Below are 72089 nucleotides of genomic sequence, written 5' to 3' on the forward strand. Positions count from 1 at the left end.
AGCTTACAACGTTTGTTGTAAATTATCTGGATTTGTGTGATTATTTGTTTTTCCCTCATTTAGTTTTAAATTTATTGTGGTATGACATAAAGAGGCACTGTTGAACTGTTCAGACCAATACTGAATTTGATTGGGCTGGCACATGTAGTGGTGATATCAATATTTGGACGCGGCATTCGCATCGTCCGAGTATGGCTTATCAAATGCTGCTGTGTATTCGTCCAAGTAGAATTCAGTATGATATTCAACATAAAAAATCTCCTGATATTATTTAAATGGTGTAGTCTCGTCATATATTCTTGCAAAGCGTCAATTAGGGATTTTTTTAGGTCAGTAGATGAGTTTAAAATGAACTTTCGATTTCAAGACTAATCCTGTTTGTGTCTGCAGAAACCAGGGTGTTACAACACAAAACACAACACCATGGAAAATTTCAATGATTTGTCGATTGCACCATATATATTGCTACTTTTAATACAATTAATTTCACAAAATATGATCGGTTGTAGGACATTTGCCCAATGAAAAATGGACAGCTGGGCATTTGAATCCACCCGCCCCCACTGCTTAGTTTTGGAATGTACATTTGCCCCCAATATTTTTGTCCAATATGCCATTGATATAACTGTTTTAGCCAGTGGTTTAGCAACTGGCTATAGCTCTAAATCAACAACCAAGTTTCAACCTCGCGTTGAGTTTTCCTTCTATTTCTATTTGACCGCACCACAAATGTTCCGGACGTGTTTATAATCTTGGGACTACTGTTTAAAACAACAAAAACAAGCAGCAACTGATTCTAAAATAATAACTTAATATTCACATCTGAAACATTTTTAACACTCCGCTCTAGGGTTAGGGTTGAAACTGGCCCCTCCCTGGGGCAAACTTAAATTTCATTGAGTTGTATAGGGAAAACCTTTAAAAATCTTCTTGTCTTGAACCACAATGCACAGAGCTTAGATACTGGCATGTAGCATTGTCTAGTGGACCTCTACCAACATTGTTCAAATCATGACCAGTATAAGCACAATGGAATATTGATTCTTCAGGAGCATCGGTTGAAATATCACTCAATAAGCACTGGCTATCAGTCCTTTCAGGGCTTTGATTTGTTGTTGTTTTATTATCAAAATTACTCTTAAAATCTTTTTCAGTCCAAAAGACTGCTTTTTGATGAAAGTTTGATAAATATGTTAATTACATTCAGGTAAGGTAAATAATATTATATACTGGTTGGGAAACATTTTCCGGACAGGACCAGTTTCCGGACACATGCAATATCCGCTTTATTTCGTTGTTATTCATGTAATTGTTTCATCTAGATGTTTATTCTTTATGTCTACAACAAACCATTATATTATAAGGCTGTATAATGTTTGGGTTTTTGATGATAACTCACCTGCGTTTACAAAACAACTTTCTGTCTTAACGGGGCATGAAGATAGCATTGCGCATGCGCAGTAGTTCACACTTACCGAGGTATCAAGTGGGGAAGAAATGATTAAACTACGTATTGATTGCCTGCTGATAATATGTTCTACATTTAATTTCACGGTAAAAGTTACATAAGATACAGGGCTGTCGATTTTTGCACTAATTTTATTCTATATCTGTTGGAATTATTTTTAAGAACTCGTGTTAGACGAAATTCGAGTTTTTTATGCCCCCGAAGGGAGGCATATAGTTTTTGAACCGTCTGTCGGTCTGTCGGTCAGTCTGTCCGCAATTTTCGTGTCCGGTCCATATCTTTGTCATCGATGGATGGATTTTCAAACAACTTGGCATGAATGTGTACCACAGTAAGACGACGTGTCGCGCGCAAGACCCAGGCCCGTAGCTCAAAGGTCAAGATCACACTTAGACATTAAAGGATAGTGCATTGATGGGCGTGTCCGGTCCATATCTTTGTCATCGATGGATGGATTTTCAAATAACTTGGCATGAATGTGTACCACAGTAAGACGACGTGTCGCGCGCAAGACCCAGGCCCGTAGCTCAAAGGTCAAGATCACACTTAGACATTAAAGGATAGTGCATTGATGGGCGTGTCCGGTCCATATCTTTGTCATCGATGGATGGATTTTCAAATAACTTGGCATGAATGTGTACCACAGTAAGACGTCGTGTCGCGCGCAAGACCCAGGTCCGTAGCTCAAAGGTCAAGGTCACATTAAGACGTTAAAGGATAGTGCATTGATGGGCGTGTCCGGTCCATATCTTTGTCATCGATGGATGGATTTTCAAACAACTTGGCATGAATGTGTACCACAGTAAGACGACGTGTCGCGCGCAAGTCCCAAGTCCGTAGCTCAAAGGTCAAGGTCACACTTAGACGTTAAAGGATAGTGCATTGATGGGCGTGTCCGGTCCATATCTTTGTCATCGATGGATGGATTTTCAAATAACTTGGCATGAATGTGTACCACAGTAAGACGACGTGTCGCACGCAAGACCCAGGTCCGTAGCTCAAAGGTCAAGGTCACACTTAGACATTAAAGGTCATTTTTCATGATAGTGCATTGATGGGCGTGTCCGGTCCATATCATTGTCATTCATACATGGATTTTAAAATAACTACGCATGAATGTGTGACACAGTAAGACGACGTGTCGCGCGCAAGACCCAGCTCCGTAGGTCAAAGGTCCTAAACTCTAACATCGGCCATAACTATTCCTTCAAAGTGCCATCGGGGGCATGTGTCGTCCTATGGAGACAGCTCTTGTTTTTATAGTCAATCTCGGTTTGCTTTCGTAGCTGATGTTGAACGTCGGGTTATGTTCCATGTGCATTTTTGAAGAGATGAATGAGAAAGAAATGTGTAGAAATAGTTTAATTACTTGTTTTGATATCAAATTAACAGCAAGGCTCTCGCAAGTGAAAGGTATCACCCACCATGACATTCACATTTGAACGCGTCTTAGAAGCCAACATAGCCTTAGTGAACCAGCCCTTCTCCATGGGAGTCGTACTTTACATTGTTGTTAAATTTCCCTTGACTCTTCTTTTAATATCAGGTGATGTTCACCCGAATCCAGGACCAGAATCAGTTTCATCAGACAACATGTCAACATCAATGTACTTTGCTCTTCTCAATAGTGGTTTAAGCATTATGCACCTTAACATCCAAAGTTTGAAACCCAAACTAGATATTCTTGCAGTTGAGTCTCTCCCTTATGACATCATGGTTCTTACAGACGTAAGCCATGACGTGATTAATGAAGATGTTTTCATTCCCGGCTTTAGTCAACCTGTTCGATGCGATCGTGATGACAAATTAGGTGGCGGTGTGGCGATATACGTACGCCAGAACTTTAACGTTACTCATCGCCAAGACTTATCGGTCAATGGTCTCGAAGCTGTATGGATAGAGTTACATGTAAATAATCGTAAACTTCTTTTAGGCGGTATATACAGACCTCCTAGTGCTAATAACAACTATTGGCAACTTCTAGAACATAGTATTGATCAGGCCTTTAATGAACCTTGTGATGATATTTTGACCACCGGCGATTTCAATACTGACGTTCTTTCAAATCCATCCAACCGATTGGACAGATTTATGTCATCATATAATGCACATCAACTTATAGATACTCCTACTCACTTCACAGAACGATCTTCTTCTCTCATATACTTGATTTTTATAAAACATCCCGATAATGTTATTTCTAGTTTTGTTGCCGATCCTTTTGTTCCAGACCTCGTTCGTTTCCACTGCCCAGTCGTCTGTGTCCTCAAATTCAACAAACCGAAACAGTCTTGTTTTAAACGCCGAATTTGGCAATACGACCGTTGTAATTTTAATGATTTTAGGCAAGAACTGGAAACATGTGACTGGAATTTTGTAAACAATAATGACCTAGAAGCAACAGCTGACATCATTTTTTAGATATCATTACCTCTGCAGCATCGAAAACAATTCCAAATAAAGTAATAACTGTAAGACTAAATGATATACCTTGGCTGAATGGCTCAATTAGAAAATTAATACGCAAACGCAACAGAATCCATAAAATAGCGAAAACCTCCAATGATCCTACTACCTGGGCTAATTTTAGGAAAATAAGAAATGAGGTTACAAATCTAATAAGAAAATCGAAATCTAAGTACCTATCAAAACTCACCGATAAAATGAACTCTGATAATACAACAGCTAAAGAATGGTACAAATTGGACACAGGTAACCAAAAAGGATTCCTCAAAATCTATCCCGAACTTGGTAAGTGGCAATGCTCAAGCTTCAAGTGATGTAGACAAAGCAAACTTATTAAATCAATATTTCTGTTCCCAGTCATGCATAGATGATACAGGTCACGAGTTATCAAATATCCCTGTCAGCAGATGCTCACTTCAGGACATATCTATATCAGTCCAAGACGTGATTGACAGTATAAATGTATAAATTCAATCGACCCCGGAACGGCATGCGGCCCAGATTTGGTCAGTCCCCATCTTATTCGGGAGGGATCCAGTGTTCTTGCTGAACCCCTGTTCTACTTCAACAAGCTCCTTCAGCAATCTTTCTTTCCTTCTTGGAAACTCGATAATGTCACGCCAATATTCAAGAAGTCCGACCCATCCAAACCGTCTAACTATCGCCCTGTCTCGCTCTTAAGCTGCATAGGCAAACTTATGGAACGCTGTATTCACAAGCACATCTATAATTACATTGTTGCTAATAACCTCCTAACTCCGAATCAGTCTGGTTAAAAGGTGATTCAACGGTTAACCAGCTGACCTTCCTTTACAATGAAATATGTCAAGCACTGGATGAGGGCAAGGAAGTGCGCGCGGTGTTTTGTGACATATCAAAAGCCTTCGATAGAGTCTGGCATCGGTTCTTTTGGAATCCAGGGAAAGCTCCTAGAGTGGTTCTCGTCATACCTTTCGGGCCGTCGGCAACGAGTTGTTATTTCAATCATTCTTCGTCCTGGCGTAACATTTCCGCTGGCGTTCCTCAGGGTTCAATTCTTGGACCTCTTTTGTTTCTAATCTATATAAACGATATTGTAAATGATCTCCAGGCCAATATCCGGCTGTTTGCCGATGATACTACACATTACATAACTGTTGATTCCCCGGATGCATCCGCTGTTGTCCTTAATTCTGATCTTCGTAAAGTAACAAATTGGTCAAGAACATGGCTTGTGGATTTTAACCCCGACAAAAACTGAAACTGTTCTATTCTCTAGGAAGAGAGATCGTGCAAACCACCCCCGTCTAGTCATGGATGACGTCCCTATTTCTTCTGTTAAAACTCACAAACATCTTGTTATTTCATTTTCCGAGGACGCTAAGTGGAAGGAGCATATATCTTCGTCTGTAAATAAAGTCTGGCAGAGGTAAGGCATAATGCGATCACTGAAATTTATCTTGTCACGTTCCAGTCTGGAAAGAATGTACTTTTCATTCGTTAGGCAGGAGATGTTATATGGGACAATTGTTCTGTAGAATTAAAAAATGATATAGATGCCGTTCAAAACGAGGCTGCGAGGATCGTTACTGGTGCGACCAAACTATGCAATATTCAAACTATGCTGTCTGAGCTTCGGTGGGAGACCCTTCCAATAAGGCGTAAGAAAAACAGGCTCGTTCTATTCTACAAAATGACAAACGGTCTTACTCCTCATTATCTCAGTAGTTGGATTCCTGAAAACAACCAAAATCGATATCCTTTAAGGAATTCCGATAACATACCTACGATACCATCTAGAACGCAACTTTATAACTCTTCCTTTTTGCCAGCAACTATTCGTGACTGGAATTCTCTCCCGTCTGATGTTCGAAATTGTAACACTCTTCACACCTTCAAAACCAAAATCACGAAACAACAAAGTCGACCGCCCTTTTTAACGTTGGAACACGTAAAAACCAGATATTACATACTCGTCTACGCCTCGGTTGCAGCTCTTTAAATTTTGACCTTCACAGGAAAAATATTACCGATACCGCTCTCTGCAGATGCGGAGCCCCTGAGACTGTTTCCCATTTCTTGCTTCAATGTCCCCTTTTCACCATGCATAGACAAGAAAACCTTGGCAATCTCCCATGTGCAAAAACAGTTAGCAATCTCTTTTATGGAGATGAGCACCTCACGTTCGAACAAAACAGTCAGGTGTTTCTAAAAGTGCAAAGCTTTATATCTTCTTCTAAACGATTCGGTTAATGTATTCGTATTTTGGACTGATGTCAAGAGCTGTGTGAGCCCCTCCTTTCTCTTATTTTCTTTTCTATCGATTTTATCGTTCTAACTCATTTCTCACATTAAATTTTTATTTGATTGTAGTAACGTGACATACACATGTTTTAAAGAGTCCGTATACTTAGGTCATTTCTCAAAACGCTCTACCCCAAACAACTTTCCAACTCTTGAAACATTATTCAAGTATAAATTGAATTACCTCGTTACAATGTTCATAAATGTCATACTGATCGTAACCTTGTACATTTATTGTTGTAAATCTGTTTATTGGAAAGGAATTTACATAAGCTATCAGCTTGTTTTCCAATCCATGTATTTGACATGTACAAATTTGTTGTACATGTTATGTGTATGTTGCTTAAAAAAAATAATAAAATATTGTTTAAACTAAATTAACAGCAAAACACCGTCAAAAATATTTGTCCGGCTACTGGTTTATCTGACGGGGAAAATAACTTCTTTTAGTGACCCCATTTGAGGCCCCATGGAACCCATATTTTACGTCACAACGCGATGCTGATTACAACATCGGATGCGGAAGGAGCTAAAGCTTGTGCAGTGTGGGCTTCATTTATGTCAACTATTTTATTAGGGAATAATGGAGCCGAAATATGAAAATGTGTCCGGAAAATGGTACCCAACCAGTACGCATATTAGACCTTTACAATGGACACGGACAATGTAGGCGTACTATGTACTATGGTCAAAATCTGGGGGGATTCTCAAAACATAAACATTGAAACACAACAGTAGAGATGCGTTTTAGTTTTGAAGACACCAAATTCAAATGTTTTTTTTTTTTTTTTTTTTTTTGCCTAATTATCAAGACACAGCATTTTTTTTTTACAGTTCTTGGCAGTGTTATCCTCTGCTGGGAATAAATCTTGTCTGTGTAAGGAGAACACAGCCGAACATATATATCTACATCTTACGAACAATTACCAGGTTCAGTTTAATGAAACGTCACATACCTTTAATTTTACTTGTTTTCTGCCATTTGATAAAATATTTTTTTTAAATTTTGTAAATACGACATTTAATTTTTCAGTCTGACAACAATCAATCCAATCAGTAAAACAAATTTTGAACAGTTGATCTTTTTCATCTTAGAAAATACATTTTTAAGGTGGGTCCTGATAAACATTATCAATACACCAAGTTTGGTGACAATGTTTCTCAATTAGAACTAAATTCATTTGCCGGTAGCTGTTTCTTTGTTTAGGTACAATAAAGGCCTAAATTCAAACAGCCCAAAGCTATGTCTCTACATAATAACCAAGTTTGTTCAAACTAGGCCACTCGAATAAGTATATTAATTCGGAGAACAAGAATTATCGTTCTAGATACAGCAACCTTGACCCAAGCAACCGGAAATGAAACTTAAGCTTGAGTTTTTCTAAGCATGTTATATTCCAAGTTCAACCGCAAACTTCTGTCTCTATTCTAAGTAACAAATAAGTTTTAATAGCTGCAGCTGCCAATATATCCAAGCCTTTCTATCTTAATCAATTTAAGCGAATAAGGAGGGTTATATTGTTATCACACCGACGTCGGTGCCGATGTGGGTAAAAGTTGGTCACCTTCTAAACTCCAATATCATCTGCCCCTATGATAATCAAAACTCATATTTTGCAATAATGTTGGTTAGATATCAATATCACGCTTCGCAATGCCTTCTTAATCAAAAAGCATTACTCAAGGACTGATTTTGTTTAAGGGGTAAATATTTCATATGTTCCAACTCTTAACGCATACACAAGTGGCACTGGCTTCATCTCGCATCTCAAAAATGTATATAGACAAGTCAAAACTATACAATCAGTAAACTACATAATTTATTTTGTAATGAGGTATCATTCCTGTATTTCTGTGCAACTTGTTCATTTCCACCAAGCCTGACATAAATTGGATAAATTGTATATACCACACTGAAAAATGATACAGTGGGTGAAAATAAAAGTTAGATAATTGTCAAAAATGAATGTAAATTTTCTGCATTATTTCAAAAGCGCTGCAACGGTTTACTACCTTCTGCAAAATATTTTTGGTTATTTATAACTTGCAAAAAACTTGTGTCAATAAATTTGTACAACTAATCACTGTCAGATGACTCACTTTTTGCCGTTTTTTTTATTTTTCGTCTACAATGTGTGGGTTAGTTCCTATATATTTGTGAAGAGGTAGTAGATATTCATATTGGGTTAGGCTGAAAATAAGTGGTCCTTAAAACAATCTATTGTTGGGTTTTTTAGCAACCCTCCACACATATACGTGGGGTTAGTATGATAAATGGGGGAAGAGGCGTTAGCCGTGGTGGGCCACTTACAAACCTAATAATTAATAAATGTGGTGTAGACAATGCATAGGGTGTGACATCAGAAAGTACACAGTACAGGGATAAACTATAGCTTTCGCGTAGAACCTAGCACTTTTTGATACATGTTATAACCCTTATATGGGACATAACGAAGATTTTACTTGACATTCCACACACTGATAGAAAGACCTCTGTTCAGGAACGATCCACTCTGTTCAAAACTTCTTCCATTTTAATCGTTTTTGCTACGTTTTAGATGAACCAAGTTATTCGGCAGGGAGAGAGTTACGTCCTGCGTAGATCCAGACTACCTGTTGACATATAGTATTAAATCCAAACGCGACTCCACAAGAGCAGTGCTATAAGTATGGAACAATTTCGGAACACTGGAGAAAATGGCAACGTCAGATTTTTCAAATTATTATGCACAAAGGTCATACAAAAATCTTTTAAAACTTCACCAGTAAACTTTATTTACAAATATTGTAATAGCAACACGTAAATACACGTACTAGTAAAACAGCTTAAATATACAATGTAATCTAAGATCATAAATATAATATTTGATTATATACATTTGTTCCTTTGCGAAATAAATAGCATTTATCTTTTTACAACATAGGTTAGAAAGCTGCCGATCCATTAAAAATGTAAATGAATTATTTACGGTTTTTTAAAAAAGCCATTGCACTTTCAGCAAATTATCGACGACCGACATCATACAAGGTACCCTACTTGTCAAAGATAAACTGACCAGATATTGGTGCAACAACGTCAACTGGATTGAGTCGAAGGTCAGCGCGACTGGTCGGAGGTCAGTTGATTGTAAGCATTGAACGAAATGGAGTGGTTGGGGTTTTAAGTATGTCTGAACTTCTACTGCCATGAAATAATGTGTTTTCAGGAATATCTAATCTCATGTCTGTGTGCATGGCATCCGATTCGGATTCATGTCTTGCATCTTTTGGGTCGTTTCCATGAGTTTGCAATTCATCTGTGCTCATTTTTCTTTTCCTTCTTCTATAAATGTCGTATTCACCTTTTATACAAGCCGTACTGGAAGGAGGCCCAGCTATCACAGGAGACATATCGAATGGGTTTCCCTGAGCAAGATTCATCGGCATGGCATGATCAGGGTGATCAATTCCCCCTTTTATGGGTACTTCTTCAAACATATATTCAGTGTCATGCGTTTCTATACGGTGAGTCTCTGTGTTGCAAGCCAAAAACAGACCTAAAAATATTAATACGTATTTGTAATTTTCTCAAGCTGACAGTGAAGACTATTAGAATAAACTTCATTTTGGCACTATGGGTATAGCATATTCTGTTCTTTATTTCAGTTTTATTAAAGGTGAGACCTATTACTGGGCATAAACATTTTCTACATACATACGTAGGCGAACATCTAGCTCGCCCGCTTAGCTCAGCAGGGAGAGCGTCGGTCTACGGATCGCGGGGTTGCGAGTTGCGAGTTAGATCCCCGGGCGGGGCGTATGTTCTCCGTGACGATTTGAAAAAAGACTGTGTCTTAAATCATTCATCCTCCACCTCTGACAGTTCATGTGGGGAAGTTGGCAGTCACTTGCGGAGAACAGGTTTGTACTGGTACAGAATACAGGAACACTGGCTAGGTTAACTGCCCGCCGTTATATGACTGAAATACTGTTGAAAAAGGCATTGAACCAAAAAAAAAAAAAAAAAAAAAAAAAAAAAAAAAAAAAAAAAAAAAAAAAAATACAGTGACGATTTGAAAAAAGACTGTGTCTTAAATCATTTATCCTCCACAATACAGATGTCAAAATATGTCTGTGAAATCTGCATTCGAAATTTTTATGTTTCAAGAATAAGTATATCTTTAAAGGAAAGTTTTATTTAACATACATTATTTTCTAACTGATTCAGATTAACATCAATGTGTCAGGTTTATGCCATTACCAGACCGTTCTAAGTTAATATGACATGAAGGAATATCTCAATTTTCTGTGTTTTCTTGTGACACAATTTCCATAATGTAAGTATATAACCAAAATTTGATATTTCTTCGTGCCTTAAACGGCTGCTTTATATTCTTTAATATGCAGTAGATCGTCTTACCATTTATTTTAAACATAATGTTTGGTAAGATTGTTGTCATTTCAAACCACATTGGATTATCCTGAAAGAATAAATGATAATAAAAACACCGTTAGGAACAAATGCATCTTTAAACACATGAGCCGCGCCAAGAGAAAACCAACATAGTGGCTTTGCGACCAGCATGGATCCAGACCAGCCTGCACATCCGCGCAGTTTGGTCAGGATCCATGCTGTTCGCTAACGGTTTCTCTACTTGCAATAGACTTTGAAATCGAACAAGAAGCACAGGCTGGTCTGGATCCATGCCGGTCGCAAAGCCGCTATGTTGGTTTTCTCATATCGTTTTTTTTTCTCAGTTTCTTACTTTTTTAATAGAATAACAGAAATTATTAACGAAGCACTTATTTTATGTTATTTACATTTAATTTACGTAAAATTATCGAAATATCTAAAAGTCAGAAAGTTTCTTTGTAAGAAACCCGCCTATTTATAAGTTTTAACTAATTCGGAAATTCGAAAGTATATGAGTTTGGGCATACGTACGTCTACTTTGATCTGTCTGTCCGTGCCAACAACAATGTATTTCGACATTTTCTCACTACAGAGGGCAGCTGTAAATTCAATTTTTCCTGTTTCCTTGTTGAACTTGTACTGATCTATTCTGCAGATAATTTCTGAAGATAAATCATATTTTTTTTTATTTCTTATTGATGTTGTTGATGACATGCAGTATTAAGACCAATGTGTTTCTCTCAGATTTTCCTCTAATCACTTTCCACAGGTGGACGGATAATCTTTTTAAAAAATCCATAAATAACAGACTAAGGTATTTAAATTCTCTATAATCACAAAATTAACACATTTTGAAAATTCCTGTATTCATATTTCAAGGTCAAAACGTTTGAAATTTTCTGCAATTCAATATTTCTTCATTTGAGAAACAAAAAATTAACGAACACTGGCTTTACCATCATAAACTCAGGGTGCAACAGCCATTTTACTTTTTTATATATATATTTTTTACAATAAAGATTTATTTAATTTGTTATTATAAAATTGTTTTATTCAAACATCAAATAAAATGTTTGAATGGTAGTGTACGAGGAGCATTCAGAACAATTTGAGACTGTCCATATATAACAGAAAAAAAACCCCAAAAAACTGTAAGCATATTGCTTACACCAGTCCCTCAAATATTCACCCTTAATTAACATAAACGTGCTTTTTCATCTAAGCTTTTAGTCAAAGTAGTCTGCCCTTGTTATACTATGCCAACATTGATACAAGGCGCTACCAAAATCGCTTCAGGAACTTTTCAGCAAAGAAAAAAGAAGAAATACCATAGGGACTTAGATGGGGGCGAATATAGAGGGTGCGGCAATTGCTTGATCTACTAGTGCTGTAAATACTGCTGTACAATATTGCCCTTGTTTGCAGATGCAATGTAAAGTTGTCGGTGACGTTTAAAGTAATGTTTTCTAACTGATTTCAGACCCATGTCCCTGTAAAAGTTTCCAGTAATGGAGATGCCTGGTGCAGCGGGTAAAATATATGGTATACGAAATTGAAAAAAAAATGTGGAAAGAATTCTTAAAATAACTCGTTCTTGTCCTTTCCTAAGTCACTATTTGTTGTTTATCAGCTTTATCCGTTAAGTCAGAATTTCCCGAACATTTCCCGATAAAATTCCTACTGATGTTTTAGAAGATGCTGACGTTTTAGGGCACCCCGCACGAAGTAAATCTTTGACTCATTTAAACACACTAACAGGCCCGACTATAAACAATTATTAGCTTTGGATCGAGAAGAATCACCGTTGTAAAAGAATCTGCTTGGATGGTATGGATGGTATCTTCAGACAATAATGCATCTTCATGTAGGACCTAATTTCCTTCATAAAATAGCACCAGTCTTCACGGCTGTAGTGTGTTAAAAAGTTTGTTTGTAAATCAGTTATAACAAAACAAACTGTTTTAAATTTTCAATTTTCATGGCTATTGAAACCCCATAGGAGTCCATGGAAACATGTTAGTCTCAAAAGTTCATGACTTCCTCTCGAAATGCTTTAAACTAATCTTTTAAATAAAGTGTTAAATATACAAGGCCCATAGTCATCAATGTTTGAAGTCTAAAACTTAACCTCAGACTTTAGAATGAAAAATATTCAAATATGTCATAATTTTATACAAAATAAATCTATACTAATGAAATTTTGTAGAGATGTCTGTAACTATAGAATGAATATTCATGCGTAGTGTGGTTCCTCGTTATGGTCATCTAATAAAGACAGAGCAAAATGAAAAATTAGTATTTTAATCTCAACTCTGCTGGCGGCAAATAAGTCTGCCTTTGCAGACAGTGCAGACCAATATCGTCCGTGCAGGCTGATCTTGGTCTACGCTGTTCGCTGCTTTTCAGTCAACAGTTTTAGAGAACACTCCTTAAAATAATAAATGATATTGCCCAAACGGAATGATGGATAAGTCTATTTTAGAAATTTAGCAGGATAAAGGTTAAAGTTTCAGACTTCAAACGCTGATAGATACAGGCCAGTCTGTTCATAAGATGGTTTATTAATGTTTCAAGAACTCACTCGTTTTATCAGCATCGGTATCTGTAAATACACTGGCAACAACAGCGTTGTGTTCAATATCTAGGTAGCACTGAGTCCCAGGAACTTTGTAGTAATGGAAACTTTTAACTGCATATTCATTACTCTTCAACTTTTTAAGTTTTGGCTTTTCTACTTCTGGGTATGTATCTGAAAGAAATATTCCGATGGAATGTTAATTTCAACAATAATGGAGCAAATTAAAAGGTATGTTCATGTTTCTCGGCACGTCGCTATTCTTCTTAGATCTTAGTTAAAGTTTTTTTTAAGCTTTAATAACACAGAAAATATTCAAAGTATCGAAACTACAGTTACAGCACAATTAAATTTATCTGTAACTGTGGCTTACATGGTCCATCAATTTAGGTCGGATAATGTCAGATTGACGATGTAAGATTTTGGCTCTGTCCAAATATACTGTTTACGCATTATACAGTTAGCTTAAAGAATATAATAATGAGTCGCGCCGAGAGAAAAACAACATAGTGCGTTTGCGAGCAGCGCAGTCTGGTCAGGATCCATGCTGTTCGCTCTCTAAGCTTAATTGCAATTAGAGAAACCGTTAGCGAAAAGCATGGATCCTGACCAGACCGCGCGGATTCTGGTCGCAAACGCATTATGTTGGTTTCTCATGGCGCGGCTCATATTTTAAATTCAGTTTAAAGAATATCAAAGGTTAATGTATTATTTTATGATTTTCAAAAGGCCAGCAGTTATTTCCAAAGCGTATGCATATTACCAACGTCATGACGATGATCAGGGGCAAGTATGGCACTCGTGTCTATCCATTCCCATTCCTTCTTTGATCCGACTTTCTCAAGGCGACGAAGAACCTACAAATTTTACAAATGCAGTTTAGTGAAAGAAACATTTGCAACAGTCTAAATAATGATTTATACTAGCAGTTTGCAGAAAACAGCAACTACAGGTACTGTGGATGTATATAAATTGATATCCTCTTTTATTTCTTTTAATTAAGGAACCCGTTTCACAAAGCCTACTTTTGACAAAGAACTTAGAACTATGGTGTTTCACAAACGCCATTCTAAATTCTAAGTGTTTTGTTATTCTTAGAATTTAAGTCGAACAAAAATAAAATACATTGTATTGAATAATCGAGACATTTTTAAGATGATACAAATTCTATACTACGGAATAAATGCGCATTTTTTAATTGCGTACTTAATTAAGAGAGATTTTAGAATAGATGATACTTATGAAACGGGCCCCTGACATGTTCATGAACTGAAACTTTAAAAGATGTATAATATCTATTAAAGTGTTGTTAACATTTTGCTATCTGATCTTAAACCCAGTTATTGCGTGCAGTATCTCACTACTTAAAATACAGATAAATGAGTTAAGTAATTAAGTAGAAAAGATAAGAATCAATAGAGATGCACTAAAAAATCAGCAACATAATCAGAGCAAGTAGCTGGTTGGAAATAGTGACACAGATTTTTATACTTATTTATTTTAGCTCGATTGTGATGAAAGTTTTAAGCATATATGATCCACCCTCGAGTTAATTTCCTGGAAAACCCAGTACTGGTGTCATATGAGTAGTCATGGTCGTGACCCCACTCACCCAGTGGGGCTCGAACACACGACTCCCAGGTTGAACGGCTGACACCTTAACTACAATACCATCGCCCCCCCCCCCCCCTTACATGTATTTCAACATTTCACATTTTCCTGTAAAATTCTCCCATAAATCAATGCTTAAGTTATACAAGAAAATCAACTGAATCTGTCCAATTTAAAACATTTGAGTTGATCGCGCTTTAAACCGAGTTAGTACAAAATAGAGAAGCGCGACAAAAAATAACTTGAAAGTATTAAAGCACTAAACATTTTCCTTTGAAGGTTTAAACAGAAAATTACACTGAACGTGTATTTATTTTTCAATAAGTTGAACAGCCCAGAAACAAATGAGCAATATATTGAACGTAATTGGAGAGTTTGTATAGATCACGGTGCCTATACCACGTGACTTTTATGGCTATGTGTGGGTATAAAAAACATAAACAGCCGTCGATTCAAGGAACATTTTCATGATAACTTTCTTAATCCTGCACCAATTTTATTCAAATAAAGACGAGGGCCCGGCCATAAGAAAGATACAACCACGACACATCAGTTTGACAAGAATAAATTCGTATTTTTGTCGAAAAGTGCAACCGCACATTTTTCAGTCAGATTGCCGACGTGCTATGTGTGGGTGCATTCTGTTAAAATCGTTTATAAAACTCTTAAAAATGCGTTCAGCGACAGGGCAAATGGAACCGAGAATGTAATTTTACCTTGTCTGACAGTTGCAAAATGATCGTTAAGAAATATAGCGTATTCCTCTCGTTTTTTAAATAAATAAAAACATGCTATGTGTGGGTGCCGCTAAATTTATGCTATGTGTAGGAGTAAACTCATAAAAATGATACCGTTGCTTGAGATACTTGCACTAAGTGAGTTTTAACTTACTCGTGTTACGTTCCTAGAAATGAGTATCCATCTAGCATAACTGATCTTTTTTATTTGAGAATAGCGCGTCAGATTCATTGTTGTTATTGATTACGAGCGCGTGTTATCAAACATAATTATTATTACGTTAAAACTCGGAAATATGTTTGAAGTAAAATTTATGAAAAAGTTATTTCCAATCTCCTTCAGTTGTATTAAAGTTTTGTTTCTTATCTTGATGCATAAACAACGTTTTTCATAAACACGCAATTGAATCAGTGTCCCTAGGGTAGTTTTAAAGGGCAGTATGTGTAACAATATAGTGTAGAGCACATATCGTAGCCTTTGATGCTGCTCCATTGTAAATTCCACAAAAACGTTGTTTATGCATCAAGATAAAAAAAACAAAACACTTCAACACAACTGAAGGAGATTGGAAATAACTTTTTCATAAATTTTACTTCAAACATATCATCAGAGTTTTAACGTTTATTCTAGCATAAAACTGCTGTTATTGTCACTTTTCGGGGGTGTTTTAACAGGAGAGAAAACGTGTGTTAACAGAGAGATTCTCGCGCTCACGTGCTGTTATAACACCTTTATATATATGCACGTTGCATGGCAGAGCGTAACGCATTACCTGATTACAGCCCCAAAACGGATAATTCAAAATGAAATGAAGTCAACGTGACAAAACAACGTAGACTTTACCGCGCATTTCATGGAAATTCAATGATATTGAGGAACAATATATTCATTTTCCCGTTTTTAACGCGTTTTATGCTAGAATAGCGTTAGCGCATATTCTTTTGCATGTTTTTTCGTGTTATAACATCTTTAGAATCCCTTGGGAATCGTTGGTAACCTCGCCGTAACGGGCTCGGGTACCAACCAATCCCTCGAGATTCTGCAGATGTTATAACACGAAAAAACATGCGTTATCCCTACAAAGATGTTTGATAACACGCGCTCGTAATCAATAACAACAATGAATCTGACGCGCTATTCTCTTTAACACAGCGACTTTCTAAATAAATATAAAAAAGATCAGTTATGCTAGATGGATACTCATTTCTTCTATGAATGTAACACGAGTAAGTTAAAACTCACTTAGTGCAAGTATCTCAAGCAACGGTATCATTTTTATGAGTTTACTCCCACACATAGCATAAATTTAGCGGCACCCACACATAGCACTTTTTTATTTATTTAAAAAACGAGAGGAATACGCTATATTTCTTAACGATCATTTTGCAACTGTCAAACAAGGTAATATTACATTCTCGGTTCCATTTGCCCCGTCGCTGAACGCATTTTTAAGAGTTTTATAAACGATTTTAACAGAATGCACCCACACATAGCACGTCGGCAATCTGACAAAAAAATGCGCGGTTGCACTTTTCGACAAAAATACGAATTTATTCTTTTCAAACTGATGGGCCGTAATTGTATCTTTCTTATGGCCGGGCCCTCGTCTTTATTTGAATAAAATTGGTGCAGGATTAAGAAAGTTATCATGAAAAATGTTACCTGAATCGACGGCTGTTTATGTTTTTTATACCCACACATAGCCATAAAAGTCACGTGGTATAGGCACCGTGTAGATAATACTTACTAATTCGAATCTCGTCTTTCCGTCGACCTTGACAAGGTGGAAAAGGTTCAGTACCTTGGTATGTGTGAAATTCGGTACAAATATGGTATTCAGGAGAACAATTTCGTCATTATCGCTAGAAAAAGTTAATAACATTTGAATTTCTTTCAAATATTCTGTCAAGAAATAATAGACCAATATGAACGTTAAAATTACAAAAAGAGAAAGATAAATATTTGGTAGACTAGTTACAATTTAATTTAAGGTGGAATACTGTTTGCTTCCAATTATATTTAAAAAACAAATCAAATCATGCATATATAGATTTTCTTCTATAAATGCTAAAATAAACTGAAAAAAATCACTTCAAATATATTTTAAAGAAGAATCTCACTGAATTTTCATTTTCGCAGCCGGCCCATCGTGTTTGACATTAACAAAAAAATGCTGATAGTAGATCGTGCCATCTTTCTGTACCGTCTGATAGGTCCATACGTCAGCCCCAAATTCATCCCCTATCGGCTTGTCGGCATTTTTGTGAGGGATGTATATTGTAGATTTTTGATCTGGCTCCTATGAATGCAAAATATTCTATCACAAGTTGAAATGGCATTTATAAACTGTAAAAAATGACAAAAATGTGTGAGATAAATCTAGCAATATTTTTTTTCTTTTAAGCACAGGTCTTAAGGCAAACTTCAAAAGGAAACGCATTTAGCAATAATGAATAGAGCTATAATAATTTTAAACATAGTTTATGTACAATAACTTTTGTGTAAATAGCACGATTGTATTAGGAATCAGACTATAATCGTAACTCGCACGTAACAATAGAAATGGAGCGTATTTACAACAAGGAAGTTGAATCTGGGGCATGTTATTTTCCACGTAAGCGAATAAAGATATGTACATATTTGATACAATGAACGCATGTGCGAAATACAAATACCAGATATATCTTACAATACTACTGGCTCGCCTCAATTTGTCAGGAAGGGAGTTTCTCCTTTTCACTGTCCCGTATTTCAACAGATGTTCTCCGATATAACTTCCCAAAGAACTGCTTGCCCAGCGTTTATCTACGGACCTGGGTCTTTTCTTTGATATAATATCAGTGCACTCGTTTGGTATAATCTCATCGCTTTCATCCACATCAAACTCAAAGACTTCTTCGGTTATCTTATCTGATTCTATGACCGGTGTATCTTCGCAAATCCGAGGACTGGCATCTTTATTAATGTTATAATTGACAAAAGTACCTAGATTAGAGTCAAGAGATCTTATTTCTTTTGTTTCAGGATTAAGGAACTTTACGAACGGGGCCAAAACGGAACCCGTGCTATCATGAACGTGTCCATACTGTTCAGGTTGGAAACTTTCTTCACTGTCAGAGCTTGAAGGGGACTCAAATAAGTCCTCAGATTGGTACCCCGAATCGTCACGTAAGAAAACCCTTGTATTGTTTTTGGTGTCACCCTCCGAACGACCACACTCGCCAATCTTTTTATTATCACGATTGTTAATGACACTTGAAACACTAGACTTTTTCAACTGCTCGTTTGTAGTCACTCGAGCAACAGCTTTTGTAAACAATAAAGGTTCTTGACCGCGTTCAATATCATTTGACCTTACATTGGGCTTAGTGTTATTCAAGGAAGTCACTGCGAGAATATCTCCATCAGCTGTACGATTCCCTTGATCGCAACACAATTCAAATACATCATTTATCTCCTGTTTTTGTACTTTCACCCTAAGCTGTTTTCCTATATCACTTAACCTCCTTTTCCTTTTCTCCATGCTTTAAAAAGAGTCTTATTCAGTACATTGATAAACACGACCCACCATTACGCTCCTTTATCTATGTTGAATACTTGAGATATATTTCCGTTTCAATGAATAGCTTGTTATCTGTTTTCGGAAAATGAAATCCGTTTTCCGAAAACTGGAGCATTTAGTTTAAACAGCCTGACATTATTGATCGTCATTATAATGGTTTTCAGAAAACGGTAATTGACAATTTAGCAGAATTTAGATTATTTCTGTTGACCTCGTATTTCATATTGATCAACAACATGTCACGCAAACTTATTCACTAATAATTTAAAGGGTATCATTCTGTTCTGCACTAGTAAATGCTATTGACATTTGGGCGCATACATTAATCTACTTTAACTTATCGACGCGATTTGGCACTCGTTAATGCCCGACTAATACGTAATACTGAGCGTCTGCTATTATATTCGAAAGACGATAAAATACGACGCTGTTAGATCCTGTGTGACATTACATATGCCATTGATCCCGAGTACCATTACAGATGCTATCGATTCAATGTATTATTACAGATGCCATTAATCATGAATACCATTACAGATGTCATATCTAGCGGAAATAACCGCCACATCTGATGAGTGGATTTATGTCATACAAAGTTGCGGTTATTTATCATTTACTGGGCTACATGTAGATAGATTTTTATCAATCAATCAAAGTAAAAGGTCATCGCATATTTGACTTGTATTGTCAAGTGATACCATATCGGCAAATCGTCACAGGTTTGATTGGCAGAATAGAATTTTCGGGTTAAATGAGAGCGTTTTTAAAATTGTTATACGGACAAACAGAAGTAGGTGTCAAGTTAAAAAATAATAAAAACTAAATAAATTAAGATTGAAATGTACAATGTTATTTTAAATCTTCACTAATTCAAACAATCTGTCAACTGCGCCTCCTTTGCACAAACTTAACTACCGGCTCATTTAAATATGTAAATGGCTTCGCCGGTCTACACTAAATGTTACAAAACATAAATATTACGGCGGCACAGAGTACCGTATTACGGTGGCATAGATGTGACATAGATTTTCTTATACGTTATAACTAATAAGTGCGCACGTATTAGTATAAAAAAAGTTTTTGTGCACATATTAGTACGTGCGCATGTAATAGTCTAGTATAAAACCATCTTAGCACGTATTTAGTAATACGTGTTAGTAATGCCAATTCTTATAATAGTTATACGTGCGAAGCTGTTTTTTTTATACTAATACATGCGCAATGTTTTTTAAACTAACATTTGGGCTTATGTTTAGTTGTTACGTGTGCACATAATAAGTTATACGTATGCAGATGTGTTTTCTACTAATTTATGCGCTGATGTTTTTAAACATGGGATGTGCTCACGTATTAGTTATTACGTGCGCACGTATTAGTATTAAACACTTATGTCACCATTGTGCCACCGTACAGAGGTGCCACGGATGTTTTTTTTATTCTAATACGTGCGCACGTATTAGTATAAAAAAGATCTGCGTACGTACTAGCATAAAAACATATGCGAAGATATAACTTATTACGTGCGCACATATAATAAAAGTAGTAAAAATATCTGAATACGTATAACTTACTACGTACGCAAGTTTAAAAAGTATCTGCTTACGTATTGGTATAAAACATCTGCGCACATGTTAATTTATACATCCGAAAATGGTTTTTATAATAACACGTGCGCACGTTGTTGTTTTTTGTGTGTTTTGTGTGCTGTCTTTACACTAGTACTTGCACAAGGATTAGTTATAACGTGCGCACGTATTAGTATAAAACATCTACGTCACCTCTCTACAACCGTCACTTCTCTACAACCGTCACCTCTCTACAACCTCTACAACCGTCACTTCTCTACAACCGTCACCTCTCTACAACCGTCACCTCTTTACAACCGTATAAATTACTTACAAGCAACATTGTTTTTTTCTCACGAGAAAGCTTGGTAGACATTTTGTTATCGAAAGACACTTGGCCTATGGATTCTGGACGCACTTGTTCTTACGACGACACTAAATTATAAAAGCACCAAAATGTCAACGCAGTCTAAATTTCTAATCATTGAACCAACAGCCAGTGTTCCCTTTTTCGATTGATATTATTGTTTTTTGGTGTTTTTTTTTTTATGAAAGCCTTGGAGTAATCACGACGCCAACCAAACATTGAAGCACGGTACTTATCAAAACCATGCCAAATATAACAACAGTAACATTTGACTATTTCTGCACTTACAAAACTCAAACTAAACGACGTATATTAATATACGTAAGTACTAGAATATATTAGAGATATTTACACCTGTATTGAGACACTATGTCTTTATTTCAATAGCTAAATAGAAGGCTTTCTTTATGAGATATTTTCTACATGGTTTTGAACTGGATATACTGAAGTCATTGTCAGCTGGTAGAAAGATTTGTTCAAGTTTAGATAGCGGTCTTAGATTGCAACTTTGCCTCATTGTCATATGTTTATACCATTATTTCGACCAATAGCAACCAATTCTATGCTACAATTATGTAGCGCAATATACTTATGACTTAGCATTTCAAAATTAATCAACACTATACTTGTAAGATTGCTATGTTTAATGTTGCTGACCACTGGGACAGATAACATTTTGTAACTGTGATTGTCTATCATCAAGAGATTAGGGCAAGGAAACATTTTGGTTATGTTTTGACATTAGCCATAATCAAATCATTGAACTATGAATATATACAGTGATGCTTGTATGTTATATGTACCTCGTAAAGCAGTTTCACATTACATGATATAGTTTATTACATAACATTGTTTAATGTTTTATGCCGCCTCGAAACAAATATTTCTCAAATTTGATTTCCAAAATACTGCAAACAATTACTTTTTCGTTGTACTTAATGTTTCGCACTTATATATGTATAAATTATTTACATGAGTTTCCGGGAATAGTTTTGTTGACAGTGTAACTGCAGTCTTACGTTCTGTTAAGCTATAGTGAACTCAAATGAACCTCAACAGTCAACCAAGCCATTTTATAAGGATATTTAATAGCTACTTAGGAAATCATATCACCAAGTAACCACGATAACTTATATCCGAACATTACTGATAACTGTAACATTGATTGTTAAACATTGCCAAAAATCTTTCTAAAAGGTCTTAACCATATATGGGTAAGTCTAATTTTTGTGTACATGACGTTTGCTGTAATCTTTCAAAACAAATGGTCATTGGTTTCAGTTACGGAGAGCACCTACCAATGAGTGATTTTCATTACTTAATAATGTCAACAGAAAAGGAAAAGTCCAAACGACTAACATACTCAAACAGATATCTTTTATATCCATTGATGTAAATTTTTGCTTGTTTACTGTAAATGCAATGAGCACCTGTCTAAATAAGTTCCGTCATGACTAATTGAGAGGACCGTGTGTTATAGTAGGACGTGGGTGTTATTGCACCATAAACAGTTTTAATGGATACTGTTGTATTGCGATATGAAGACAAAGTTAGAAACTTCTGTTTGACCCATCTAATCCGTAACAGAGGTTTTTAAGAAGTTTAGCTTTGTTTTCAAAGATCAAGATATAATCTGTTAGAGGATTATTTTTCTGGTATTCATGCATGTGGAAACCCTGCCGAATTACTCACACATTGAAGAAAGCCCCGATGTTAAACCTTATCATGCTGGACACAATTGATTATGCCGTCGTGACCAGTGCAGATTATGATCAGCATACACATCCGTGCAGTCTGATTATAATCTGCACTGTTTGCCATTCAGTCAGTATGTTTTTGGTATATGTAGCCCTTATAACAGTTAATACTGTCCAAATTGGAAGATAAACAAGTTCAGTATAGAAATTTAGCAAGGTAAGAATTAAGGCATGGTTTACACATGTAAAGCTTGGCAGTTCAACTTTCCGAAGTATACTACTTGTATGGACACCAGAAGAACAATTAATCCTTATAAATCCAAGAAATTATGTTTCCGCACCGTTTTGGAATTTTTCAAAATGGTTTTTTACTCAAGAACAAATTTTGGATCGAAACCATGGTGATCGGGTAGGAAATTATCTAAGAGAATGAGTGCTTATATATCGTTCAAAGATAAGGCCTAAAAATGTTTGTTTCCGGTATCCAGACTTACCCGAATTTTTTGGCCCGACCGTAAATGTTTTTATGGCTTTGGGGATTTTTTTTTCAACTTTTCTTTAACTTGTTCTTTAGCGGAAGAATATTGCGCTCCTAAAGTCGCGCACTATTTCCGCAAAGCTGATAACTCATAAATATCTTAGATGATATTAATCTTCCTGTAAGTACAGGTTTCAGAAGTTTATATATAGGGCTAAGCGCGAAACTAGTCTAAGTGTATATAGAAATAGAAGCAGATAGACTAGAGACTACAGACGTTGAGCCCTCGACATGCCGTCTACCCGGAAGGAAACGTACGTTTTCATTACGTGCCGAAATTCAAGTAACATTGCGGTGCAACGTGTGTCAATGGAAGCCTTCTCAGTCACATGGTTTTGTACAAATCAAATTTTCTCAAACTTGTATTGTTTAAATGTGATGGTTGATTAAAACTTATCGGGACACTCACTGTTCCCAGGGGATAAGCGTAAGAGACGCTTTTAAAATGAAAACATTTAGCATCCGGCATGGCGTTTCACAAGCGGTTAATGCATATTTTTGCTTCTTTTCTTATTATGAAGTACATGCGTTTTATCCACCCCTGTATAAAGAAAGGATTTAAAAAAAAGTCTTCTCAAATTGTGGCTTTAACATAAAGGGTTTTCTTGATAAGACTTTTCAACAATATTGAATAAAAAGATCCTGCTTGTTTGACAAAAGTTTGTTAATTCATGTTTGACTGAAAACAGGAAGTAAAGTAGGAATATTATTAATTACTTTGCATGTGTGTCTACTTTATTTCATTTGAGGTTACATGTATATTACCGGTGCTAAATGTTTATTTCCAGATGTTAATCATAATTTATTGCCACATACCCCATAGGATATAGGCTGTGACTAAAAACAGATCTGGTGCGCCTGTGTTATATTACAGACTCCGGTTTTTACCGGATTCAAGCAATTTGAACAAATAATATCTTAAATGTATATATTTTGTAACCATGGTGGTACTAACCCTAACCTAAAGTCAGTATATTATGCATATTATACACTAAATGCGTGCGGACAAAAAATTGCGTAATTTTGTCGTGCGCTCCAATTTATAATCATTCCGGGCATGCGCAGAACGACTGCACCAGATCTGTAATGAGAAACATCGTAGGATATATGATGGTATATCGTTGACAGCCTCTCCAGTAAGTCCATGGCATTCAGGGTGAACCCTTACCCAGCTAAATTTCTATAATGAACTTGTCCATCTTTCAATTTGGACAGTACAATTAACTGTTAAAGGGGTTGTACAGGCTGATCATGAACTACACTGGTCGCAAAGGCAGAATCAATCGTGTCCAGCATAATAAGGGTTAAACAGGGTATAAACTTATGTATAAAAAACTGATACAATACCTTATTATGACGTAATCCGAATACATGCAAAACGGATTCTTTTGGAGGCAATGGTGAGCTGTCTGGTGTCGTCTGTGTGAACGAAGCGGGCACTCCGTTTGGTGCGTGTTTCAGACACTTTTCAGTAGTTTCCATTGCTAGAATAGTGTCAATTTCTAAGTCCCGATCATTTGTTATGTAACAACAACTGCATTTTGCAGGAGGATAAGTATTTAAAAACTTCCTTTTAGGTGTTTTCCAGCAGTAAGTTGGATTAATTTTGCCTACACTGCTTCTTCTTGGCCTGGGGTTCGAAGATACGTAGTTTGTAGGAAGGACAGTTTCGCCTGAACATTTCACATTCTTGTAAGATGTAGAGGTTTCTCCACATGTTGTATAATGATGGTATGGTTGTTTGCGTGCTGCCATTTTGCCTTTACAGCTTCCACTGAAACCAAACCCCGGTGGTAAACGTTTCTGACGTGTTTTTGGATTTTCACAAATTGTAGACGTTTTCATTAGGTCTAAACTGAATTCTGGTCTTATTTCAGCATCACTGCTTTTCAGTTTCATGTGATCCGCCATATCATATCCTTCCATATTTTCTATGTTTATCTTGTTTCTAAAAGGAAAAAAAATCAAACGAATTTTAATTTTTCATAAGACTGGTAACGGATAGTTTTTTTCACAGCTGTGATAATCTTAATAATGGAGGTCGTTTGTCTTCACTCAGATTCTGGACTTCATAGCACAAGTTGAATGTAGCAGGGGTTGTATTTAAAGATAAGTAAAATGCATTAGTTCTGTCGAAAGGATATTGCGCGACTTTAGAAGCACAATACTATTCCGCGGATGAACGAGTGCATATTTCTCGATGTACTAGTAAGTAGCATGCAAGTGAATCGTGAAGCCAGTGGCTATTGGCTATAGATGTATAAAATATGATTTGATAAGTCCACATAATAGTACATGTATAAAGATTTTAATATCATAAGTAAATAATTTAGCAACCTTGTGTACAAACATCACATTCAACTCATATTTTGTTAAAAAATAATAATTCTGCAAAACTTGTAGAGATGTTCTCGTAACAGATTGAAAACGGCTAACTTTCAAAGCACAAATCATCGAAAAAGATTCATCAAACGTTTTAAGTTGTCATTTCTTCCTTTAAATGGTTACGTAAAATAGAAATCAGTTTGATCAATAAACATATAATTTTGTTTTAATTATTAATAATATTTGTAGTAGTACTAGTTTACCTACCTTAAAACCCGTTTATGCACGTTTTCTGCAGCTTTCTCATCTGGAAAATGAACTGATCTTTTTGTAAGAAGAGAAACGGAAATTTATCTCTTATCAAATGTGTCAACGAACAGGAAGTAGTGCGCCTTATATTGTTTACAGAAGGAAAGCCGGAATAAAATCCACACAATAGTCACAAATACTTGAAACTCCTCTTTTCCTCTCTATATATTGTTATTTAGTTTTAAGTCTCGACCATGTGGTTTAAATGAATGGAAGTAAATGAGCAGTGCCATGGGAAAACCAACATAGCGGGTATGCGACCAGCATGGATCCATGCTGTTCGCTAACAGTTTCTCCAATTCCAATAGGCTTTAAAAGCGAACAGCATGGATCCTGACCAGACTGCGCGGATGCGCAGGCTGGTCTGGATCCATGCTGGTCGCATACCCACTATGTTGGTTTTCTCATGGCACGGCTCAAATGTTGATTAATGACATTCATATGACGAATGAGTAAGACATGTTAATTTGAAATTAAATTATTGTTTCTTAGGCCCTTTATAGGTTGACTATATAATAATGCAGTAGTGTGCAAATTAAACACATTAGTAAGAGGGGCAAATAATTACAGATAAACGATTCTGTTGAAATCCATGATCACTTGCGACTGAGACTAAATTATCACGGACAAAATAAAAAAAAGAGGAGAAAAAACAGTCACAGGTGAATATGGACTGTGTTTTCTTTCTAAAATAAATGTTTTTGCATTCTTTCATATTAACCTTCAACGGCTTTTGATATTTATTCTTGTGTGTTACAAATTCTATACATAATAATGAAGTACATGTGTTTCAGTTGGTAATTCCTACATTCAGGATACCACTGTTTCGTATTTTGCAAAGAAAGCATAGCTGAACAAGAAACAACTCTTTTCAAAATGCTACATCATCAGTTTTTCACTGACTCATCAAAAGATAGGATTGCCTTCAGTCAATGAGTTTATTTCTTCCTTATGTTTAAACATCGCTGTTTGGTTGAATGACTTCAAAAATTTTCCGCCCACACTGTGGCTAACGAAACTACGAAACTATGCGTACTACGTTTTATGCCCTGAAAGTAACGATTTTACAGAGGCAATTAGGTGAATTTTCGTAAAATATTCCCATTCAACGAATAGGATGAAACAAATTTAATGAAATGATGTCGTCAAATGGAACATGCAATGGCATAGTGCATATTATTTCAGAAAAAAAAAAATTATTTGTTGACTTTGGATGTTCACAATGAGTCATATGTAAATGGACAATAACTTTCTTATCTGAGCTTTTTTCATTTTTATGAGTCTTCTAATTACAGTCAAAATAGTATCATTTTATATACCGAAACCTTGTACTTTTTTGCACACAAATTTCATCATACCCCACCCACTTTCTTTTCTAATTACAATGTCTGCGGCCCCTTAGGACTGAACACCACTAAATCCAGCTGTTCTTTATTTCATATAAAAACCACTTACTTCATAACGGTTTTTCGACATTTTCTAGCATATCAGATTTTCATAGACTTATATTCCCATAAAGAACTAGATCGCTACTTCAGAAAAACAAAAAGAAAAGGGGGTGTTAGCTTTTATATAAGAAAACTACAGTTCGTTAAATACAACCTGCTGAATTTACTACTTTTCGCTTCTTTTAATTTCTCTTTTCGAGACATTAATTTCTTACACCGCCATTTTTACCTAGCATGTGATAGGAACATGCCGATTTCTATAGAATGCAAAGAGATACATACTGAAACGCCGTAGGGTAAAAGTAAGCACGTTGCTGCCGAGAAAATGCACTAGAAAAGGAAAAAAGATTAGTACTATTTATATTTGGACTACTTGTGACCTGCGGAGGCTTACATTCTAGGTTATAACACACTAAATAGTTGTTGTTCTTTATTCTATATAAAATTGACCTATTTCCAATGACCGCAGCACACATCAGGACCCATTTTAAATTTCTGTAACTTACATTTTCTTGAAGAATATTGTCAGTGCTTACTAAAAATCAAAAGAAAAGTGGGGGTCATGTTTGATGCAAGCAAAATAATTTCAGTCAAACACACAAACTGCAAAATCAGCTAAAAAATGAGACCCCAAATTATACTGGTGGTGTATGATCTAAGTTTCCATGAAAAATTTTGTCATGGTGTTATTTCATGATCAAAATGCTATCTTCATGTCAAGCATAGATCTGTCATGTGAATTTACCAAAAAAAATGCAAAGAAAATAAGGAAAATAGCTCTACACAGCGAAAAAACTGAGGACTATTTGTATCCGCCATTATGCGACTACCATTTTTTTTCGCGCCATTTTTCTATTTAGTGTCTGTATGCCTCTATTTGGTAGTGATCAGCCTTAAAATCCGTCTTTTTTTTTCAGAAACTGATTACCACGCTCTCCATGATTGAGGAGCTACTGCAACGCTATGACAGTTCATTGCATCAAATTAAATTTCATGTTATCTGCCAAATACTAACGGCTGTCACCTAATAATTGGTGTTGTACATCATTTATGTACATTTGTATTTCAAACATTCAACATAGTTAGCTAGATCATCATTATGAGTGTACACAATCCCTTTAAAAGTAACATCTAGTTAGAATAGGAAATATAACACTTAAAAGTTATCATTTGAACTCAAAAAAGACACATATCATACATTAAATAATCACAAAACTGTGCCTTGGATAAATATCTTATAACAGAACATGATTAACACCCTTTCTAACAAATAAAATTAGCTAAAACGTATCTTAACATAGCTCAAGAAACACCTTGGCAGTAACAAAAGTCATCATAAGAACTCAGTGACATCTTCAGTTATCACCTGAACTCCGTAACATTTGAAATTGTTAGATAGTGGTTTATGTTTGCAACTTTGCACTAAAATTAGGCTGTTTCGTGTGGTGAGGATGAAGAACGTGAATGAGTAGATTAATATATATGAATAAGCAATCAATTTCGATATTTTACTCAAAATGTCTTGATTTCAAAGAAGTGGCGCTGATTATTAGATTAAACAGTTTTTTTCTGACGCATAGCACAAAACATTAGGCAACCTTGATCATCCAACTTTAGTTTTACACCCCATTCTCTCTCTTTATATAAATAAATAATTACCATTTTGTCGACCGATTCCTTTTTTTGTCATTCAGATATCAGAAGAACTCTGTAACGTTTTCCAGGAACTCCGTAACAGTTATCAGAAGAAAACGTGACAGGTTACCAGAAGAACTCCGTCCTTCGTGTAACACTCCCTCCCCCGTGAACATGAAATTAGTGCTTATTATTTTTCTCTCTCAATGAAAAGTAAGTAAAACATTTTTTAATGACTTATCTCGAAACTTGACATTAATTTATTTGAACAAAATAATCTTGTCAAAACATTATGCTAAGACCATGCCACATTGATTACTAAACACCTTTCCTGGTTGGAGAACATTAATCCTACACATTTGGCTTATCGCAATGACTTATTTTATGATCTTATACTTAATAGTTGTCATCCCTTTAAAGTGTAATATCACTGATGGAACAACAACAGTCAAAAGTTACCACGCTGTCCCTAAACGTCCTATAATTTGGACTTGGAGAACATAATGCGTGTATCTGTGGAGAATTAAAATCGTTTAAAAATATATATAGTTTGTTCATGAGCAATATTGAAAAAGCAGTATTTTCTGGGGGAAGAACAGGGAGAGAAAATCTCTTTAAAAATGTATGATTGACCGAGTATGAATGAATCAGCTCGTCGCCACTGGAAAACATTGCAGTAAAGATTCCTTAAATACTACTAATGACCGTGCATATAATTCAGTTTTTTTTTGTACAAACAAAATCTTGTGTTTGTTTCAGGTACCATGGAAATAATGAGTTCCAGATTTAGCGTTGGAACCTGTGCTTTCCGTATTGCAGAGCTCGTATTTGTCATAGTTAGCAAGGAATGTATGATCATGATGTTGACCAAAATTATTGAAAAAATAAATGTCAATTCTTTAAATACAATATTACTATATACCCCCATTCCACAAACAACAACAATATCCTAGTAATATGTTGTAGACGAAGACGAAGAAGGGATACATCTGCACAGCTAAATGTATTAACGGACAAGGGTTGGAACGAAGTAGCTGGTCATGCACTTAAATGGCAATAAATTCAGACTGATTGACAATAAACGCTATAATAATCGTTTGTAATGTTATTCATGAATTTTTCAACTACATTTGTACAATTAAAACTTAATTAACTAAAGGAGTATAGAGATATGAATAGTTCTAAAATATCTAAATTCAATTTTGTCACAATTCCTTAAAAATATCTAAAGTAATATTATTTTTCTTATATGAGCCGTGCCATGAGAAAACCAACATAGTAGGTTTGCGACCAGCATAGATCCAGACCAGCCTGCGCGGATAGTCTGGTCAGGATCCATGCTGTTCGCTTTTAAAGCCTATTGGAATTAGAGAAACTGTTAGCGAACAGCATGGATCCTGACCAGACTGCGCGGATGCTGGTCGCAAACCCACTATGTTGGTTTTCTCATGGCACGGCTTATATAATACTCATAGTTTTTAATTATACTGTACTTATTTGAGATGAAGATGTAGAACTATCAAAGGAAACACAGTAATCAAGAACATGGCATACTTTGCAATCAACATTTACATGAAGGTGGATGATAAATGTGACATGTAGCAAATCGAGTCTTTTCAGTGGGGGTGGGGCGGGGGGGGGGGGTCATGAGTCTTACATTGAATCATATGTGTCGACATCACTTTTGGTCCTTTACATAGCTGTATACTGGTAACATATACCTTAGATTGGTAAGTGAGATAATAGATTGTCAGTAACTGTGATGTGATTTCGTGACTTCTGGACAGTAGTTATTTATAAAAGTACTTTTGGAATATGTACAATATATAGCTGAGCTGTTAAAGGAGTTAGTTTTGCAGTAAACCACGAAATAATTTAATGATATCGGTTCTGAAAACTTATTCTGACATATGTTTTCAAATGTTTCTGACGATAACCCAGAGGTCTTAAAAGCTCTTCCATAGTAATGCATAGGGTTGAGCTGCGCGGAGCATTAAAATGTTCCAATATATATATATTGTCCTTAGCAATCTTTTTTGGGAACTTTGAGGTCGATACAAAATCTCCATTTGTCTGAAACACCACTTAAAATGTAGAATATATTTCATGTGAGAACCCTATCCAACTGACTAGATGAAAATCTTTGACTTACCTAACTGTTCATTGAGACACACTATCATAAAACGTTATCGGTAGTTTTTGGATGAAACGACTAGAAAAGTTTTGCAACAATTATGTTTATAAACGACTTTAGCGGGCATCATGAAATATGATTTTGATGTTTGTTTATTGTCAGACTTAATTTGTAAGCATGCTACAACTTCTTACTGAAGACCGTTTTGATGTATATTTAACATCATATTAGAGCTCCACTACGTTTGATTTGTCTAAATGGCTGAATGATTAAAGGGATAAAGATTTCTCCCTTAAAGTAAATGCCTTCATAATAAAAGGCATACGCGGAACCAGAGGGGGGGTGGGGGGGGGGGGGGGCGGTGAAGTTCTCCGGACCCCGGAAATCCCTAAAAAAGGAAAGAAGAGAAGAAGAAAAAAACGGGTTTTCGAAAAAGCAACATAAGGATTGCATTCAAAGCATATGCCTACGACCCCGACGTAATTCATATTTATGCTAATTATGTCAAAGAAACTAAGAATTTTACCTTTAAGAAAACTTAATTTTATAATTTTTCCCACGCTTAACAGGTTAGTCCTTAAAACTGTGAAAATAAGGAGTATATTGCATATAAAATTGCAGCGGTAAAGGTGCCCTTAAATGCTCCTAAAATGCCCCAGAACGCAGGAAATGAAGCGCTGAATTTCAAAATTTTCCAGTGTGTGTGTGTGTGTGTGAGTGGGGGCGGGGGGAGGTGGGGTCATGCCCCCGGACCCCGCTAGCTGAGCCGCATTTTCTCTATTTTAGCCTGTTCAACAAAGACAATTCCTGTTCTTTTAAACGGCTATCATATAAAATCAACAAGAGCTGTCAGTTGACAGCGCGCTCGACTATTCTCAGGTAAGATTATTCTAAGTCGAAAAGGGCCCATAATTCAGAAAAATGCTTGATAGAGTTGTCTGCTCCTGTTTACAGAATGGGGTCATGATGGTAAACAAGTATGCAAAATATGAAAGCAATATCTCAATGGACTTTGAAAATATTCGGGGTGGTACGCAAACGTTAACATTTGTGTGACGCTCACGCTAAGTCGACGCCAGGGCGAGTAGGATAGCTCCCCTATTCTTCGAATAGTCGAGCTAAAAAAAGCACACCATTAAATTATTTAGTGTAAAAAGACACATGTTTGTTATAGCTCGAACGATTGGTACATATTAGCTAGACCTTTTCTGGTCTTAGTGAGAGCGCCGGTCGAACCCCCTCTGAGAAAAATGGCTGGATCCACGCATGAAAGGGTGACAGGAACTAGGAACGTTTCTTAGCAGTATATAAGTACAATTAAATGGACTTTGTATGCATTTTTAAGCAGCCCTTGATTTTAAAAAGATATAACCATTTCTGTTCTTATATTCGTCATTGTACGACTTTTTTCAAGTATTAAATGAGTCGTAGTCATAACTTGACCTTATATTCATATACTTCATTCCAAGGCAAATTCATTGATATTTGTCCAAATATTCGTATACTTCATTCAAAGGCAAATTCATTGATATTTGACCATATGTTCGTATATTTTATTCCAAGGCAAATTCATTGATATTTGACCATATGTTTGTATACTTCATTCAAAGGCAAATTCATTGATATTTGACTGTCTGTTCGTATACTTCATCGCGAGACAATTTCATTGATATGCACCTTTTAAACGTTTTATTCAGTAACAAACCCGCATATTTGAATTATTTAGACTTACATTTTTGATAGGATGAACCTTAAAATAAGGAGGCTTTATTATTTTTTTTTATATGGTGACTATTCTGTTTTACAACCAAAACTGACATTGTGTTAAATACAAGTTACATAAACTAAAATAAAACTTCATGTCTTTGATAGTATACTTGAAAGTATGATAAAGTCATTGCATATAACGTTGCTCTTACAGATGGAATCTTAGACTGAATATTAAGGTGCGCTTATTCTTCCCTAACAAATATTTTCATTAAGTTTGTTGATACTTTTTAGGATATATTTTTCAAGAAACGTCTAAACAGATTTGTATTTATGTCAGCAGACCTAAAATATTAAAATATATATTCCGAACCCAAGGGTGAATGGGAGATTGGTTCAAAGTCAACCACTGTAATCACTTGGCCATAAAAAGTGTCGACATTGCGCACTTTAGTCGTTTTTCCAGATTGTATTTATCAATACAGTTCATTTCTACAAAATTGTGATAACACCAAACAACTGGTTCTACAGAACAATGCTCAGGAATAGAAAACGAAGTTTGAATCAGGGTGTTCCGTCTGTAAGTAAATTGCTTTGAAATCTAATATTCTGTTCACTTTCCAGAGAGTAGAAATAGCTTTGACCTCAGAAGAAGTTCGTGTGTTAAGAAATCAGGTTCTGTTTTTAAGTATAACAAGTATTTAAAACCTGTTAATTAAACACTTTGCTGTTATTGATTGGCCGTCCAATCCAAAACATTTTTGAAGATTTTTGTATATGGGAGCGGACAAACTACTAATCAATTTGACATGGCCTAACCTTTTAACCATGAAACAATATGCACGTGCAATGTGCATGCTTGTGATAACTTTGAAACCAAAGGACTGTCCACTTATTGATGAATCATAGCTGAAAGTGTTTGTTGTGTTTATTGAGAAGAATATGAACTAGGTCTGGTGGTTCTATGAATAGAAATGCTGGCCAAGACAAATTGGCTCACGATTTCTCTTGCCTTTTGAACACAAATGATGGAAATGAACTGTCTGTTTCTGTTTTTTAATGTCTGATTCTGATCTCAAAATGCATGATGAGAATGGCTTACATTTTAATTCAATTATATCAGTTGCAGAAACCGTGCTATTGTACAAACTAAATCTGATAATCCCCTGGTTTTGACAATACATCTGCATTTCTTATAAAAAAAAATGACTCGACTCTGCCCTTCACACACTTGTAAATGTTTTAATTACTGATACAATACGAGTATGGTGCCATCTACATGGTCTAAACGTATTAATAAAAGGTCCCATAATTATCAATATCCGATCCTAGAGATCCATTGTCATATAAGGGTATTACAAGCCCCATCCATGTATAAAGTGTACTGTAGTATCGTATTAGTAAATGGTGTATGTCTAATGAAAACAGTCATGACGAACAGAACAGGATGGTTTTATAAAAGGTAAAAGTATGGTTGCTCATGTACATACTTTAACCAGTATAATAGTAACAAGGAATCTGCAAGAAAAGTAAGTTCACTGCATTTATTGATTTCAGAAAAGCATATGATTTCACCCCAAGGTCTATATTATGGTCAAAAATTGTTGTTTGGACTACACGGCAAACATTTTCGTACTGTTGTATCACTGTATAAAGATGCACAGTGTTGTATTAGACTAAATGGTTGTGAAGCTCCATAGTTTGAAGTGAAATGCGGTCTTAAACAAGGTTGCCTTTGGTTGTCTGTCCTTTATAATTCATACATCAATGACTTAAATACAGTTATTAAGAACCAGCTTTTAGGATTAAAATCAATGACGATATTGTTAGTATTCTGCTAAATGCAGATGATGTTGTTTCCATTGCAGAAACTTCAAGGGATTTACAGGATCTACTTAATATTCTTAATACTTGGTGTGTTGAAAATAAAATGGGCGTTAATGGTGATAAATCAAATATTGTTTTTAGAACAAGCAGGTGTATTATAAGGAACAAGGTTCAACTTCCAAATCAGTGATACGTAGTTATAAATATCTCGGGGTCATGATAAATGAGTGTTTAGTTTTTGCTGAAATGGCTAAGACTGAAGCAATGTTGGCAGGATGAGCGCTTGGCCTTGTTATTTCTAAATGTAAAACCTTTGGTGGCTTCCAGTACTCAACCCTTTCAAAACTATCTGATTCTGTTGTTTGGCCAGTTACAAGTTATGCAGCATCTATATGTGCGGAAAAGTCATTTTTATTATTTGTATTAATGTTGTTCAAAATAAGGCGATGCGATATATTTTAGGGGTAGGGAAATACACACCAAGTAATGGGGTACAGTTATAAGGCAATACTGTAGATTTTGTATTATGCTTGAAACAAGATTGAACAAAAAAATGTTTAATAGGTCTAAATGGAAATGTTTAGTAGGCCTAAATGAACATCAGGCACCAAATGTAAGAACGGTTATCTCCGTATTAGGGATATGCATTATAGTATTAATCTCGAGGACCACAATTACTCTCATGGAATACGGATGAGTACAAAGGCAGTATTAACAGATGTTGAATTGAAAATGTTTGATGTAGAAATTGATTAATGGAAGCAATCATTAGAACGAGTATCTTCAATGGCAGGAAAGGGTAGAGGTAAGTTAAGAACATATAAGAGAATATATACAATGTTTATGTCCGTGTTTGAGACTGCAAAATATGTAAAACAGTACCCACCATATCATTGTCGTAGAGCAATGGCTTTTTTAGGTGTGGTATAATACCGATTCGACTAGAAACTAGTATGAATGGGAAGTATGAAAACTTATCTATACAAGAAACAGCCTGTCTGAAAAACATGTCTAGTTGTTGTCCACTATATATGCAATTTAGAGAAGAATTGAATGCATCTAGCAGAAATATTAAACGTATTTTTGACAATTTATTTGATGATGAGGTACTATATACTCCCTTTGCAAACCATTGTACGACTAAGTTTACAATCAAAGTCTTAACATTTCAAGGTAGAAGAATTTCAGTCTGCTGTAGATGATATGTATGCTTTACAGTAGGACTATCAATTTTTATACCCGTTATGTACCAAAAGGGTATTGTGAATCTGACATCCTATGTTAAATTTTATTTGATGTTTTTAACCATTTTAGATGTATTATTTCAATTAATTCTAGCTCGTCTGATCATTCAAAAAATAAATCTACAAGATAAGGTGGTCACTTGATCGTTGGCGTTGGTTTTGAATTTTGTTTGCGTCCACGTAAGAAATATAGCTTTGAAACCTAGCTAAACACCACTATAGACGTTTGAGTAGGCCAAGAACCATAACTCTCACATGCATTTTATCAGAATTACGACTTTTTTCTGTACATAGCAAACTTTGAATTTCGTGTCCAAAAGTTGTTGTTATCGTCCATTTTTCTAGATTATAAAAGCATTGGCTTTGAAATTTTGCAGACAATTTTATCATCATTAGATGAGAAAGTTGGACGAAAATTCTTGATTGCAACGCAAAGCCAAGGTAACGCCTTTAGGGTCTCCGTGTACCCTTCTCTAGTTGTTTAGATAATGATCGATTCATAACATCTTTTATATAATTAGTTTTAAAAATATCATTGTATCAATGTAAATAAGAACTGATGGTAGTCGTGAAGAGAGTAAATACAAGTTACAGTCATTTTATGCCTTTGTGATAATTGACGTTTTAACTTTGAATATCGGCGTTTTGAACTAAATTGACCCATTTGTTTATTAACGTTTTCTCTTGGATAATACTCTGTACTTTCCAGTTTCCATACAAAGTCATAAGATACGTCACACGATCTGAATTATTTTATTAATTTGTGACATTATAGTTAATTGGTATGTACTTATAACTTCAAGTGTTTCAAGTGTTTATGTCGATTTTGTTGACAACTTAATTGCATTTGTACCTAAAACAATAGCAAGTAATGGTTGACATTGGTTATGATTGTTTAATCTTCACGTGGTACTTGATTGTCCCAACAAACATGATGATTACGCAAAAATTCCCGAAGCTCATCTATAAAAGCTATTTTATATTATATTATTAAAAACATAACCAAAGTTGGGATACTGGTTGAGGTAAGTGATTTCAAGATCAAATTGTACAATAATAATGATTTACTACTACTACTTCTGCTTCTGCTGCTGCTACTACTACTACTTCTGCTGTTACTGCTACTACTGCTACTACTACTACTTCTAACTCCTTGCTACTCCCATCGCCGTGTGTCCTTGTGCAAGGCACTTTGTCATGATTGCCTCAGTCGACCCAGCTGTAAATGGGTACCAGCAGATTGCTGGGGTTAAGCTATAATTGGTTTTAACTGTTCTTAAAATTGGGTCGCTCAAAAGCTCTACAGATCTGATGTTGTTTCACAAAGCGACGGTAAATAAATTTTACCCTAACTAACTACCACTACTACTACTACTACTACTACTACTACTGCTACTGCTACTGCTACTGCCACTCAAAATTAAGATGTACTAAAAAGGAATTAGGGTATATTCAATCTGTTCATGAAGGTCAAATAATGCTTTTTTTTGTTAGAAATAAACAAAAAATCTCCAGACATTTGTTCGGAAGTTCCGATATGACAAATGTTCAAGTTTGACACTTTTCGTGGCGTCGAGACACATTCTCGTCCATACGAGTATATCATAGTCACGACATAAATAACTCGTAGCCACGAGATAATATCTCGCTCACACGAGTTAGTGTCTCGTGGCCACGAGATAAAGAAAAAACGCACACTCGTCCTCTCAAACATTTGAAAACATTGGAGAGATTTTGAAAAAAAAACGATATTTCATCAAAACAGAACCTTTAACTTGATGACACATATTTTGACAAACCAAACTTCGGATAAGATTGAGATTAAACAAGAATTCTAACAAGATCTGAAGAATAATGATATAGACAGGTTCTGTAACTATGCTTTCTATCTTATGTTTTATATGTATGTAACTGAGTTTACAGTCTTAGGTTCTGTATGTAACTGCGCTTCCTGTCTTACGTTATTTATGTAACAGTGCTTCCTTTTTACGTCAGATGTATGTAACTGTGTTTCCTATTTTACGTTCTGTATGCAACTGTGTTTCCTATTTTACGTTCTGTATGTAACTGTGTTTCCTATTTTACGTTCTGTATGTAACTGTGTTTCCTATTTTACGTTCTGTATGTAACTGCGTTCTGTATGTAACTGTGCTTCCTATTTTACGTTCTGTATGTAACTGTGTTTCCTATCTTACGCTCTATATGTAACTGTGCTTCCTATTTTACGTTCTGTATGTAACTGTGCTTCCTATTTTACGTTCTGTATGTAACTGTGTTTCCTATTTTACGTTCTGTATGAAACTGTGCTTCCTATTTTACGTTTTGTATGTAACTGTGTTTCCTATTTTACGTTCTGTATGTAACTGTGTTTCCTATCTTACGTTCTGTATGTAACTGTCCTTCCTATCTTACGTTCTGTATGTAACTGTGTTTCCAATTTTACGTTCTGTATGAAACTGTGCTTCCTATTTTACGTTCTGAATGTAACTGTGCTTCCTATGTTACGTTCTGTATGTAACTGTGTTTCCTATTTTACGTTCAGTATGTAACTGTGTTTCCTATTTTAGGTTCTGTATGTAACTGTGTTTCCTATCTTACGTTCTGTATGTAACTGTGTTTCCTATCTTACGTTCTGTATGTAACTGTGCTTCCTATTTTACGTTCTGTATGTAACTGTGCTTCCTATTTTACGTTCTGTATGTAACTGTGCTTCCTATTTTACGTTCTGTATGAAACTGTGTTTCCTATTTACGTTCTGTATGTAACTGAGCTTTCTATTTTACGTTCTGTATGTAACTGTGTTTCCTATTTTACGTTCTGTATGTAACTGTGCTTCCTATTTTACGTTCTGTATGAAACTGTGTTTCCTATTTTACGTTCTGTATGTAACTGTGTTTCCTATTTTACGTTCTGTATGTAACTGTGCTTCCTATTTTACGTTCTGTATGTATGTAACTGTGTTTCCTATTTTACGTTCTGTATGTAACTGTGCTTCCTATTTTACGTTCTGTATGTATGTAACTGTGCTTCCTATTTTACGTTATGTATGTAACTGTGTTTCCTAGTTTACGTTCTGTATGTAACTGTGTTTCCTAGTTTACGTTCTGTATGTAACTGTGCTTTCTATTTTACGTTCTGTATGTAACTGTAACTGTGCTTCCTAATTTTACGTTCTGTATGTAACTGTGTTTCCTATTTTACGTTCTGTATGAAACTGTGTTTCCTATTTTACGTTCTGTATGTAACTGTGTTTCCTATTTTACGTTCTGTATGTATGTAACTGCGCTTCCTATTTTACGTTCTGTATGTAACTGTGTTTCCTATTTTACGTTCTGTATGTAACTGTGCTTCCCATTTTACGTTCTGTATGTAACTGTGTTTCCTATTTTACGTTCTGTATGTAACTGTGCTTCCTATTTTACGTTCTGTATGTAACTGTGCTTCCTATTTTACGTTCTGTATGTAACTGTGCTTCCTATTTTACGTTCTGTATGTAACTGTGTTTCCTATCTTAGGTTCTGTATGTAACTGTGCTTCCTATTTTACGTTCTGTATGTAACTGTGCTTCCTATTTTACGTTCTGTATGTAACTGTGTTTCCTATTTTACGTTCTGTATGTAACTGTGCTTCCTATTTTACGTTCTGTATGTAACTGTGTTTCCTATTTTACGTTCTGTATGTAACTGTGCTTCCTATTTTACGTTCTGTATGTATGTAACTGTGCTTCCTATTTTACGTTCTGTATGTAACTGTGTTTCCTAGTTTACGTTCTGTATGTAACTGTGTTTCCTAGTTTACGTTCTGTATTTAACTGTGTTTCCTATTTTACGTTCTGTATGTAACTGTGCTTCCTATTTTACGTTCTGTATGTAACTGTGCTTCCTATTTTACGTTCTGTATGTAACTGTGCTTCCTATTTTACGTTCTCTATGTAACTGTGTTTCCTATTTTACGTTCTGTATGTAACTGTGCTTCCTATTTTACGTTCTGTATGTAACTGTGTTTCCTATTTTACGTTCTGTATGTAACTGTGTTTCCTATTTTACCTTCTGTATGTAACTGCGTTCTGTATGTAACTGCGCTTCCTGTCTTACGTTATTTATGTAACAGTGCTTCCTTTTTACGTCAGATGTATGTAACTGTGTTTCCTATTTTACGTTCTGTATGCAACTGTGTTTCCTATTTTACGTTCTGTATGTAACTGTGTTTCCTATTTTACGTTCTGTATGTAACTGTGTTTCCTATTTTACGTTCTGTATGTAACTGTGCTTCCTATTTTACGTTCTGTATGTATGTAACTGTGCTTCCTATTTTACGTTCTCTATGTAACTGTGTTTCCTATTTTACGTTCTGTATGTAACTGTGTTTCCTATTTTACGTTCTCTATGTAACTGTGTTTCCTATCTTACGTTCTGTATGTAACTGTGTTTCCTATTTTACGTTCTCTATGTAACTGTGTTTCCTATTTTACGTTCTGTATGCAACTGTGTTTCCTATTTTACGTTCTGTATGTAACTGTGTTCTGTATGTAACTGTGCTTCCTATCTTAGGTTCTGCATGTAACTGTGCTTCCTATTTTACGTTCTGTATGCAACTGTGTTTCCTATTTTACGTTCTGTATGTAACTGTGTTTCCTATTTTACGTTCTGTATGTAACTGTGTTTCATATTTTACGTTCTCTATGTAACTGTGTTTCCTATTTTACGTTCTGTATGTAACTGCGTTCTGTATGTAACTGTGCTTCCTATTTTACGTTCTGTATGTAACTGTGTTTTCTATTTTACGTTCTGTATGTAACTGCGTTCTGTATGTAACTGTGCTTCCTATTTTACGTTCTGTATGTAACTGTGTTTCCTATTTTACGTTCTGTATGTAACTGCGTTCTGTATGTAACTGTGCTTCCTATTTTACGTTCTGTATGTAACTGTGTTTCCTATGTTACGTTCTGTATGTAACTGTGTTTCCTATTTTACGTTCTGTATGTAACTGTGCTTCCTATTTTACGTTCTGTATGTAACTGTGTTTCCTATTTTACGTTCTGTATGTAACTGTGTTTCCTATTTTACGTTCTTATGTAACTGTGTTTCCTATTTTACGTTCTGTATGTAACTGCGTTCTGTATGTAACTTTGCTTCCTATTTTACGTTCTGTATGTAACTGTGTTTCCTATTTTACGTTCTGTATGTAACTGTGCTTCCTAATTTACGTTCTGTATGTAACTGTGTTTCCTATCTTAGGTTCTGTATGTAACTGTGCTTCCTATTTTACGTTCTCTATGTAACTGTGTTTCCTATTTTACGTTCTGTATGTAACTGTGTTTCCTATTTTACGTTCTGTATGTAACTGCGTTCTGTATGTAACTGTGCTTCCTATTTTACGTTCTGTATGTAACTGTGTTTCCTATGTTACGTTCTGTATGTAACTGTGTTTCCTATTTTACGTTCTGTATGTAACTGTGTTTCCTATTTTACGTTCTGTATGTAACTGTGCTTCCTTTTTTACGTTCTCTATGTAACTGTGTTTCCTATTTTACGTTCTGTATGTAACTGTGTTTCCGATTTTACGTTCTGTATGTAACTGTGTTTCCTATTTTACGTTCTGTATGTAACTGCGTTCTGTATGTAACTGTGCTTCCTATTTTACGTTCTGTATGTAACTGTGTTTCCTATCTTACGCTCTATATGTAACTGTGCTTCCTATTTTACGTTCTGTATGTAACTGTGCTTCCTATTTTACGTTCTGTATGTAACTGTGCTTCCTATTTTACGTTCTGTATGTAACTGTGTTTCTTATTTTACGTTCTGTATGAAACTGTGCTTCCTATTTTACGTTCTGTATGTAACTGTGTTTCCTATTTTACGTTCTGTATGTAACTGTGTTTCCTATCTTACGTTCTGTATGTAACTGTGCTTCCTATCTTACGTTCTGTATGTAACTGTGTTTCCAATTTTACGTTCTGTATGAAACTGTGCTTCCTATTTTACGTTCTGAATGTAACTGTGCTTCCTATGTTACGTTCTGTATGTAACTGTGTTTCCTATTTTACGTTCTGTATGTAACTGTGTTTCCTATTTTACGTTCTGTATGTAACTGTGCTTCCTATTTTACGTTCTGTATGTAACTGTGTTTCCTATTTTACGTTCTGTATGTAACTGTGTTTCCTATTTTACGTTCTGTATGAAACTGTGCTTCCTATTTTACGTTCTGTATGTAACTGTGCTTCCTATTTTACGTTCTGTATGTAACTGTGTTTCCTATTTTACGTTCTGTATGTAACTGTGTTTCCTATTTTACGTTCTGTATGTAACTGTGCTTCCTATTTTACGTTCTGTATGAAACTGTGTTTCCTATTTACGTTCTGTATGTAACTGAGCTTTCTATTTTACGTTCTGTATGTAACTGTGTTTCCTATTTTACGTTCTGTATGTAACTGTGCTTCCTATTTTACGTTCTGTATGAAACTGTGTTTCCTATTTTACGTTCTGTATGTAACTGTGTTTCCTATTTTACGTTCTGTATGTAACTGTGCTTCCTATTTTATGTTCTGTATGTATGTAACTGTGTTACCTATTTTACGTTCTGTATGTAACTGTGCTTCCTATTTTACGTTCTGTATGTATGTAACTGTGCTTCCTATTTTACGTTCTGTATGTAACTGTGTTTCCTAGTTTACGTTCTGTATGTAACTGTGTTTCCTAGTTTACGTTCTGTATGTAACTGTGCTTTCTATGTTACGTTCTGTATGTAACTGCAACTGTGCTTCCTAATTTTACGTTCTGTATGTAACTGTGTTTCCTATTTTACGTTCTGTATGAAACTGTGTTTCCTATTTTACGTTCTGTATGTAACTGTGTTTCCTATTTTACGTTCTGTATGTATGTAACTGCGCTTCCTATTTTACGTTCTGTATGTAACTGTGTTTCCTATTTTACGTTCTGTATGTAACTGTGCTTCCTATTTTACGTTCTGTATGTAACTGTGTTTCCTATTTTACGTTCTGTATGTAACTGTGCTTCCTATTTTACGTTCTGTATGTAACTGTGCTTCCTATTTTACGTTCTGTATGTAACTGTGCTTCCTATTTTACGTTCTGTATGTAACTGTGTTTCCTATCTTAGGTTCTGTATGTAACTGTGCTTCCTATTTTACGTTCTGTATGTAACTGTGCTTCCTATTTTACGTTCTGTATGTAACTGTGTTTCCTATTTTACGTTCTGTATGTAACTGTGCTTCCTATTTTACGTTCTGTATGTAACTGTGTTTCCTATTTTACGTTCTGTATGTAACTGTGCTTCCTATTTTACGTTCTGTATGTATGTAACTGTGCTTCCTATTTTACGTTCTGTATGTAACTGTGTTTCCTAGTTTACGTTCTGTATGTAACTGTGTTTCCTAGTTTACGTTCTGTATGTAACTGTGTTTCCTATTTTACGTTCTGTATGTAACTGTGCTTCCTATTTTACGTTCTGTATGTAACTGTGCTTCCTATTTTACGTTCTGTATGTAACTGTGCTTCCTATTTTACGTTCTCTATGCAACTGTGTTTCCTATTTTACGTTCTGTATGTAACTGTGCTTCCTATTTTACGTTCTGTATGTAACTGTGCTTCCTATTTTACGTTCTGTATGTAACTGTGCTTCCTATTTTATGTTCTGTATGTATGTAACTGTGCTTCCTATTTTACGTTCTGTATGCAACTGTGTTTCCTATTTTACGTTCTGTATGTAACTGTGCTTCCTATTTTACGTTCTGTATGTATGTAACTGTGCTTCCTATTTTACGTTCTGTATGTAACTGTGTTTCCTATTTTACGTTCTGTATGCAACTGTGCTTCCTATTTTACGTTCTGTATGTATGTAACTGTGCTTCCTATTTTACGTTCTGTATGTAACTGTGCTTCCTATTTTTCGTTCTGTATGTAACTGTGCTTCCTATTCTACGTTCTGTATGTAACTGTGCTTCCTATTTTACGTTCTGTATGTAACTGTGTTTCCTATTTTACGTTCTGTATGTAACTGTGCTTTCTATTTTACGTTCTTTATGTAACTGTGCTTCCTATTTTACGTTCTGTATGTATGTAACTGTGCTTCCTATTTTACTTTCTGTATGTAACTGTGCTTCCTATTTTACGTTCTGTATGTAACTGTGTTTCCTATGTTACGTTCTGTATGTAACTGTGTTTCCTATTTTACGTTCTGTATGTAACTGTGCTTCCTATTTTACGTTCTGTATGTAACTGTGTTTCCTATTTTACGTTCTGTATGTAACTGTGTTTCCTATTTTACGTTCTTATGTAACTGTGTTTCCTATTTTACGTTCTGTATGTAACTGCGTTCTGTATGTAACTTTGCTTCCTATTTTACGTTCTGTATGCAACTGTGTTTCCTATTTTACGTTCTGTATGTAACTGTGTTTCCTATTTTACGTTCTGTATGTAACTGTGTTTCCTATTTTACGTTCTGTATGTAACTGTGCTTCCTATTTTACGTTCTGTATGTAACTGTGCTTCCTATCTTAGGTTCTGTATGTAACTGTGCTTCCTATTTTACGTTCTCTATGCAACTGTGCTTCCTATTTTACGTTCTGTATGTAACTGTGCTTCCTATTTTACGTTCTGTATGTAACTGTGTTTCCTATTTTACGTTCTGTATGTAACTGTGCTTCCTATTTTACGTTCTCTATGCAACTGTGCTTCCTATTTTACGTTCTGTATGTAACTGTGCTTCCTATTTTACGTTCTGTATGTAACTGTGTTTCCTATTTTACGTTCTGTATGTAACTGTGCTTCCTATTTTACGTTCTGTATGTAACTGTGTTTCCTATTTTACGTTCTGTATGTAACTGTGTTTCCTATGTTACGTTCTGTATGTAACTGTGCTTCCTATCTTAGGTTCTGTATGTAACTGTGCTTCCTATTTTACGTTCTCTATGCAACTGTGCTTCCTATTTTACGTTCTGTATGTAACTGTGCTTCCTATTTTACGTTCTGTATGTAACTGTGTTTCCTATTTTACGTTCTGTATGTAACTGTGCTTCCTATTTTACGTTCTGTATGTATGTAACTGTGCTTCCTATTTTACGTTCTGTATGTAACTGTGCTTCCTATGTTACGTTCTGTATGTAACTGTGCTTCCTATTTTACGTTCTGTATGTAACTGTGTTTCCTATGTTACGTTCTGTATGTAACTGTGCTTCCTATTTTACGTTCTGTATGTAACTGTGTTTCCTATTTTACGTTCTCTATGTAACTGTGTTTCCTATGTTACGTTCTGTATGTAACTGTGTTTCCTATTTTACGTTCTGTATGTAACTGTGCTTCCTATTTTACGTTCTGTATGTAACTGTGTTTTCTATTTTACGTTAGTTTTGATTTTGAAGAAATTGGAATGGATACAAATTCTAGTATACAATGGTAATATTTGATGTGTTTAGGCCTCATGAAACTAAAAAGTAGTCCAGAAACACAAATTTTCTTTTGTTTTTCGCATGCGCTTATGCTGGTGTATATATATTGGTGTTCTACTTTACATGGACATGTACAAACACATAAAATTGTAATCCCAAGACTTTTATCGCAATAACTTTATGAAATGGTACAAAGGTCTGAAACAAATATTTCAACACAGCCGCAAATATATTGAATGACCATGCTCAAGGTCTTTTTTTTTTTTTTTTTTTTTTTTTTTTTTAACTTTTTTTGTAGATTTAAAAGAATGTTTCAAGAACTTATGATCGGTCCACATTCCATGAATCATAATTCTTACTTGTATAATGCCCCAACAGAATATAACTTTAAATAGATTTGAAGAAGCAAAGAGAATGGAACAGATAGATAGATCTTTTACCTTGTAGGTTTGAAACTCGGCGAAGGCAGTTCATTTTCTTTTTACTTTCCTTTTTTTTACATCAAAATATTTCGATTTCTCTGAGGTTTTACCATTACTGACAGAGAAATTTCCGAGATCGATGACAGAAACGTTCAGTAATAGGTATAACATTAGTTAAATGCATACACATGTGCATGAGCATATGAATAAGAAATGAATTATTAAAATAAATTGTATAAAGACATATATGTAATCAGTTAGTAGCAGAAAGGGAAACAGATAGGAAATACATGATTCTAACATGATCCGATTCATTTTCCTATTAAACAAAGAAGGCTGAAGACAGTGAATTATTAGACAACAATTCACTGTTCTGACGTCACAAGTTTGTCATAGCGTCATAAGTATGTCATAGCGTCAAACGGCAGAGCGGCGCGCTGGAAAGAAACCAACTGAAAACGGGCAAATATTTAATAAATGCCGTCAAGGATGTACTTAAAAGTCCTTAGTAACGTGTTAGAATCGAAATAATATATCCCATTTAGTGATTTGCTCTTGAATAAAATCATTGTTTGTCGTTCAGATGCGTATTATTATATCACTCCGTCTCGGGCTGCACCCTCGTGATATAATTCCTTCGCATCTGAACTCCAAACAATGATTTATTCAGCGACAAATCACTAAATAAGATATATTATTTCTTAAACAAAAACGTAATGAGAATACAGCTTGGGCAGTTAAAATGAAAGAAATACTTAAAGCAATATGAATTGTTGTTTTATCAATTATCATGAAACTTACAAATTATATAGATCTAATTATTCTGCGTTCTATCGATAACGAGTTATTTCATTTCGCTCTTCGCTCTTCTTCTATTTAAATGATTTAATTGTTTTCTCTTCTGACAAAAAGCCGATAAACAACTTTTCAGTTTGCTGTGGCTTTAAAATAAATAAAATGACAGAAGAAAACCCAGATTTTGCAATAACGGAAGGAACTGAAGGCTTGTCTGAAATAAAAACTGTGCACTATTACAAAGTACCAGCGACGGAGTACTTCCTAGACATCAAACATGGCACTGTTGTTGCCGACAAGCTGGTCCAAAATGAGGGAGATGAAACAAGTAAGCTTTGCTGTTTTATTTTCTAGTCCTATGGGATCATGAAGTACACTCACTTATACTGTAATAGAAGTTTGCTTAAACCGGAGCTAGGGGGCGTGGGGAGTGTTGCATATTGCATTACCTTTCATGAATAGACTCAATCATACCGAGTCTGTTATTATTTTCTTAGTTGCATTCTATGCTTCCAAAGGATCTTTTAACAAATTCTATTCATAGAATAATACACAGGTGAACAGAAAGCAATTGCCAGTATTTGATACGTCGACATACAACTCCTTTCAAAGGAAAGCAAAATCGTTAAAAGTCTTCTCTGTCCCATAAATACCAAATCGAAACAGTGACCAGGTAACAATAAATTAAAGGAAATAGGGATAAGATTTTATTATGTATCTGAATCGTCTCATTTTAGCTGTTAATAAATGATTGCCTGCATGTGTATAAGTTACTCGTAAGTCATAACATGAATTAAGGCATCACCTAGAATTGGGGTTTGTCATTACAAAGAAACTACTCACTGCTTAACAGAAAGTGAAAATTCGTGAGAATCTATTCACTTGAAACAGCACGTTTTTAGTGTCATCATACCTGTTGCAGCGAATATCATACTTTGCAAAATAAACGGAAAGTTGTCACGTTGACGTCATTGTCGCGTTCTCGTTTCTTTTCTTTTTTTGTTTGCACTCCGCGCAGAACTCCTACCTGTTAAAAAGATATTTTTCAGTTGCATAGAATCTATACATTTTCAAATCGAAAAAAGAAATAAAAGAAACATGCTGGCGTAGTTTACGAATTTCTGAGACTGATTCGAATGGTTCTGTTACTCACGCAGACAACCAGTCTGCGGACTGTACATAAAACGGAACCGGAAGCCATCGAAAAATTTGCCTCTGTATATGCAGAAAACAAAGACGTATAACTATATACGGACGTTACCGTCTTGAATATGAAAAAGGCAAAGCCTCTGAGAGAGCGTAGCTTAAACAACAAAGAAACTATTTACTGTTCAAAATAATCCGCGAGAACCTATTCACTTGAAAAGAAAAAAAATAGTGTCATCACATATTGCAAAATTTATGGAAAGCCGGTGTCACGGTGACGTCATTAACTATTTGCCGCGTTCATGTGGCTTTATGCTTAATATGAAAAAGGCAAAGCCTCTGAGCGAGCGTAGCTTAAACGACAAAGAAACTATTCACTGCTTAAAACAATTCCGAGAACCTATTCACTTGAAAAGAAACAAAAAATAAGTGTAATTATACCTGTAACAGCGAATATCATACGTTACAAAATTTATGGAAAGCCGGTGTCACGGTGACGTCATTACCTGTTTGTGGCGTTCTTATGGCTTTTTTATGACTAGACATTTTATATCCCCTTTTCTGGCCAATGCTTGATCTTTTAAAAGAAAATCATATTTTTTTTTTGTAACAACTGGAATCTTTCTTGCATTATTTTTGAGTGATGGATAATATTCAGCAATCAAATGAAGTTCTGTATTCACTGCCAACAAAGCATTTCCTGTGAGCACCTGTCCTCTAGGGACACGCACTTCGTAAAATAAAAGCAAAATTGAAATTATTTCCATAACATAACTTTTTTAAGCATAAAGACACCTAATGATCATAGAGATTGTAACTCAAATATAAAATAAAAAAAATAAAAACAAGTTTCCCGACTTTGACGGAAGTAGAACAAAATGGCGGCGCCCAGACGAGAGGAAAATTTTTCAGCTACATCACTTTGTCCCATTCGGCACACCTTTGTTATATTCGCCTACACATTGTCGTAAGGCGAGCTACGCTCGCTAATATGAAATAAGGCAAAGCCTCAAAGCGAGCTCAAAGAAATCGGATTTAGCTAAAAATATTATGCATCATTTATTTGTTACAAAGAAACTATTCACTAGTCACAAGAATTCGGGAGAACCTATTCACTTGAAAAAGTCTACATTTAGTGTCACCATACCTGTAACAGTGAATATCATACGTTGCAAAATTTATGGGAAGCCGGTGTTACGGTGACGTCATTACCGCGTTCCCGTTTCTTTCTGCTTATTAATGACATTTTTTCCATTTTCTGGCCGATGCTTGATCTTTTAAATGAAAACAATATTTTTTTTCAAACAATTGGAAATCATTCTTTCATTATTGTTGAGTGATGAATATTTTTAGCAATTGAATGAAGTTCTGTATTCACTCCGGAAAGAAGTACTTCCTGTGAGCACCTATCCGCTAGGGTGCGCTTTTAAAAACTTCCGACGAAACTTTTCAAATCCATCACCAAGTGTGCAAGTATACTTGCGTTACCGTAAAGCTCGATTCTCGAGCAGGCCCTTCGGGCCTGCTCTTCGAGCTCGCTATAAATGACATTTTTCCCATTTTCTGGCCAATGCTTGATCTTTTAAATTAAAAGAAAACAATATTTTTCTACCAGCTGGAAATCTTTCTTGCATTATTTTTGAGTGATGGATAATATTCAGCAATCAAATGAAGTTCTGTATTCACTGCGAACAAAGCATTTCCTGTGAGCACCTGTCCGCTAGTGTGCGCTTTTCGTAAAATAAAAGCAAAATTGAAATTATTTCCATAACATAACCTCTTTTTTAAATAAAGACACCTAAATGAATACAGAGATTGTAACTCAAATATGAAATTAAAAGAAAACAACAACATGTTTTTGCCCGACTTTGACAGAAGTAGAAAAAAATGGCGGCCCCATGACGTCGACGAAGGTTTTTCAGCTACATCATTTTGCCTCATTCTGCACATTTTTGTTATATTCGCCTACACATCGCCGTACAGCGAGCTACACGCTCGCACTTCGCGCAATTACTCGTAAGCTATGCGCGCTAATATGAAAAAAGCAAAACCTCTGAGCGAACGTAGATTAAACGACAAAGAAACTATTCACTGCTCAAAATAATTCGCGAGAACCTATTCACTTGAAAAGAAAAGAAAAGTGTCATCATACCTGTAGCACCGAATATCATACGTTGCAAAATTTATGGAAAGCCGGTGTCACGGTGACGTCATTACCTGTTTGCCGCGTCCATGTGGCTTTATGCTTATTAATGACATTTTTCCCATTGTCTGGCCATTGCTTGATCTTTTCAAAGAAAATAATATTTTTTCTACCAAATGGAAATCTTTCTTGCATTATTTTTGAGTGATGGATAATCAACAAAGAAACCTCGCATTTTATTATTTCATTCAACTCGTGTAATAAATACAGTATGAGCTTGCCATGAGAAAACCAACATAGTGGGTATGCGACCAGCAAGGATCCAGACCAGCCTGCGCATCCGCGCAGTCTGGTCAGGATCCATGCTGTTCGCTTTCAAAGCCTATTACAATTAGAGAAACCGTTAGCGAACAGCATGGATCCTGACCAGACTGCACGGATGCGCAGGCTGGTCTGGATCCTTGCTGGTCGCATACCCACTATGTTGGTTTCCTCATGGCGCGGCTCATATTAAAAGACACGTAGATCTATTTAATATCCTCTATTTGCAGTATTTTATGATGCATGTTGTGACAATTTGAATTGTTAATGTTAATTCTGATATGATATATTTACAGAACAAATCTGTAAAATATTACGTTATGGAATGGATTCGGGTCAGCTACAGTTTAAAGCTGCCCTCTACAGTGAGACAACCTCGAAGTATATAGTCATTGGACAGGACAACCAGATTCTGCTAGACGTAAGAAATTTTATATTGTACTCAGTAAAATAAGTTAAGCAGGAAGAAACAGATATTTATCAGTCCTTGAGTAAAGTTACCATAAGGTCAGAGAAGTTGCAAAACAAAGTTGGAGTCTAAAATTCATTTATATGTTACCCTTCGTTTTACACTGGATATCGTTATATTTTTGTATTTTCTGATATTAATGTCTCATACTCTGCTTGTTATCCTGTAACTTGTTCAAATATTACCCTTAGTCCTCATCCGTACACGATGTATAAAAGGCACGTACTTGAGTTGTCCTAAGGAAATATAGTCGGTCCGTAGCAAACATTCCAAGAGCGAGCTATTAGGATTTCAATGAAACTACATAATCGTAATAAAGCGTAGATGTGTGTGACATAAAACTTTCAAAGTTAGAAAAAAAAAATATGTGCTCGTCTGCATTTCTTGTACTTGAGTGTTAGTGGCGCAACTTTGTCCACACCAATAAAACGTAACACACATGATCACAAGCTATTGGACATAGAAAACATGCGTATATTGGCATAATTTGTACTTGATAGCTGCATATAGACATAGCATGTTATTTTCAGCTCGTTTATATTATATGTGTACAGCAGTACTGAACTATTGAAATGTAATATGAGTATATTTTAATGAGGCATTTGCTATTATCTTAGGTCAATAACAATTAGTCTCTTTTTAAGAATAAGAAAATTAATCTCAAGTGTTTAAATATTGATAGTGAACGCAGCTTGGTTTCCAATCATTAACGAGAGAGTGTCTACACGAGACAAATTTAATAGGAAGGTAGTCCTTGGCCTGCTGATGATCCCTGTTGTGTTTTGAGTACATTTTGCTTATTTCAATCGTCAGACTGATCAGCAATGGTAACAGCTGGTAGTTCCTCAGACTACCTTCCTATTAAATTTGTCTATTGTTGCGAGACATTATACCTGTTCTTCTTCCATCTGACAAAGCGGTACTGCGCGAGATATTCACTTGCCAACAATACCTCTAGTTTTTATTTGAATGAATATATTAGACTACCACCAGCAATAATGCTTTTTACATTCTGTTATTTTATGCATATGGTTAGATTTATTTGAATGTGAAAGCTTGATAGGAGCAATGTAATTAGATATTTACAAATACTTTCAGGATAATCCGATGTGGTTTGAAGCAGTCACATACACTTGCTTTATCATGTTCAAGAAAAATGGTAAGAGTAAAAATCACGTATAATTTTTTTTAATTATTGTAATCATTATTAAATTAATTTACTTCTCATTTACAAAGATTTCTTAAATCCCTTTGCCGCTCTCGTAAGTAGATACAAATGTCTACGTTTAGTTATGATTATATGAGACATAGCATGAGAAACAATAAATATTTTATATGATTATTTATCAAATTAATCTTTCTGTAAAAAGAAGCTTAAATATGGTATTGATTGTCATGAAATGCTCTTTTATTGCAGACATGTATTTGGCTTACGACAACGAGACTCGACAGATAGTTGCTGCTAACTCGGAATTTAAGTTTGAAGAACTGCCAGTAGTTACTGCTGCTGATGAGTCTGGCAATTGATATAGGCATGAAGCCTAATTTAGTGATGCGGAAGACGTGGGAAATATAATTAAGGAACACATAATAATGAGAATGCAAAACATATTAATGAGGCTTTATAATTAGAGATCTGCTGCCACAGATTTGCAAAATGAATGTTTTCGAAATTAGTCGTATTTGATATAAGCTAACTTCTTCATATTTCTCTAGATCTACATCACAAAATCAACATTTTGAAGACAGAAAACATTACATCGTTTATAAAATATCAAAACCAAAGTATCATTGTCATTTAATTCTGTATGTTTGTAGTACGCCATAAAGTACAATTATATTACAGCATAAACTTGTCTCTTACACAATCAAGCGTTTTTTTCTAAACTTTGTGCAGAACACTGCTAAACATTTACTAGAATACATTCAATTGATTTTTACTCACATTTGTTTACTGATGAAAGTAATTCCATCATTTCGAAACCACTGCATATCAGAAATGTACCACCACATTATTTTATACATATTTTAGTTTCTGGTCGCCACACTTCCGATATGTTTGTGCAGTTCTGGTGGAATGCGCCTTAGCTGACCGACTGTTTTTCGTAAATTGTTCTATTTAGTCAGCAAGTATCGAGTTGCGTGCATATTACTCATCGTATTTATCAAATAAAAATTCTTTAAAACGGTATGAAATCATAACAGATTACATTAACGTATAAGTCGATATTTACGTGAATGACGTCAAAGGGACACATATGACGTTGAGTTTTAAAAAAACGTTCCCGTTAATCTCGCCTTAAGTACAACCAAAACGTTTTTTCCTGTTTTACAGCCGTTTTCAAAAGTCTTTCAGTCACGTAACAGCGGGCAGTTAACCTAACCAGTGTTCCTGGATTCTGTACCGGTACAAACCTGTTCTCCGCAAGTAACTGTCAACTTCCCCGCAGGAATTATCAGAGGTGGAGGACAAATGATTTCAAACACAATGTCTTTCATCAAATCGTCACGAAGAACATACGTCCCGCCCGGGGATCGAACTCGCGACCCCGCGATCCGTATAGACCAACGCTCTCCTTACTGAGCAAAGCGGGCGGCGACAACCAAAACGATAGAATTTTACAAAAAAAATCATTTTAAAGAAAGCTTTACTTTTTTTATTTTCTGTGGATTGAATTAAAAAAAATACCGGGTCATCTAATTAATTTTCTCGTAATATTACATTATGCTACAACTACCCCGCAGGTCACAAGATAGCTTTTTTTCATTTATATCTTTTTCAAGACTTCGTATTTTTAACTATTTTACAACCACATTCGCAAGAGGCTCGGCATAGCAATAGTATGCGAAACAAGAAATTCTTTTTATAGAACTGTTCAGCTTGCGATTTCCAGGCGAAATCATTTCTATGCAGAATGTGTAACATATGACAATGCCACAACTTTGCTTAAAATATACAGCGTTGAAACCCCTCAAAACCCAAAGGCCTCTTGACCAGAGTGAAAGCTCAGTGTGGACGGATTTCGGTTCAGAGAAGTTTTGTCGGTGGAATCTTGTACAGTTACCAAGCAACTTGATTAATCCTACGTTGCTGAATGCAATGACACTTTTATGGACATTTTATGCCAAATAGAGTAGATTCTGGTAACTGTGATAAAAGGCGAGGGCTAAAAGTCTTATTACCTGTAAAACGTATGGTTTTCAGGGGTATTTTATATTGATAAATACAAGTTCGGTCTGGAAAAGTGGTCGGCTTCCGGAATGAACAGGTACAGGGATATTTTTCTGATGAAATCAAAATGCAAATTTTTTTGGAGGGTTTCCTTTATTCAGGGCTTCCGGTTTGGAGAGATTTCACTGTACTGATCATGTTGATTTCGAAAACCGGTTTTAATTTATTTTTAAATGCGACAATGATTTTTTACTTTGATTTATTCAATATTTCAATACACAAATTTTCCATTTTAAGATACTGCCTAAAATCAGGAAAATTGATGCATTTATAGTTTTCAACCATGAAATAGCACCATTATCTTGATGGCCATTAGTGTAAACTATTGTAGATCAATTTTATAGAACATATTCAGAAAGAAATGCCTAATTTTGTCTTGAAATAGATTATTCCTACCTATACCACTCTAAAATTAATAGAGAGCTTAACATTTCCAAACTGCGGGAAATTAGAGTCTAGTTGTTAGGTATAGGCTGTTGCCCTGAAGATTTTATTGGATTTTCTTTTTTAACAACTTGTCTAATTGGAAACATCATTTTAGCTCAGCCTATGTATTTGCTACGAAATATAAATGCCTGTGTATGTAGACACAGTAAAACATATATAGAATATTTCTTCCAATCGTAAGAAACCTATCAAACATAACAAATTATAAGCTTATGTTCTGTGCTAAAGTTGTTAAATGTTCAATAATATATGTTAAAAGGAATTAAAAACTTCTCTTGTTTGTTTGCTCTTGGTTTAGCGCCGCTTTTCAGCAGTACGTCAGAAATGGTACGGTAAGCAGTTTACCTTACAGTTTTTTTGGACTTTGTACAGGTACTAACCGTTTCTCCGCAAGTAACTGTCAAATTCTTCACATCAATTAGAGGTGGAGAACAAACGAATTTAGACACATGTCTTCTCTCAAATCGTCACTGAGAACATACATGTCGCCCGGGGATTGAATCCACGATCCGATCCGTAGCCTGAAATATTGCAAATTGACTGACACTTGATGTCACTCGATGTCACACATCGGTTGAATGTTTAACATAACAGGTATGTGTATCTCTATGTTGCCATCACCTATGAAGGCATCTCAAAATTTGTAACTTTGCACGCAGGACCGTGCCCTGGTTTCGTATTTAAGAGATATATGTATAGTGAAGTCATATTCGTTGAAGTACGTGTATATATATATATATATATATATAAGATTTAATTTTTGAATTTAATACGTGTCTGACGTGTCAGAATTCAGAATGTAACAATACCGTACACGTTCAATATACGCTCAGGTGATTTCATTTCTATAAAATCTAGTACAAAAATACCAAATACAAGGGGAATTAAGAAAGTTTTGAGATTGTTGTCATAAAATATAGAAGAAAGGTAGTAAAGCATGTTGCTTACACCAGCCCCTCAAAATATTCACCCTTAACAGAAACACAGTTTTCTGTCAGGGCTATCTAAGACCTGAAAGCCACAGAGTAGTCTGCCTTTGGTATACTATGCAGGCACTGGTTCACTGCGCTACCAAGGGCGCTTCTAATATTGTAGAGACCCCAGGCAGCATTGTTTTCAGCAAAGGAAAGAGAAACATGTCAGTGACTTAGGTCGGGCGAACATGAAGGGTGCCGCAATTGCTTGCCCATGCTGGCCCTGTAAATACTGCTGTACAATATTGCACAGATGCATTGTCATGAATAAGATAAATGCCCCGTGAACCAATTTCTGGGTAACGTTTATGGTAATTTTTGACTGATTTTAGAACCTTGACCCTGTAAAACTGTCAAGTAATAGATCTGCCGAGTGCACGTAGTATTAGCACTACTGAGAAAAATTGTGCAAAGAACCCATTTTGCTCCTTACAACACCTTCGCTAATTTCAAGTGTTTATTCAGAATTTCGTAAACACTTCCCGATGAAAGCTATTCGGGAAACTGTATATCTCGACTCTTCTGCTATAATGGCTCTTAAGCAGCAATGTTATAAGAGGATGCTGACATGTTAGGTCGCGATGTACGATGTAGATTTTCGACTCTAGATTTTTTTTCTTGCTAAATACTCATGTTTTTAATTTTGATGAAAATGAGACGTGAAACCGAAGTATTTAGTCCTTATTTGGGCGCCATATTACATGTGATATGTTGATGCGCCATAAAGCCGAAATCAAATCAATATGTACCGCATAAGATTATATTTGACCTAATAAAATGAAGATAGCGTTTCATACCATTTTAAGTTTTCAATCTAATATCAGTTTTAAGAGAGGTCATAGAATTTTGCCGATTACATGCACTATCAACCATTGAAGCAGCTCATCTATTTGTATTAACTGGTGACTTTCAAAATGACGCTCGGATTATTGACAATGATATTGTGCTACCTTGTGTCCACATCGCTTGCTAAGTATGAATACAGAAGTGATCGTGGCTCAGCATTACAGCGAAGAACTTTTGAGGATTCTGGGCATTCATGGAATGGGATGAGGAATTCACAATGAAAAGACTTTATTAGGGTTCATGTGGTCTATTGAGCAGAAAAAAACGTCTTTGACGACTTTGGTTTTTACTTTTTCCCTCATTTGGGAAACAAGATCGACAAACCTTCACTTTTTTGTATAAAGGGGAAAGAAAATTTTTAGAGTACCAAAAATTTCAGACCCAACCACAAGTCACGAGTTTTTTAAAAATCTTTTTTTAAACGGTAATAGGCATTGAAATAAAAAAGCTATATTCATCTCTGTTTATAGTCTTACAATGTAAACTTCAACCCCATAACAGAAAGAACATAACTTAATGCGGACATGTTTTTAGGCTGCGTTTTTGAATTGGCTTTCCTTTGAATATTCTTCCTTTTTGTTCAGTACTATAAAAACCACCCTAACTTTGTCAGGTTCGATACTAGGGCTGCCCCATGGATCGTGAGTACTATGGATAATATGTTCCCATATTTTTTACTTCAAAACAACATGAGCTGGAACAGGGATAAGTTTTTTAGATAACATCTCCGACTGTTGTCCTGGTTAATAACAACAGCGGGGCAGGGTAATATCTTTACTATGTTCCCCCCCATCCCAAACCCTTTGTTTTTTTTCTTTCCCCCGTGGCATGGTAAATACCTTTACTAATTCCCCCTTCCCAACTTACTGAGGTTCATAAAAAACAGCTTGGGGGGTATATAAAATACTTAGATAACCACCCCAAAACTTTATCTGGTTGGGTAACAACAGGCAGAGATATATTTCAGTTTTTAAGTTAACCATGACCAAGCGTAGTAGGGTTCTTTTGAAACAGCTGAGCACTGTTTATATGGTACCAAAAACCGCCATAACTGTGCCTTTTTTTTGGTGAAAACAGCGGGGGAATTACCATATCGTACTATAAAACCATGCCCTAACTTTTGTAATGCTCCATACAAACTAGTGGGGGTTGGGTAAAACGATTGGCCCGATAATGAGTACTATAGTAAACATCTCAAACTTTTAAATTGTTTGGTAAAAAACACTGGGCATTGATAATCAGTCAAATTTTAAACCATGCCCCAAAATTAGTGATGCAAGCAAAGCTTATTTGGGATATATGGTCAAAAAAACCCCAGCCCCAACTTTTAACCATTTTTAGCCAGTGTCGGGTTCGGCCACAGCGGGAGGCGGTATATTTGAGTACTATTTAAACCATCCCCAAACATTGAATGCTCCATCAAACTGGAACATGTTACATTAATATAAAAACCAAGCCCAAAACCTTGTCCTGAATTGATAACAACAGCATATATTGTCAGCTTTTATTAACAATGCCCCAAATTTTTGCTATTGTACGATAGCAAAATCAGAGCCCACTTTTTTAACCCCAGGACATGGTATGAACATTATAATTATTCACTAATAACAGCGGGAGCAAGTATAACATTATTAGTTACAGGGTAACAACAGCTGGACAGGTATATCTGAGTATTTAAAAAACCTACATTACTTTTGCCGTGATTGGGTCAAAACGCTACGTTTGCACAAAACAAAATTTTTAATTAATACTTCCCAAAATTTTCTTTTGGGGTGGGCATGGTTTATATTATATATCCATTTTCTGCCGTTGTCCCTAAACCCTGGGAAAGGGTAATTCCCAAAAAAATTATCCATTTCCCAAAACTGTAAATATTGGGTAACAAAACTAAAACATGGTAAATCAATTTTATTTCAAAATCCCCAGGTGGTGCATAAAAATTTATGTGTTTTTTTTGGATAACTTCCTAAATTGAGGTTTCCCCTCTAATTTTTTTCCTTTTCCCTTTCTTTTTTTGTGGGACTACTATGCAAAAGCTACTCTGGGTTTTGTTTTGATGCTCTTGCTTCTAAAATCTCCCCTTTCCCTATTTTTTTTGGTTCCGACATCTGGATAATAGTAATTTAGTGTTTAAATCATCCACCTCCAACGTTTTAGGTTCAGTAGTAAAAAACTTAACGATACATGGGCCTATAACAACCATTTCACTTTTGTCGCGGGGGGTTAAGACAGCTGGAGCATTTTTTTAAAAACGTACAAATTTTAAAACCAGATAAAACATTGTAATAATCACAGAACAACGCAAACAGGGTATACATAAAATATATTTAAATATGCACCACTTTCCTGGTTTGAAAACAACACAAAATTTTGATATATCCGTTATCACTTAGTTAAAAATGCCCAATGTTGATCATTTATAACAAAGCTGAACCCTAGTTAACATACCGTACAGGTGTATACATACATATTTTTCATGCCCCCCCAACAAAAAGTAGGGTGGGTTTTTTAGCGACATGGAACCATAAGATGAGCTATCAAACCATCCCCAACTGTTTCATAACTTTTACAGATACAATGTTCTGCGTTATTATGGTTCGTATTAACAGCTTGACACGTAAATATAAGATTGTAGGAAAAAATAATACCCCCGTTTTTGTCAAGGTTTTGGGATCAAAAAAAGACATGGGATATACCATATACAGATAACCATTTCGGGTTTTTGTGGTTGTTTAAAAACAGCGGGGGCGGGAAATATAGGGTTTTAGTAACCATTCCCAAAAATTAGGTTTTTGGGATCAACAGGAAACTTGTGTATTCATATTTAGTAACTATATTTTAGGGGTTTTTTGGTTTTATAGCAACGCGGAACACGGAATATAGAGTTCTTAGATACAACCAGATAACCATGTTCCGGGGTTTCTATTGTTCAGAAACAACAACAAAGCATGGGAAAACAAAACTAAGATAACCAAACCCCAACTGTTGTCATGGGTTTTTAACGGGAAATCATGGAATATCATATTCATGCATAAATGTAGGGTGGTTGGGCCCCAAGGCAAAATTTTAAAGCCGGTAATATGAATTTCTAAGAAACCAGGTTTAACGTTTTTCTTTGGTTTGTTAACAACGGGAAAAAGCCGGATTTATATTCGATGACCATTTCTGGCTGTTGTTTTGTTCATAACAAAATGGAAGCATTTAAAATTTGTATAAAACCCCCCCCCAAAGTTTAGGGTTTGGTAAACGGGAAAAAGGGACGGTTATAAATATCAATAACTGTTCTGGGGTGTGTGGTTTAGCAACAGTGGAAACCCCTTAAAAGTTAAAATTTTAAAACCCCAGCCCCAACTTTGCATGGGTTTTTTAACAAAGGAAAGAGCCGTAAATAAATTACGATGACCAGTTCTGGGGTTTTGTGGTTCATAACAACAGGGAAGAGGAAAAATTTAATTTTAAAAAAAACCCCCCCAAATTGTCAGGTTTGGTAACAAAGGGAAAAACACGGAAATTAGATTACAGAGACCATTTCTGGCGTTGTTGGGTTTAAACAAAAGGGGGGCGGTAAATTTTGTATTTAACCCAAACCCTGCCCCAACTTTTTCATGGTTTTGGGAACAACGGGAAAAAACCGGAAATAAAAATATTACAATGACCAGTTTGGGGTGTTTTTGGTTCGTAAAACATGGAACATGGTAAAGTTTTTGTATTTAGCAACCCCCCAAAGTTTTGGTTTTTAACAAAGGGAAAAGCACGGTATATATAAAGTTTTTAAAATGACCCTTTTGGTTTGTTGTGGTTCAGTAACAACATGGAAGCAGGAAAGTTTTTATTATAGCAACCTGCCCCCCGTTGTCAGGTTTTGGGAACACAAAACCCGGGGATTATCGTATTACAATGACCTGTTCTGGGTGTTGTTTTTGGGGTTTAGAACAAATGGGAAACAGGAAATTTTTGTATTATAAAAACCGCCCCAACTTTGCATGGGGTTTGGGAAACGGAAAGAGCACGGTATATTCATATTACGAACCATGTTTTGGCTGTTTGTTTGGTTAGTAAAAAAATGGGGCAGGAAAGTTTATATTATGCACCCCCGCCCAACTGTTGTCAGGTTTGGTAAAAACAGGGAAACCGGATTATAATATTCAGATACCATTTCTGCGTTTTTGTGGTTCAGTAACAACTGGGAACATGGGTAAAAATTAGTAAAAATTTGCAAACCATGCCCCAACTTTTTATGGTTGGGGAACAACGGGGAAAGACACGGGATTAAAAATATTAAATGACCATTTCGGCTGTTGTTGTGGCAGTAAAAACGGGAAGCATGGTTAAATTTATTTAACAACCATCCCCCCAAATGTTGCATGGGTTTTGGGAACAACAGAAGACACTAATATAATATTACAGATACCCTGTTCTTTTTGTTTTGGGTTTATAAAAAAACATGAAACATGTAAAATTTATATTTTAGACAAACCCCGCCCCCCTTGTCAGGGGTTTGGGAACAACAGGAAAGCACTATATACAGTATTTCAAAACCAGTTCTGGCTGTTGTTGTGGGTTTAGAAAAACATGGGGAACATGGTAAAAATTTGTATTATAATAACCAGCCCCAAAAGTTGTCATGTTTGGTAAAAACGGAAAGGACGGTAATATCAGTTTACAGATGACCCCGTTGGCTGTTTGTGGTTCATAACAACGTGGAAGCGGGAAAGTTTTTTAAATTTTAAAACCATGCCCCAACGTTTTCATGGTTTGTTAAAAAGGAAAGCACGGATAAAACATATTTACAGATGACCTGTTCTGGCTGTTGTTGTGGTTCAGTAACAACATGGAAACAGGAAAAATTTTTTTTAAATAACCATGCCCCAACGTTTTCATGGTTTGGTAACAACAGGAAGAGCACGGTTATATAATATTACAGATTCCATTTTTGGCTGTTTTGTGGTTTGTAACAACATGGAACCAAAGGGAAAGTTTAGTATTTTAACAACCACCCCAACGTTGTCTGGTTTGGAACAACAGAAGACACGGTATAAATCATATTTCAGATGACCATTCTCTGTTTTTTGGTTCTAACAACATGGAAATGGGAAAGTTTAGTATTATAAAAACCCTGCCCCAACTGTTGTCATGGTTTTTAAAAAACGAAAGAGCACGGGATAAATTTCAGAGCCATTTTTGGTGTTGTTTTTCAAACAACATGGAACGGAAGTTTTGTACAAAAACCATCCCCAACTTTGCATGGGTTTTTAACAACAGGAAAGCAATGGGATATTCAATTACAGATGACCATTTCCCCCTTTGTTGTGGGTTTAGTAACAAATGGAAGCTGGGAAATTTTATAAAAATAACCTCCCCCCAAATTTGTCTGGTTTGGAAAAACAGGAAGAAACACGGAAATTATATTTCAGATGACCATGTTCTGGGTGTTGTTTTGGTTCATAAAAACAGTGGGAAAATGGGAAAGTTTTTATTATAGATAAAAACCCTCCCCAACTGTTTTCTGGGTTTTGGGAAAACAGAAGACACGGATATACATTTTTACAGATACCATTTCGGTGTTGTTGTTTCATAAAAAAAAATGGGAAAATTTTAGTATTAAAAATTTAAACCCTGCCCCCAAATTTTCATTTTGGTAACAACAGGAAAGGGACGGTAATATCATATTACAGTACCATTTTTGGCTGTGTTGTGGTTCAGTAATAACATGGAAACAGGAAAAATGAGTATTATAGATACCCTGCCCCCAAATGGTCGTGTTTTTGTAACAACAGGAAGACACGGTATATATCATATAAAATGCCCCTTTTTTGGCGTTTTTGTGGTTCAGTACAACGGGGAGCAGGTAAAATAGGTACTTTAATAAACCCTTCCCCCAACTTTTTCAGGCTTAGAAAAAAGGGAAAAGATGGTATAAACTTATTTAAAATGCCCTTTTTTGGTGTTTTCGTAACAATGTGGGTCACGGAAATATGATACATGGATACCATGCCGTTACTTTGGTATGGGTTTTGGGAAAAACAAAAAGGTATTAAACATTTTAAAAAGATACCCCTGTTCTCTGTTTTGGGCTCGAAAAACAAATGCTGGGTGACGGTAAATTGAGTAATAAAATAACCCTCCCAACTGTTATCATGTTGGAACAAAAGACGGGCAGGGTTTTTAAATCAGATTAAAGATGAAAGTTCTGGGGTTGTTTTTCGATTAATAGTATACAAAAAAAACCCTAATTTGTTATGTTTTGGTAAAAACGGAAGAGCATGGAAAATTCATTTTACAAAAACATTTCGGCTGTTATTTTTCGATAACAACTGCTGGGTGCGGAAAAATAGTACTATAATAACCCTGCCCTTTCCCGTACCATTTTTGGGAACAAAAACGAGCAGGTTTATATCTATTACAGAGAAAAAGTTTGGTGTTGTTGTTTTCATAAATAAAGTATTTTCAAAACCGCCAACCCGTTTTTTGGGGTTTACAACAGGAAACATGGGAAATTTTTCTAAAGATAAACCATTTGGGTGTTTTTGGGTTTAGAAAAAAAACGTGGGACATGGGAAAAAAGAGTACTTTAGATAAAAATGCTCCAACGTTTTTCATGGGTTTGGTAACAGCAGGGAAAACAGGGATATATCAAAAACAATAAACCCTTTTCTGTTGTCGTGGCTCATAACAACGGCCCAGGCCCCGGTTTGAGTATTATAATAACCCTCCCTAACGTTATCATGGGGGAAAAAAGGAGAGCCTGGGTTTATTTCATATTACAAAGAATTTCTGGTGTTTTGTGGCTCGATAACAATGCGGGTCACGGGAAATTTTTGAAAACAAAGAAACCATGCCGAACTTTTTTCAGGTTTGGTAACAAAAGGCGGGATGTTTTTATCAATAAAAAGTAACCTGTCTGGCGTTGCGGGGCCATAACAACTCGGATCCGTAAAATTATTTTTAGAAACCTCCTTAACTTTTTCAGGGTTTTAAAAAAAACGACATGTTTATATCAAATTACAAGAATATTTTTTAGTGTTTTTCTTTTTTATATAAAGAGTACTACAGATAAAAACCCCCCAACTTTGTCGGTTTGGAACAAAAAGGACGACAGGTTTATATCATATTCGATAACCCTTCGGCTGTTTTTTTGGTTTATAAAAAATGGAACTTGGTAAATATAGAACTAAGAAACCATCCGCAACTTTTTTCATGGGTTTTAAAAACAAAAGCATGGTAAAAACAGATAAAAATGACCATTTCTGGCTGGTTGTTTCATAACAAAAGGGGACATGGTTTAAATTATGAGTCTTTAATAACAGGCCCCAAACATTATCATGGTTTAGAACAAAGGAAGACGGTATAAAAAGTAAACGAGACCATATTTGGGTTCTTTCTTTTCGATAACAACCGGATCACGGAAATAGAGTACTATAATAACCAGCCCTTTTTTTTTTCATGGTTTTTGGGATCGACGAAGAACCGGGATTTCATATTATAATAACCAGTTTGGATTTTTTTTTTTTTGGTTCAGTAACAACTTGGATCACGGGAAAAGTATACATAGAAAACCATGCCCAAACTTTTTCATTGTAACAACTTTAAAATGATATATAGTACTTAGGGAAAAGAGGTTTTCATCATACTATATTAAAATGACCCAAATTGGGGGTTTTGGGACAAAAGATTAGTACGGTTATTTGATACTTAAAACCCAAACCCCATTTTTGTCATTTTGGTAACAACAGGGAAAACATGGGAATACATATTCCAAAAAAACCATGTTCGGCGTTTTTTTTGGGGTTTTAACAACAGTGGGAGCATGTAAAATAGTACACAGTAACCCTTTCCCAACTTTTAATGGTTTGGTATGAAACAGAAGGAACAGGTATGTATCGTATTACAGGGAACCATTTTTGGGGTTTTTTTTTTCAGTAAAAACAGTGGGAGCATGGTAAATATATACTAAAAACCCTTTCCCCAAATTTTTTGGTTTTGGGAACAATAGGGGGGAGCATATTATATCATATTACGTGGCCATTTACTTTGTTGTGGTTCGGAACAACCTGGGCATTATATTAAAAACTATAGTAACCCAGCTCCACTTTTTCTTGTTTGGAAAAACATCACACAGGTTTTTAATTTTGAAAGACGATGCCCACTGTTAACACAACCTGACAAAATTGGTGCCTAATTTTCTTTAACTGAAAACATCCCGGGTGTTGGAAACCGGGCCCTACAGCAATCAGAGATGTTTACTATTCTGAAAAAACAATGCGCTAAAATTTTTTTCAAACAACCATGAGAATATTTTGGGGGCCCGAGTTTTAAGTAGAACAGACTATTCTGGGTGTTGGGGACCAAACAGACAACATTGCCCTGTTTATCATGTACTAAAATAACGATTTTCAATGTTTAACAAAACCTGATAACATTTTGGCCTGGTTGCTAAGTCCTGGGACAAAACCCTGCTCTAGCTGTTGTTACACAACCACGACAACAATTGGGGCCTGGTTACTTTTAGTACTGAAGGAAACCATGCTCTATCTGTTGTTACTGGTCAATGACAACAGGGGGAGCATGTTTATCTATTGTACTGATACAGAACATGCTTTAGCTGTTGCTACCGGACAATGACAACAGACGGAGCAGGTTTATTGTACTGATACAAACCATGCTCTAGCTGTTGTTACACAACCACGACAATAGTTGGGACCTGGTTATCTAAATACTGATACAGATCATGCTGTAGCTGTTGTTACCGGACCATGACAAAGCCGGAGAATGTTTATATATAGTACTGATACATAACATGCTCCAGCTGTTGTAACGCAACCTTGACAATTGTTGGGGCTTGTTTATCTATAGTACTAATACAGACCATGCTCTACCTGTTCTTACACAACCATGAGAACAGTTGGGGCCAGGTTATCTTAAGCAATGATACAGACCATGCTCCGTCTATTGGTTCCGGACAATGACAACAGTCAGAACATGTTAACCTAGAGTACGGATACAGACCGTGCTGTAGCTTTTGTAACACAACCATGACAACAGTTGGGGTCTGGTTATCTAAAGTAATGATGCAGACCATTTTGTACCTGTTGTAACACAACCATGACAATAATTGGGGTCTGGGTATCTAAAGTACTGATACAGACCATGATGTAGCTGTTGTAACACAACCATGACAAAAGTTTGGGCATGGTTATCTAAAGTACTGATACAGACAATGTTCCAGCTGTTGTAACACAATCATGAAAGCAGCTAGGACATGGTTATATTTAGTACAGATACAGATCATGCTCTAGCTGTTGTTACACAACCATGACAACAGTTGGGGCCTTGTTATCTATAGTACTGATACAAACCATGCTCTATCTGTTGCAACCGAACCACGACAACAGCTGGAGCATTTCTATTTATTGTGCTGATTTATACTATAATCCAGCTGTTGTAACACAACCATGAAAACAGTTGGGGCCTGGTTATCTATAGTACTGATACAGACCATGCTCTTGCTGTTGTTACCGGTCAGTGACAACAGCCGCAACATGTTTATCTGTTGTAATGATATAGACTATGCTCTAGCTGTTGCTACCGCTACCGGTCAATGACAACAGCCGGAGCAGGTTTATCTATTGTACTGATACAGACCATGCTCTAGCTGTTTTAACACAACCATAAAAAAGTTTGGTCGTTGGTATCTATAGTACTAATACAGACCATGCTCTAGCCTTTGTTATACAACCATGACAACAGTTGAGGCCTTGTTATCTATAGTACTTATACACACCATGTTCTAACTGTTGTTACACAACCATGACAACAGTTGGGGCCTGGTTATCTATAGTACTTGTACAGACCTACTTTAGCTGTTGTTACCGGACCATGACACCAGTTGGAGCCTTTTAATCTGTATTTATGATACAGATCTTGCTCTGACCATGACAACAGTGGGTGTATGGCTAAAGTAATTTCAAAACAGTACAAATAACGTTTGTAGAAAAAAATGATGCAAATATGATCAAATTCTGTACAATTAACTTTTGTGTATACCATTCGATATAGCACTAATATTTCAAATGGTGCGTGTCGTAGAAAGAATTGTCAGACCTTATCTTCATATATGTGTCAAATATTGAAGTAGCCATTTCAATGTATGTTGCCACAAAAAGTAAACTTATGATACCGTGGTTTTGCCTCGTAAATGGCTTATAGGCTGCTCCATGAGGGATATGTCACTGGGTGAGAAAAATGTACAGCGTGACCAGGACTCGAACCCGGGGCCTTTCGCTTACAGGACGAACTCTTTTGACAGAGCTACCCGATCCCTTACACATTTTATCCACTTCAAACATAGTTTGAATTTTAGAGAACGGCATTCATTTTTCGCGTTAGTTATCACAAGGGCAGTGACTGTGAAAGGCTGCAATAACTCTAAAAGGGATATGTAAGAATTAGATTCAGGAAATACGTGCTTCCTCTGAAGTGCATGTCTAACTAACAATTTTAACTTGAAAGCAATGATGTCTACAAAAGGAAACACTAAGTTACAGGGAGTATTGTTGCATATGTTTTATATTGAAACATTATTTTAACTGTTCTGCTGGCGATTTTTTTTATTTGTATGTCTGTCTATTTGCTTTACATGAATTAGATATTTTGAACCATACCTCAAAACTTTCTATTTCAAGATAATTAATTATTTTGAACAAAATTGCATTAAACGTTGCAGTTTCATGGGGTAAGTGTTACCTATGTATATAAGAAAAAATATACGAATTCAAATTGCACTAACCAGTTCCAGTTAAATGAAACTATACATCGTTATTTCATCCGCAGACGTGCCCAGTTGATGGTTTTCAAGGTCACATAAACGGAAATAAATGAGACATATCAGGCTTATAATCATTTTGTTGTATGTTACATAACGTTGACAACCCTGCTAAGTCATACTGTACAGTAGGATAGGTCACAATATGGAACTTAAATGATACATATTGGAATTTCTGACATCTATAAAAAGTAACTAATTGACGCATGCGCATTTTGCAACCATGCGCGGCCTGTTGTCTTATCTCTCTCCCGGTGGAATCAGTCTGTACTTTATGCTGTTTGGGACAATAGTCAAATAATATGGACTAGCAACACAGCAACGTCTTTTCGTGCTGCCCGCGCCAAGGGAAATCACTCTTGCTGTGTTCCGGGTTCAGGCGATCGCCCCGTAGGCCGTACCAGACCGTACGCGGGCACAACACTCCTCCCCGTCCTACTGAAAGGAGGTAGTCCCTACACCATGGAATAGACCATGGTGTCTTAGACCATGGAAGTATACCATGGTCTCTTACTCATTAATATGAGATGTTCATGGGTTTAACCAGTACTAGTATTTTGTCACTTCAGCCAGCCACAATACCACCGCTACCGGCAACCATGGATCTCCGCATCCATAGTGCACCAGGATCAGCCCCTATGGCTTAAACAGACTCAGTTCTTCTATAGATATTCAATGCTATCATAAGAACTGTTCCTACTCAAAGAATGGTCAGCAGCCGAACACTTACCATAAAACAACCTTTAGTCAAACAGGCGGCTGACCCTTACCTCACACGGTCGCCTCTGCCTGAGCTTTGCCTAACAGACGGGGCCTAGGTAACCTTACTGCTAGTCCGAGCAGAGCTCAAGTCTCCTCTGTGACAGGGCCTTGCGGTGCCTGCCCTATCCTAGTAAAACTGTGTGAGGTCATACGTTCCTCGTCAAGGGTATCTTGGACGAGGCTCCACCGGACTAATCTGTTTCTTAGTCCGATGTACCAAAGAAGGAAGGCTATGATGGAGTTCAATAGCTTCCTCCTTTAGACTTTTCAGCATACCAAGATGTATGCCATGACCTTAGTCACTCTAACATCAAACGCAATCTAACAGAAGAAATTGTTCCTTGTTTCACTGATTTGACTCAGCTGCTTGACTGGCACGAAACAGATCGGACCATGCCGGATCTGTCCTACCTCGTTACCAATCCAAAACAAATAGCAACTCTAATCCTGTTTCCACTTATCACCCAGCTCCATTACTGAGAACCACCAACTACACAGTCCAGTTTTATCCCTCAGAGCTCCTTGATCCGGTACCGAGATCAAACTCTGAAGGCTTAACCAGAGACCCTTTGTAGAGTCAGAGGTACCTGTCGTACCCTTAGGCCCGGCAAGTCCTTTTAGTTTGTCCTTTCCGGGGGATAGGACCTTGGACTGTGAACTTGGTCGTCCTACAGTAGGCACTGAACCCAACTGTCCAGACGTGACTGTATTACCGAGGCACTAAACAGCCTCAGTCTCTACCCTCTTTGTGGTCACCATGTTCATGTTTACAACAGCATCTTTAAACATATCTACCACAAAGGAGCTTACTCCCTCAGAGTAGTCTTAATGCATACCAGCACCGAAAATTACTTCATCTGGTAGTCTACTTTTCTCAGAAGGGCCATCCCGCATCTGAGACTACTATTGCAAGGACTGACTTGCCACTCTTACCCTCGGTGTAATCTGTGGTTCCATCGTGGTACCCGTAGACATAGACCCATGCCGTTGTTGGTCTCAGGTTCCCCGGATGCCCTGTGATGTAAACACCAGGTAACCCCTTTACCAACGGCACTGCGTCGTCTACATCAAGATACCCGTAGATAGTCGTACCCATGCCCTTGTTGGTCCTAGGTCCCTCAAATAATCTATGATGTAAGCTTCGGTGTCCCCTATGACCAACGGCACTGCGTCGTCTACAAGGTTAAAGGACCCCCAACTATCGTTGTCTTCTTAACAGTAATTACACCTACCACAAGGTAACTGCTCCAGTCGTGTCCCAGCATGATACTCTTTGCAATGCCTCCAACCGGTATTCAAGACATTGCCTTAGCTTTATCATGCTCACGACCTACCCCGTGCTGCAGCACAATATTCAACCGAGACAGCTCCTCCGGCCACCGTCTCACCAGTTGACCTTGAGGCTCTTGGAACCCCATGAACCACCTCAAACTTGAGTAGTCATTCCGTACAATAAAGTCTACCAAATAAGAACATAACTACCATAATTACCATATGCGACCTTCTCCTTGCCGCCCTGGACCTATGAAACCAATGCATTGTTCAAATTATTCAATGCATTGGTGTCAAGTATCAACTTATCTATCCCCATCGGCAAGGCTAACCCAGGCGGTTGCATCAGAGCCTCTTATCAAAACTTCAAAAGCTCTGACCCACTCTCCCCGCCACATAAACCGAAGTTTGCCTGTCAAAGCATAAAACAGATTCTGCTTTTATAAAGCCTCTATGGTAGTTCACCAGATTCACCTCTACTGGATCTGACTGTCATGACTTCTTCAAATTTAAGCTCTAATTGCTTAAGTGCCTCCATGACAGTCCTAATATGCCCCTTGTGTGCTACCGGCCATTTCTCCCACTGCAAAAACATGTTCCTCTTCATCGCACCATTCCTACTCTTCGAACAACTTAGGTTGGTGCTTTGACATACCAGTTATAGCCATGTGTGCCTGTTGGTATTTAAGGACTACCTGCTTGGCCTGTTGGATACTCATAGGATCAAGCATAAACACATAATTGCCTGCATCCTTATCTAACAGGCCCTGACAGAAACGACTTATGACTTGATTAGTCTCAAATGAATCTGGCAGGCCTCTGAACGCTCTTGCTGCAAGTGTCAAAAGCCGGTCTGCAAAATCATCTAACGACTGGCAAGCCTGCTGAAATTGCAACTGAGCCGCAGCTGGAAACTCGTGCTCGCCAAACCGCACCTCAAGCTTACTATGTAAACTCTGGTAGGAGTTCACCTCACCACTATAATGTATCAGTACGTAATATTAGTCCATAGCTTTGCCAGTAAGATACCAGCACAAGCCCTCAAATTTCTCAGCATCTGACCATCCGCATGCCTCAGCATATCTGGTAAACTTTAAATCAAAAGCTTCCCAGCTGCCCTTACCGTCAAATGTGAAATGCTTTTGCAAAGAACTTAATTTCTTTGCCAGCTGACTATAGTTGGCTCCAACTCCCCCATCTAATGATGGCTTACTTGAATTGGCATTACCATCATCACCAAAAGGAGTGCTACCTTCACCAAGGTTGAAATTCAGTTTCGTTTCTGATAACGATACCTTATTCCCGCCCGATGCTGGTGTCCCAAGGAATTCAGCTGGAGTTTTCAATAATGGCCTGTGCATACCAGAAGATACAGCATGCATTCTGGGTCTAGGGGTGATCAAGTCCCCAGGCCTAGCTAGAGTATTTCCGGTCTTAACATGTGACCAAGCACAGGGCTCTTTTCTAGCCTCAGTCTCCTTATCACTGTCCTGAAGTGGCCATAGTTTATTCTGGGTAAAATCAATTCGACCCAGCTAAGACTCTGTTAATTTCTTATGACACAACACGGACAGGACTTCCGGGGTTATGTTCCCCGTCGCCTCACGCACCGACAAAATTGCACTGGCCATCTTTGTATTAATGCCAGGTATCATTCTCAATTGCTCAAGGGTAGCAAAATTAATTGGAACCACTTGTGCACTAATACCAGATGTAACTGACTTACCTTCTGGACTCTTTTGTTGTGACATCTTTGATAAAAATCAAAACAACAACGACAAAATTAGAAATAAATCTAATTATTTCAATTCCAGAATGACCCAAAAAATTTCTTTTAAGGATCCTTAAACTTCAACCAAGGTATACTACAATGCCAACTATAAGGATTTCCGATGGTATTTAAATCCCAACAAACTGTCTGGAAATGTCGAATAATTTTTCAATTATTCGAATAATTTTTTAATTATTCAATCTATAACGCTTAAATAAGTACCTTAGACCCAAGAACGTAATCGACTAAATTCAATTACGCCTCACCCGGTCCCTTTTCCAACACAAGTCACAACCGTTTTTAGACTGTCAAGTTGGCCAAGCCTAAAAATAGATGTTTGGTAGATCTAGCGATTTATTGGTCAGCGAAATATGGGCTCTAAATGAACCGCTGCCACCAATATTGTAACTGTGCGAAACTTACCAGGCGGAATCAGTCTGTACTTTATGCTGTTTGGGACAATAGCCAGATAATATGGACTAGCAACACCAGCAACGTCTTTTCGTGCTGCCCGCGCCAAGGGAAATCACTCTTGTTGTGTTCCGGGTTTAAGCTACCGGCCCGTAGGCCGTACCAGACCGTACGCAGGCACTACAGTTCTACTTCCGGCGGTATTCGATTGCGTAAATCGGCTTTAGTACTATGTCTACTAATTGTTGATCATGATATATGTGTTTTAGGTCAGTTATTTGCAGGTAAAACGGTACAGGTCGCTCAAGGTGTGCATTTTGGGTCATTTTTGTTTGAAAAATTAAGTGTCCAGCAACCGTCGTTTTACTCGTTTTATAAAAAAAGAAACAACGGAATCTGCAAACTGAAAATGTCACATAGTGAAATGCTAAGTGTATGCAATACATCCGCTCAACACTTCCCTGGAATTTTTCAAAATTGGATTTTTTATGATTTTTTTCCAACTGGTATCAGCGCAGATTTGTGGAATTTTTAAATATTGTATAGCTCGGGTTATCTTTATTCCCCTGATAATAAAATGCAATGTAACAATAAATCTTAAGCATAGGTGCTGGCTGTAAACAATATATGAGCCGCGCCGTGAGAAAACCAACATAGTGCGTTTACGACCAGCATGGATTCTGACTAGGATCCATGCTGTTCGCTAACGGTTTCCCTAATTGCAATAGGCTTTGGAAGCGAACAGCATGGATCCTGAACAGACTGCATGGGTGCGCAGACTGGTCTGGATCCATGCTAGTCGCAAAGCCACTATGTTGGTTTTCTCATGGCGTGGCTCATATGCACATTATCGACATAGATTAAATTACAAGCAGGCGATTTTTAACAAGAATGGAAATTGTCTCATGATCTTGTTTATACCACAATAACATTGAGACTTAAATATACATTTATGTCTA

General features: G+C 36.2%; 2 protein-coding genes across 3 annotated transcripts; one reads left to right on the forward strand and one right to left on the reverse strand.

Annotated features, from left to right (window-relative positions):
* Positions 1 to 8019: 8019 nt before the first annotated feature.
* On the reverse strand, positions 8020 to 26081 carry LOC123554203 (uncharacterized). 2 transcript variants are annotated; one of them, XM_045344182.2, is made up of 9 exons: positions 25856 to 26081; positions 24611 to 25211; positions 17655 to 17833; positions 17282 to 17396; positions 13949 to 14042; positions 13192 to 13359; positions 11142 to 11272; positions 10617 to 10677; positions 8020 to 9753 (listed from the first exon to the last, which is right to left on the reverse strand). In XM_045344182.2, exons 2-9 carry the CDS (start codon positions 25187 to 25189, stop codon positions 9335 to 9337), a joined length of 1746 nt encoding a protein of 581 aa, XP_045200117.2. In that variant the 5' UTR covers positions 25190 to 25211; positions 25856 to 26081; the 3' UTR covers positions 8020 to 9334. The 2 variants fall into 2 exon arrangements, with proteins under 2 accessions (XP_045200117.2, XP_045200116.2); XM_045344181.2 differs by lacking the exons at positions 24611 to 25211; positions 25856 to 26081 and adding an exon at positions 18224 to 24537.
* Positions 26082 to 36759: 10678 nt separating this feature from the next.
* Positions 36760 to 52461, forward strand: LOC123554204 (uncharacterized). The gene is made up of 5 exons (XM_045344183.2): positions 36760 to 36917; positions 46651 to 46842; positions 50421 to 50545; positions 51692 to 51752; positions 52011 to 52461. Exons 2-5 carry the CDS (start codon positions 46677 to 46679, stop codon positions 52118 to 52120), a joined length of 462 nt encoding a protein of 153 aa, XP_045200118.2. The 5' UTR covers positions 36760 to 36917; positions 46651 to 46676; the 3' UTR covers positions 52121 to 52461.
* The last annotated feature ends 19628 nt before the right edge of the window (positions 52462 to 72089 follow it).

This window comes from Mercenaria mercenaria, chromosome 7, assembly GCF_021730395.1.
Source record: "Mercenaria mercenaria strain notata chromosome 7, MADL_Memer_1, whole genome shotgun sequence".
NCBI lineage: Eukaryota > Metazoa > Mollusca > Bivalvia > Venerida > Veneridae > Mercenaria > Mercenaria mercenaria.

Excerpts from the sequence above, each read along its gene's own strand:
- LOC123554203 (XM_045344181.2), bottom strand. The coding sequence starts at position 19,057 with ATGGAGAAAAGGAAAAGGAGGTTAAGTGATATAGGAAAACAGCTTAGG. Across the intron at positions 14,043-17,281 it reads GAAAGACGAGATTCGAATTA|GTTCTTCGTCGCCTTGAGAA; the intron begins GTAAGTATTATC and ends TAAAATTTGTAG. Across the intron at positions 10,678-11,141 it reads ACAGACAGATCAAAGTAGAC|GATAATCCAATGTGGTTTGA; the intron begins GTACGTATGCCC and ends TTATTCTTTCAG.
- LOC123554204 (XM_045344183.2), top strand. The coding sequence starts at position 46,677 with ATGACAGAAGAAAACCCAGATTTTGCAATAACGGAAGGAACTGAAGGC. Across the intron at positions 46,843-50,420 it reads AAATGAGGGAGATGAAACAA|AACAAATCTGTAAAATATTA; the intron begins GTAAGCTTTGCT and ends ATATATTTACAG. Across the intron at positions 50,546-51,691 it reads ACAACCAGATTCTGCTAGAC|GATAATCCGATGTGGTTTGA; the intron begins GTAAGAAATTTT and ends AAATACTTTCAG.